General features: G+C 41.2%; 1 protein-coding gene and 3 long non-coding RNA genes across 13 annotated transcripts; 2 read left to right on the forward strand and 2 right to left on the reverse strand.

Annotated features, from left to right (window-relative positions):
• Window positions 1–933: 933 nt before the first annotated feature.
• LOC307012848 lies at window positions 934–7,801 on the forward strand. 3 transcript variants are annotated; one of them, XR_013800740.1, is made up of 5 exons: window positions 934–1,777; window positions 6,222–6,284; window positions 6,811–6,878; window positions 7,010–7,053; window positions 7,430–7,801. It is a non-coding gene; the product is annotated as an uncharacterized lncRNA (long non-coding RNA). The 3 variants fall into 3 exon arrangements; XR_013800741.1 differs by lacking the exon at window positions 7,430–7,801 and having other exon boundaries at window positions 7,010–7,252; XR_013800742.1 differs by lacking the exon at window positions 7,430–7,801 and having other exon boundaries at window positions 934–1,746; window positions 7,010–7,252.
• Window positions 7,802–11,803: 4,002 nt separating this feature from the next.
• Window positions 11,804–13,975, reverse strand: LOC307014968. The gene is made up of 2 exons (XR_013801371.1): window positions 13,462–13,975; window positions 11,804–13,284 (listed from the first exon to the last, which is right to left on the reverse strand). It is a non-coding gene; the product is annotated as an uncharacterized lncRNA (long non-coding RNA).
• A 1,986-nt stretch (window positions 13,976–15,961) lies between these two features.
• Window positions 15,962–17,560, forward strand: LOC307022128. The gene is made up of 3 exons (XR_013803310.1): window positions 15,962–16,882; window positions 16,981–17,082; window positions 17,208–17,560. It is a non-coding gene; the product is annotated as an uncharacterized lncRNA (long non-coding RNA).
• Window positions 17,561–25,899: 8,339 nt separating this feature from the next.
• LOC307017825 (uncharacterized protein) lies at window positions 25,900–37,146 on the reverse strand. 8 transcript variants are annotated; one of them, XM_079647645.1, is made up of 19 exons: window positions 35,421–37,146; window positions 33,147–33,297; window positions 32,690–32,816; window positions 32,350–32,430; window positions 31,913–32,119; window positions 31,552–31,715; window positions 31,364–31,462; window positions 30,940–31,172; window positions 30,673–30,851; window positions 30,494–30,587; window positions 29,958–30,302; window positions 29,700–29,817; window positions 29,532–29,623; window positions 29,303–29,420; window positions 28,853–28,969; window positions 28,141–28,726; window positions 27,832–27,869; window positions 27,079–27,250; window positions 25,900–26,910 (listed from the first exon to the last, which is right to left on the reverse strand). In XM_079647645.1, exons 5-13 carry the CDS (start codon window positions 31,978–31,980, stop codon window positions 29,538–29,540), a joined length of 1,386 nt encoding a protein of 461 aa, XP_079503771.1. In that variant the 5' UTR covers window positions 31,981–32,119; window positions 32,350–32,430; window positions 32,690–32,816; window positions 33,147–33,297; window positions 35,421–37,146; the 3' UTR covers window positions 25,900–26,910; window positions 27,079–27,250; window positions 27,832–27,869; window positions 28,141–28,726; window positions 28,853–28,969; window positions 29,303–29,420; window positions 29,532–29,537. The 8 variants fall into 8 exon arrangements, with proteins under 8 accessions (XP_079503771.1, XP_079503770.1, XP_079503772.1 ...); XM_079647644.1 differs by lacking the exon at window positions 35,421–37,146 and adding an exon at window positions 34,044–34,247 and having other exon boundaries at window positions 33,147–33,510; XM_079647646.1 differs by lacking the exon at window positions 35,421–37,146 and having other exon boundaries at window positions 28,141–28,293; window positions 28,539–28,726; window positions 33,147–34,247.
• Window positions 37,147–72,089: the final 34,943 nt, after the last annotated feature.

The raw sequence follows: 72,089 nt of genomic DNA on the forward strand, positions 1-72,089 counted from the left end.
ATAGAAAAAGCTACTTATATTTGTTAGCATAGCTAGCTAACCAGATGCTAATAACAACAAAGTTATTGACTGTATGATCAGTGTGACAGATGAACAGATCGCGACTGGGCTTACAACTAAAGACACAGCCACGCAAAAATTATGGCATATGTAGGGCTCCTTAATCCTTATGGGTACTGCAATTTCTGGAAGTGCCGGAGTGGCGTTCTGGTGCTCTCTCTCAGAACTGCACCCCTATCAGACGAGACGAACGAGACCTATACCACGTGATGACATGTTAGGCTCGTGATGTGTTCAAGGACCCTGACCTTGGCTAGGAAAAACAGGCACTCACTTGTTTCATTCTTTTGCGGTCTAGATTTTTCCCCAAAAAATCTTTTTTGCGTGTGTTTATAAATTACCTCGAGGGCCGTACCAAATTGTCTCGCGGGCTGTATACGGCCCGGGGGCCGGAGGTTCCCCACCCCTGCCTTAAAGGTAGGGTATGTAAGTTTGACAAACCGGCTCGAGATCGCTAGAATTTGAAAATACACAACCGGTACAAAAGTTGAAAGTAATTGCAAAATATTTAGGGATATGGACAACGTTTGACTGTTTATTATTTTAGCAAACTACATACAATAAATACATTTTTAAACACTGAGTATGTAGCCTAATGAGACATGGCTTACTCTGCAGAGGGGACTTGTGGACATTTAACTGTTATTTATCAGGAAATAGTTAGGCAAGTTTACGTGAATTTGAAAAACCATTTTGGGGTATTGTGCTACCACTTGCGCATTTATTGTATACAAATTAAAAGTTGTAAAGTTGTTAATGTCAAGGTAGTTAGGTTTGATGACTGAAATGTATGTTTAGGCTTGAGCCATCCCTTAAGCAATTTCCTTTTAGCAAACCGTTCCTAAACGGTTTCTTTTATCAACGCCCAAAAGGGAGAAATATTTTGAGGTTAATGGTAAGAGCACAATACATGAAGACGATCCCAGTTGACCACATATTCAGTTTGGCAGTTCTGTATTAAGGTCATGTTTCTCGGGTTGTAAACAAAAGCAGTTATCCAGTGCATCCAGAGGTCCCTTTAAATTACATTTATGTTTTTATCCAAAGCGACTTGCTACTTATTTGATTGCACTTATGCAAAACACGTTTGCATCAGTCTCATAAATTCTGAACAAAATGTGTGGATGTAAATAATGTAAGGGAACATACATGCACACGTCTATATGTTGTCTACCGACAAATTGACATGTCACATCACATGGAATGTAGACACAAATCGGAAGAATAATATCGCAAAAACAAAACCATAAATGGTTGACTGGATAAATACCACTATTTCTCTGCTATTAGCTTTGACTGCACACAGTCCTGTGACATGACGAGTATATTTTTGACCCTGTCTGGAAACATACCTTAAGCACGCTGTATTTCTTATTTCTAGATATATGAGTTAACCTCTTTGTCTTAAGCAAGTCAAGACCAACATTTGTTTAACTTGCACAGGTTGGACACAGGACTCCACTGGCCAGGGGGTTGCGGAAGATCCTGAGGAAGAGACAGTCACGCTGAACCTCACACCCTATGACCCATCTGAACCAGAAAACAACTGGCAGGAGGCAGGGACCACAGAGAGCCAGGTGCCAGAGACAAGCACCGTGCAGGTGGAGGTGCTGAAGACCCCCCCCCCCCGTGAAGCAGTGCACCATCATAGAGGTGGGGCAGGAGGAGCAGCCCCAGCGGGATGATGTGAGACAGGCTACCACCACAGAGGGGCCAGGTAATAAAATAGATAGATAGAATCTGAGGGATGAAACGCTCTTTAATGGTCACACATGCAGAGCACACAGCACACAGTGACATTTGTTCTCTGAGATTTGCAGCTTTTATATTTATAAAAGTCAAGAGTGTTTTCCAATATTTTCCTAAAAAATTATTGTAGGTAACTTGTTGACAAGTCAAGTCAAGTCTTCTACAATATCTCAAAACACCTAATTGCACTTCTTGCATTTTTGGGAATAATGATTGTTCCAATAGGTAAATAATAATAAAAACAATAGCTTAATCTAAATAACAATTTCACCTACAACTTCATAAATATGAAAGGAAAATGGGATACTTGGGTATGTGTATATCCTTAGGTACTCGGATATAAATAAATATTAAAAATACAGTCTTTCATTCCTGAACAGACATGTGGTTACTATATGGTTATATCTTTTTCACACAAAAATGCAAAGCAACAGCAGGCTTACTTTACATTTGATAAATCACAAAATAAAACTCCTGAAGAACCAGCACCTTACCGTGGTAGAGAGGTTTGTGTGCCCTGATGAACATGGGGGCTGTGTTGTCTGGAACCTTGTGTTCCTGGTAGGGTCTCCCATGGCAAATTGGTCTCAGGCAAGGGGCCAGACTAAGATTGGTTCACAAGACCTCATGAAAGACGACACACGAAGTGAGGATACCCGGCCCCGAGGAAGCCCGGGGTCCCCTTCTGGAGCCAGGCCCAGAAGGAGGACTCCTCGGCGAGCGTCTGGTGGCCGGGCTTGCCACGGAGCCCGGCCGGGCACAGCCCGAAAAGGCGACGTGGGCAACACCTCCGCTTCTCCGTCCCGCGGGCCCACCACCACCGGGAAACAGCGATGGGGTCGGGTGCGCTGCCAGAAGGGTGGCAGTGAAGGCAGAGGGTCTCGACGGACCAGACCCGGGCAACAGAAGCTGGCTTTGGGGACGTGGAACGTCACCTCTCTGGGGGGGAAGGAGTCGGAGCTTGTGCGGGAGGTGGAGCATTACCAGTTGGATCTGGTTGGGCTCACCTCTACGCACAGCGTCGGCTCTGGAACCTTACTTCTGGATAGGGTTTGGACTCTATTCTTCTCCGGAGTTGCTCAAGGTGTGAGGCGCCGGGCGGGTGTGGGGATACTCACAAGTCCCCGGTTGGGTGCTTCGTTGTTGGAGTCTACCCCAGTGGACGAGAGGGTTGCCTCCCTACGCCTGCGGGTTATGGGGGGGAAAACTCTGACTGTTGTGTGTGCTTATGCACCCAACAGCAGTTCAGAGTATACGGCCTTCTTGGAGACCCTGGAAAGAATCCTGTATGGGGCTCCTGAAGGGGACTCTTTAATCTTGCTGGGAGACTTCAACGCACATGTGGGCAATGATGGAGACACTTGGAGGGGAGTGATTGGGAGGAACGGCCCCCCTGATCTGAACCGGAGTGGTGGTTTGTTACTGGACTTCTGTGCTAGTCATGGATTGGCCATAACAAACACCATGTTCGAACATAAGGATGCTCATAAGTGTACGTGGTACCAGAGCACCCTAGGCAGAAGTTCCATGATCAATTTTGTTATCGTATCATCGGACCTGAGGCCGTATGTTTTGGACACTCGGGTAAAGAGAGGGGCGGAGTTGTCAACTGATCACCATCTGGTGGTGAGTTGGGTCGAGTGGCGGGGGAAGCCTCTGGATAGACCTGGTAAGCCCAAATGTGTAGTTCGGGTGAACTGGGAACGTCTGGAGGAGGCCCAAGTTCAGGAGGCCTTCAACTCACACCTCCGGCGGAGCTTTTCGGGCATTCCTGTGGAGGTTGGGGACATTGAACCAGAGTGGTCGGTGTTCAAAGCCTCTATTGCCGAAGCCGCGGCGGGGAGCTGTGGTCTCAAGGTCCTAGGTGCCTCAAGGGGCGGTAACCCTCGAACCTCCTGGTGGACACCGGTGGTCAGGGAAGCCGTCCGACTGAAGAAGGAGGCCTTCAGGGATTTGTTATCCCGGGGGACTCCCGAGGCAGTTGCAAGGTACCGACAGGCCCGAAGGGCAGCAGCCTCAGCCGTGGCCGAGGCAAAGCAGCGGGTGTGGGAGAAGTTCGGAGAAGACATGGAAAAAGACTTTCGGGCGGCACCAAAGTTGTTCTGGAAAACTGTCCGACACCTCAGGAGGGGGAAGCAGGGAACCATCCAAGCTGTGTACAGTAAGGATGGGACGTTGTTGACCTCAACTGATGGAGTGTTAGGGCGTTGGAAGGAGCACTTTGAGGAACTCCTGAACCCGACAACTCCGCCCTCTATGTTAGAGGCAGAGCTGGAGTATGACGGGGGATCGACACCAATCTCCCGGGGGGAGGTCACTGAGGTCGTCAAACAACTTCACAGTGGCAAAGCCCCGGGGGTGGATGAGATCCGCCCAGAAATGCTGAAGGCTCTGGGTGTTGAGGGACTGTCATGTTTGACACGTCTCATCAACGTTGCGTGGAAGTCGGAAACAGTACCGAAGGAGTGGCAGACCGGGGTGGTGGTTCCCCTTTTCAAAAAGGGGGATCAGAGGGTTTGTGCCAATTACAGAGGCATCACACTACTCAGCCTCCCCGGGAAAGTTTACTCTAAGGTACTCGAAAGGAGGGTCAGGCCGATTGTCGAACCTCAGATTGAGGAGGAACAATGCGGATTCCGTCCTGGTCGTGGAACGACGGATCAGCTTTTTACTCTTGCAAGGATCCTGGAGGGGGCCTGGGAGTACGCTCATCCAGTCTACATGTGTTTTGTAGACTTGGAGAAGGCGTATGACCGGGTTCCCAGGGAGTCACTGTGGGAGGTGCTGCGGGAGTATGTGGTGAGGGGGTCTCTACTCAGGGCCATCCAATCTCTGTACTCCCAAAGCGAGAGCTGTGTCCGGGTACTCGGCAGTAAGTCGGACCCATTTCAGGTGAGGGTTGGCCTCCGCCAGGGCTGCGCTTTGTCACCAATCCTGTTTGTAATATACATGGGTCGGATTTCGAGGCGTAGTCGTGGGGGAGGGGGTCTGCAGTTCGGTGGACTAAGGATTGCAACACTGCTTTTTGCAGATGATGTGGTTCTGATGGCTTCATCGGTCTGCAACCTTCAGCACTCACTGGATCGGTTCGCAACCGAGTGTGAAGCGGCTGGGATGAGGATCAGCACCTCCAAATCTGAGGCCATGGTTCTCAGCAGGAAACCGATGGACTGTCCACTCCAAGTAGGGAATGAGTCCTTACCCCAAGTGAAGGAGTTCAAGTATCTCGGGGTCTTGTTCTCGAGTGAGGGAACATTGGAGCGTGAGATGGGTCGGAGAATCGGAGCAGCGGCAGCGGTACTGCAGTCTCTTTACCGCACCGTTGTGACGAAAAGGGAGCTGAGCCAGAAGGCAAAGCTCTCTGTCTACCGGGCAATTTTCTTTCCTACCCTCACCTATGGTCATGAAGGATGGGTCATGACCGAAAGAACGAGATCGCGGGTACAAGCGGCCGAGATGGGTTTGTCTCCGCAGGGTGGCTGGTGTCACCCTTAGGGATAAGGTGAGAAGTTCGGTCATCCGGGAGGGACTCGGAGTTGAACCGCTCCTCCTTCGCGACGAAATGAGCCAGTTGAGGTGGTTCGGGCACCTAGTTAGGATGCCACCTGGGCGCCTCCCTAGGGAGGTGTTCCAGGCACGTCCAGCTGGGAAGAGACCAAGGGGTAGACCTAGGACCAGGTGGAGGGATTATATCTCTTCTCTGGCCTGGGAGCGCCTTGGAATCCCCCAGTCAGAGCTGGTTGATGTGGCCAGGGAAAAGAAAGTTTGGGGTTCTCTGCTGGAACTGCTACCTCCGCGACCCAAACACGGATAAGCGGGAGAAGATGGATGGATGGATGGACAAAATAAAACTCCTATGTGATTTGGTTTACACACAGAAAGGGTCTTACATTGTAGCATTGGGCAGTAGGTCGATTACATCAAAATGATTTGGCTCATGCCCATATATTGTACGAGAGGTTGATATCATTAATATTGTGGTCTACCTAAAGCAATCCCTGACCATAGGGGTAAACATTGAAGCAACTCATGCAACAACGTCATGCAGCATATTTAAACTTTATACTCAAGAACTGCATTTAGATACGACACTGTCCCATAATGAACATACGGGGAATAAACTTAGGTTTTTGAATCAAAGTTAAATTCATTTAACGTTACAGCACAACATGTTAATATTTATCAAACTATTCCTTTCACATAAAGTATGGAGTCAATTATATAGGCAAGACAACAAAACACCTAGACTTCATAGATCAACCTCAATTAAATCGCAATAACAAAAAAATATCTGTACCTAACACCTATTGCATCATGTGATGCTGCATTTGTGGGATGTATTTTGAAACTTGAGTTTAAGCTTAACTTGGTATACTGTATGTATATAGTAATATTTCTTCTTCAACCCACAGCTGTCAGGACAGGGTCCGTGAGGGACACAGTACTTGGTCCTAGACGCAAAAAGAAAAAGTCAGGTATATTAACAGTATTAAGTATTTTGACTGATTATGATTATAAACATTTGCATGAGTCGAATTGATTGGTATTCTAATAAATCTATCGACATGTACTTTAGCAAAGTGCATGTAAACGCAGTGATTGATGCTTCTTCAGTGAGTTAACAATGCTATATTGTGACTAATAACTATAACTGATACATTTTCCAAAAATCCAAAGGGCTTTAATTGTCTAATTAGACTAAAATACATACAGTCATAGTTGATAAGGTGGTGATGAGAATGCTAGGCAGTAAAGGTGCAGTATTTTCTTTGGTCATCTCAGGCTCAGCAGTGGTATGGCCATTCAAACAAGCATCCCATGTTAGGACTGAGAGCAGCTTGGTTCCATTTCAATGATGTATACAGTAACTTTTGACCAGTGATAACAGTGTGGTCACTTTTCATCGTGCAAGTCTGGTTGCTACTTAAGTGTTCATAGTTGTATTTATTTTATTTCTAATATGACTAATACTGTATGTGGAACCTGCTTTGATGTTCACAGATTGCTCCTACCACACTCGCCTAGAAACTTTCCCCATCAGGAGTGTAATAAAAGAAAGAATGAGAAAGGTTAGACGGGAATAAAAGTAATGCATAGGGTGTGCTTTATGATTTCCAAACTTCCAACACAAATGTTTGCTAAATAGCTAATATGCGTTTGGTCTTTCCGAAATTAGAGATTTGTTTTCTTCTATTGATAGGGAAAAGCAGAAATGTTGGTGGAGTGGGAGCCCTGTCCAGTATGGTATATATCTTCCAGTTACTTGGCTTCATGTCATCTGATGTAGTCCCATGTTGGAGAACAAACACATGATATTTAACAAATGCAAAACATCCAAATCTACCACCAGTCCTCTTATATATTTCACTGCTGTTATTCTGAAGCAGTGAAGTGTAGGAACAAATGATTGTTTAACTTCATTGTTGTTAATGTATTTGTTTTTGATTGTTTTTATTGTTTGTTAGAACATTTGTTTTCATTTCTATGTTCACTTTTTCTAAATGGTAAATGAAACATTTACTTATATAAATTGAGTTATAAGATGTTTGCTTCACACATGGTTTATGCTTTTCGGAAAGACGAAACCAGTAACTGTAACATTATTCCATTCTGTTTTCAGTGGCAAGGAGTGGGCTCATTCCTGGCAGCCGAAGAGTTCTCCGGGATAATGCATAAAAATAAAATCTGTTATTTGAACACCAGTTTTGTTTTTGCACGTTTGTTCTCTTGTTTATATGCTCCATTTGAGTAATATTTAATATGTTTCTATTAGAAATAAGATGAAAACCTCCACCAAAATGCATTTGACTTTTTAGGAAATTACAGTTGAAATACTACATGATTTCATTGTCAGTGATAGGAACACCATAACCTATTTTAAGCATATTCATGTGTGAAATCTGGTACTTTGCCATCCACTGCCTTATCTAATTTGTTTAACTTCCGAAGTATAACGCTTTGGAGGTAGGCTTGCATATAAAGCGTCTTTGGGTTTCAGAAAAGCGCTCTAAAATTAAAATGTATTATTATTATATCATTTAATTATAGGCCTAATTCAAATGATCCTGATCTGGATCACTGGTTTTGCTACTACATTTGAAAGCTTTTGGGGACAAATGCTTGAGATATTAAAATGGTAGTGATTACTTTGAATTTTCTTTTTCACTTCTTGAAAACCACAACTCGAGTATCAGGATGGTCTTTATCTGGAAAGTTATCCACATCTCATCACCACGTTGTCACGGCGACCCTTTGTCACGTCACAGATACGGTACCCGAACTCAGATCGCCACCCAAACGATACTGCCGTTGCTAAGGAGGCAAAAGTTCAAATTTGTATTTTATATTTTTTTAAACACAGGGTTTGGTTTCGGATCTCGCCCGATTGACGGATTTCTGAAAGGGAATGGAGCCTATACGGCCGTCAACGCAAGACAAGTCGAACGAGTCCACGCACACACGCCGGAAGAACTACAAATATGTCAGCTCTGTGTACTTCGTAACGATTGTTGGGCGCGTATCTAATGGGAATTGTAGTTTGTAGCACTGCTCTCATATCATTTCAATGGGTTAACTTTCTATTCTTCTGTGTTTTTGTATGTTTTGAGCTGAGGTGCCAACTCAACATACAATGTTGATGAAATGAATGAAATTTGATGATGATTCATGGTTTTTGTGTTAATGTAATAGCAGTTAAAACAGGACCGGTCAAATTTGACAGCGAACACCAAAGTAAGGGGGGGGAGCGAATACAAGAGGAGGGTTTTAATGTAACCATTGCTTATGACATTGATGATATTTTAAATCAAAAAACATATTCCCTAAAATGTGGAAGCTCTGGATGCCATACAAATGAATAGTTGATATTTTTTTAGGGCCACAACTTTGGCACCAGAGCACCTAGTGCTATCAAACGCATTTCAATGGTGAAACTATCCAAACATATTGCATAAGACAACATTTTCCACTACGATGAAAGGCGTGTAGGCCAAAAAAAACTTATTCTGGTTCTATCATGGTTAACCCCACCCATCCTCTCCACCTGCAGCTGGACAGACAGATAACCCCCCCCCCCCCCCCCCCCCCCCCCCACCTGGACAGACAGGAGCTCCTTCTCCAACAGACTGCTGCGGCTCCGCTGTCACAGGAACCGATACAGGAAAACATTCCAGCCCACTGCAATAACTCTGTACTCTGTACTGTACACAACACGTTCTCACTCCCAACCGGTCACATGTTGACGGACGGTCAACTCCTCGCAGTATCAATACTAATTCGGCTGACTTTTATATTTGATCCAATCGGTATATTGGTATATTTACACCATAACGGTGCACAGCTGATAGAAAGGGACACCTAGTGGTTAAAGCACGTTATTGAAATTTATCATTTTTATTATTAGATATTAATAGGAGACACAGACAGACAAACTAATAAGGCTTTATTTAAACATTAAATAATACTTTAGGTTAAGGTCTTATTTTGAATAAGAAAAAAGCTTTGGGGGTATACATATTAAGCCTGACAAAGTACTAATATATTGCTTTCCTGCAATGCTAACTACTGTATGTTTAAGCACTTATTTTAACTCATATTATACATATGTATTATACTCTTATAAGATGTATGTAGATAGTATAAGAAATGTGCAGAATATGACAGTTTAATGGTGGAGGTATACACACATATTGATAGATGTCTTGTAATGCACTGTTGAGGAACCTGTGACCCAAGTTGTTCATCTCCGACCTTGTCAGGTATTGAACATTCAATAAATAAAGAATACAGAATTATTAAATATAAAACACAGAATTTGTGTGATTATACTAAATGATTTACAAATAAAGATCACTGCATATTTACAACTGTTACACATGCTGATGTAACGCAAATGTTTCCAACTTGGGATCAATAAAGTATATCTTATCTTAAGATGATCGATGGCTACTGCCATATTTGCAAAATTTGCCTCTGAACCTTGACAAGTGCATGTTTCAGGCTTATCAATTTACAACAGGAGGGGTCACAGACATAAGACGAGCTGTTAAATAAAGCTCTTCTGACCTTAGCTGGCATGTGGGTATATATACCCACATGACAGCTAAGGTCAGAAGAGCTTTATTATTTATATTATATTATATATATATTATTTATATTATATAATATATATTACATATTAATGCTGCCCATTATGGGCACAAGCAATTTCCCCTATTTATTAATTATATGTTTTAAATGTGTGTGTTTCCTATCCCCTAAACCTCCAGGGATGTACACAGTTTAATACTGGCAACTTCTTATTATGGGTAATATGAAAACGTCTTTTAAAACTACAATTCCCCGCAGAGACGTGCCATAGAACATGTTGCGAAACACACGATAGTGTGTAGTTACTACACAGTTACTACATTTGTAGTTCTGGGGACGGGGTGGGGGAGGGGGTGGACCCGTTCAAATCCAGTTTTGGACAGTCTGCCGTGGTTCCATCCCATTTCAAAGTGCTGTTCGACGCTCGGCGTAACCCTCGGCGCACACTCAAACATTCAATCAGAGCTTGAGGACTATCACGGGGTTTGTCCATGGATGGGTTGTCTAGCGCCATATAGATAGAAGAGTTACGACAGTGGAAGTCCAAAAACGGTTATCGTCACGTGGTTCATGTAGACGAGGATCGTTCCCCGGAAGTTCATGGCGGGCAATGTGAATGCATTGATAACAGGAGATAGAACTACGATTTTTGGTAATTATTAGTGAATAAAGGTTTTGATTTGGATTGCGAGTCCTGGATCTTGAGTCGTGGCTGTGGTCCTGGATCATAAGTCCTGGATGGATATCCTCGTGGATTCATCTTCCTATTATACACACATGCATTTCCAAACATTTGGACTACCTATGTTGCAAATGTATTATCTTTTCAATTTACACACGGCATCTATTGCACGTATGTCCGTCCTGGGAGAGGGATCCCTCCTCTGTTGCTCTCCCTGAGGTTTCTCCCATTTTTCCCTTTAAACTGTGGGTTTTCTCTGGAAGTTTTTCCTTGTACGATGTGAGGGTCTAAGGACAGAGGGTGTCGTATTGTCATACTGATATTCTGTACAAACTGTGAAGTCCACTGAGACAAATGTAACATTTGTGATATTGGGCTATATAAATAAACATTGATTGATTGATTGATTGATTGATTTGCAATATTTACACAACAAATCGATGTGTATGTATTTACTTCAATATGTTTTAAAAAATAAAATAGAATTTGCTAATATTAAGTGATAATATTAGGATTAGTATGAACAACTAGTTTACATGTTAGGCTAACAGTGCCTTGGTTGAAGAGCCTGTTGCTGTTTATAGCTTTGAATTCTTTCAAACCAATATTATCTTCTTAAACTTGTATGGTAGTCAGGAGCATCACTTTCTAATGTTTATTGATATATTTAGAGGGAGGGGATCTAAAGGAATGCTTCAAAATTCAGATTAGATTAATTTCTACCATTTTCTTAAATTCATGGTAGTTTCAGTAATCCCATGGTAATTGAGGACACAAGTTATCGAAATGACTAATGTCATCTTTATGGCTTTCAGAAAGGACAGGAGACCGACAGGTGACTATCAAAGGACTAGCAGCAGCAGCATGATGATGATGATGTTAAATGTGTTGTTTTAGGAACATCCATTGCAAATACATGGAATTCAATAAAAATTGAATAGCATATCATGCAGTTTGTCTGTGCCTTTTCCTCCGTGTTGTCCTGGTTTGCTGTGCTGCCTCCTAGTCGCCACCATGGTTTGCTGTGCTGCCTGGGGATGCTCAAATCGCTCAGAGAAAGGAGTACGAATGTACGGCTTCCCCACTGACACAGAGCGCAGGAAAAAATGGCTGGCTCAAGTCAGCAGGAGCAATTTCACGACCAACAGCAAAACAATATGTGAGGTAATTATATACAAACACTGTATTTGCATTTTTTCACAAAACGAAAACCACACCATTGGGAAAGCTTAATGTTTTGTTTAATACAAAAAAACAGGGAAAGGCTTGAAAAACACAGAGTTGAGACTCAGGGTGCAGGGTGAGGGTCTCAATGCAGGTATTCAGGCTCCATTGAATCCCCCTCTGGTTCTTGTGCTGAAAGAGGGAGTAACAGACAGGAGAAAGGGTTATACACACCTATATAGCACACCTATTGGATGGGAAATTGACTTGGGGAGATAAGGTATGGTCTTTGTTCCCAACTGAAGTTATGGAACTTTATTATTTGTGAGTTTAACAAAGTATGACAAATGGCATCAGTAACAGATGTGATATTAATTTCTATAAAGTTGTCTCACATTCTTGGTCATATTTTATAAACAGTATGTAATGAGTATAACATGTCCAGTAAGTATAAAGTGTTTCCTAATACTGTGTATTCAACCACTATGGAATATGTATGTGGGCAGACAAAACTGAGTTGTTCTGTGTGTGAAGTAACCTCAAGTCACTCCGCAGGCACATTTTGATGCAGACCAGTTTGTCAAGACAAAAAAGGGCAAGACCAGGCTGAGAGCAGAGGCTATACCCATCTTCGTGCATCGCCCTGTGGTCAAAAAGAGAAGGGCCCCTGGACCACGATTCACCCCGGAACCTGTATCTACAAAGCCCATAGCTTATGATCACAGCTATAGTGTGAAAGGTGACACAGGTATAATAAGTATGAACTCTTAGTAAAGAAAGTAATATTTCTTATTTTTAAGTGGTATAATATTTTAAATGTTCGGAAATGTACAGTGCCATGTCTTCTACTTACATTAGTCTCAAAGATTGAGGGAAGAAGGGATGAGGAGACTGAGAGAAAGGAAAGTGAGGGTGAAGAAAGAGAGGACATGGCTAGTGAGGAGAGACAGGGAGGGTGGACACCACCCACTCGGCCAGCAGCCAGTCAGCATACAAGGGAACCAGCAGCCAGTCAGCATACGAGGGAACCAGCAGCCAGTCAGCATACAAGGGAACCAGCAGCCAGTCAGCATACGAGGGAACCAGCAGCCAGTCAGCATACAAGGGAACCAGCAGCCAGTCAGCACACGAGGGAACCAGCAGCCAGTCAGCATACGAGGGAACCAGCAGCCAGTCAGCATACAAGGGAACCAGCAGCCAGTCAGCATACGAGGGAACCAGCAGCCAGTCAAACAGATCTATTAAAAAAATTAAAGAGAAAATTAAAGAGCCAAGAAGGAATCACCAAAAATGCAAAGGCTGCACTAAGAAAAATCAGGAAGGAAAATGCAGCTCTCAAGAAAACAATGAAAATTAGGGACAACAAATATAATAAAACGTTTTCAAAAGACCAACTTAAGGCATTAGGCAGACTCACCACAAAGGGGGTGAAATGGCGCAAAGGGACAATTAAGAAGGCTTTAAAAATTTGCTTTGCGTGCGGATCAACGGGTTACAAAACTCTGCAGGAATTTCAGATTCCCCTTCCAGGAATAAGGACACTGCAAAGAAGGATGCAATGTGTTAAGTTTGAGCCTGGTGTGTAACAGCTAACATCACTGCCCCTCCACCCGTAACATCACTGCCCTTCCACCTGCCAACATCACTGCCCTCCACCTGCCAGCACCCAGCCAGAGGAGCGCAAACAACAAAAACAAACAAGGTGTCCCGTCATGTACCTGGAAGTTTGGGTTGGCAAAATGGAGTGAGAGAGGGACTTGAAAAACCTTGGTGGCTCTCTACTCATGTTGTTACAGTTGTCTTGGTTACAGTTTTTTTTGTGCTATTTCCACATCTTTAGAAAAGATGAAATAAATGAAGTGAAATCAACCTTTTCTCTGGAGAACAAACTTTGATTTCTCTGTCTTGTGAGTTTGCAGTCTTGCAGTTTTGCTCCTCCACCTGTAACATCACTGCCCCTCCACCTGCCATACAGTCGGTTACTAACAAGATTACTTATATAATACAGTGATAGAATACATGTTTAGTATGCTTACTTATATAAAACAGTAGTATTAAACTTACCTTGTGTTTTCACTCTCACTTAAGTCCCTCTCCCTTTGACATCAATCCAAAATCAGCTGAGCTGCAACATAATACAGACAGGTAATAATCAACATAATCACAAGGACACAATATGGCTCTGCTAAAAACACTCACTCTTACACGCACCAAACTTTATATTTATCTAATATTTAACTCCCCCCCCCCCCCCGCCTACAATCCCGTTTAGAAGCCCCTCTTCTCTAATTCAACAACGTCGTACGAAATGACATTAAGAGAACGGAATTTACAATTAAAAGGCTGTTCAACGTGTTTTGCTAACTTGATCTGGTATCCTAGCTTTATCTGTTATCTGTAAACGTTCCCTAAATCTACTAATTTAGGGATAATCCACTGACATCCTTTAATACACATGTTAATTTGCATCAGATGTACTGATAATATCCGCAATATAAATCTTTAAACTTCTTCTTACCTTTAAAAGTCCGTCACGAACGGTCTATTATGCTGCAACTCCACAGCTCTGCTAGCCTTGGCGCTAACTTCCGGGGAACGATTGAGAGTTTCCACGATCCGCCATTGCTGTAAAAAAGTGGTCCATTGGAGTGAACGGAGATGACGTAACACTCAGTCTATACGGCGCTGGGTTTGTCAAGCGAAGCGGAGAGAATACTTACTTCCGGGTGTAAAATTCTCTAAAGCAAATGAGCTGCTCCGACCCTCGGTCCTGACGGATTCCAACTTGTGTTTATTAATCAAACAAATAAATACACACAAGGATACTTATGTGTTGTTGAGTAAATAACAGTGTGTGGTTTAGAAAAGAATACAAAATTAGAAGGAAAAAACGATGAAACAATACAGATTTCAGTATTCTGAGCCCCTACTCTCCCCATAACTGACGGCAACAAAATTCCTACATTATTCAATTAAAATAAAGAAGTAAAAACAATAAATGTGGCTTGATATTGAGTCAGAAAAAGGTTGATAAACGCTGTGAGAATGGATCTGCGGAGAGCGTTTTGCCGCGATCCCAACGTGTCTATTACCAACGTTCAGGGAGCTCTATGCAAGTCGGTGACGGGGAGGGGCCCTGACCGTCCGTCAACATGTGACGGGTTGGGAGTGAGAACGTGTTGCTGTACAACAAATCACCTCTGGCTGGAAGAGAACTCTCTGCTCCATAGTTTCTCTCTTCACTGTACATTTGACATATTCAGTGTAATATTTAATATTCCATCTGTCACATAGTTATGTAAATATAATACCTTGCATATCTTGTTATTGCTCATTTGTAAATTCAACATGTATATTTTCTTCTTCATTTCTTGTCTTTTTATTTGTATTGTATAATGCCATGTGTTTTAATGCTGCTGCAACGCAAAGATTTCCCAAATTGGGATCAATAAAGTTCTATCTTATCTTAAACCAACAACCAGTGTTCCGGATGAGGATCATCTCTTTACTAAAATATTCAATATCTAACCCATATTGCTACTTCTAAATGAATTTATTTCCAAACGCATTATAATGCAGTGTGATGTAAACCAGAGGTTCTCAATTGTTTTTCAGCCAAGGACCCCTTACAAGATAGAGAATACACCAAGGACCCCCTCATTCTGATTCGTGATTTTGGGCTATATAAATAAAAATTGACTTGACTTGACATGTATGTTCCTTGGAATAATCTGACGTAGCCTATTTTTTAAACTTCTATAGTCTTAGTTATGTGAAAGAACAACACAAGAGCAATGTATTATAAATATATTAGATATGTATTAAAAATATTTGCACCATCTCAACACAGAATACCCATAAAACAATCAATCAATTAGTTGCAAGTAACACTGTACCTAAACAAAATATCAAAGGGAAATCAAGAGAAAAGTGATAATTTGAAGTGCATTTCAGAACACACACACACACACACACACACACACACACACACACACACACACACACACACACACACACACACACACACACACACACACACACACACACACACACACACACACACACACACACACACACACACACACACACACACACACACACACACACACACACACACACACACAGGGGCGGAGCTTCCTACAGGCAATATAGGCGGTTGCCTAGAGCGCCACCCAGAGGGGGGCGCCAAAAATTGCAACAAAAAAAAAGGTTTTGGCGCCCCCCCTCTATATCTGCAACCATTATTCTTACATAAAAAAAAAAATTCTAACATAAGGGAAAATGAGCCAAAAATCTAAAACGGTCGGTCGGTCTAAGAGCCTCGGCTTTAGGTGTTCACAGTCAGAACATGCTAGAGCGCTGTGCATTGATGGGTATCGGTCAAGTGTTTATAAAATTGAGCGTTGAGGAAAGAAAGACTAATGTTAGAGAACTATGAAGAGGCAAAAGCCATCTGGGGCGCAGTATAAAAACAGAAGAAAAGAAGAAGAAGAGAAACGTGCCAAGGTGAAAGGTATGCAATTTTGATTGTATTGTCAACATTAGCGAATGGATCATGTAATCTTGCTAGTTAGCCAAGCCAACGTTAGCTAGCCAGCGTTTGTTATTGCCATTCAGTCGAAACTGTCATAAGGCTATTTTCTTTGTGTCATGAAATAGAAATATTAGTAATAATAACAATGTTAGTTTTGGTGTAGCGAGCTAGCCAGTGTGGTGGAATGTTAGTTAGTTGGTAACGTTAGCTAACGTTAAGTTTACCTCAGAAAGCACATTGACTATCCGAGTCAAACATTTGCCAAATTCAACCCTGTCATAATGTGCGCTAACGTTAGCTAACTAGCTCAGTGGTTCTCAACTCCAGTCCTGTTGAATGTTTTCGTTCCAACCCAGAACTAACACACCTGATTCAACTGTTCTAATAAGATAGGCACAGCTCTTGATTAGTTTAATCAGACCTGTCAGGCTGTCCTAATGCTTAATAACTAAATAATAGCTACATTTAACAAATGGAAATTATTCAATGTTGATAATACACATTTTGTTATATCATTTTAGATTCACTTTTAAAATATCTGGGACCATCTGCTGCATCAGTTGACAAGGAACCGCCATGCACCTCAGCTGTGCCGGCTTCCTCAGGTGAGTGCAATGTGTCAATAGATGTTCCTGATGATAAATAATTGAATGTGAAATCCAGTCAATATATTTGCTCTTGTGTGTTCTTTCTATATTTATAGAACTAGAACCACATGAAGGAACGTCAGAACAGCAAGCTGCTCATCCTGATGAGATGACCACTGATTCCACCCTGCCACTGACCACTGTGTCTGTTTGTTCTGGTGAGTACAATATGTCAATAGATGTTCCTGATGTGATGATAAATAATTGAATGTAAAAATGACTGTCGTGCCATTTCTAATCCAGCCAATATATTTGCTCTTGTGTGTTCTCTATATATGTATAGGCCCAGAACCACTGCAAGGAACGTCAGAACAGCCTGCTGCATCTCATCCTGATTGCACCACAGATTCCACCCATACACTCTTCTCAGGTGTGTGCCTGATGAATGTAAAGATGTTTAGCTATAAACCTAATTGTCCTCATGCTTTCAAATAATTGCTTTCTGTTTTTATTTACATTTTACACACTGTCCCAACCTTTTTGGAATTGGGGTTGTGTGTGTGTGTGTGTGTGTGTGTGTGTGTGTGTGTGTGTGTGTGTGTGTGTGTGTGTGTGTGTGTGTGTGTGTGTGTGTGTGTGTGTGTGTGTGTGTGAAGATATTGTGAATATGAGGTGAGAAAATGTGCTTCACATGCCCTCCAGATGCAGCAAAGACAGACGATCCACTACCAACCGATCCTGCTGACTGCCCTTCACATCTCACAGACACAATGAGGACAGAGTTTGTTCGGAGAGGACCATATCAGATAACACCTGATTTCATTTTCCCAAGGAGAGATGATGGGAGAAGTTGCCACCACCAGTACTTCAGCAGGACCTTAGTAAATGGAGAAAGGATCAAAAGAAGTTGGGTGACATATTCAAAAAAGAAGAACAGTCTTTTTTGTTTTTGTTGTCAACTTTTATCTCCAAAACAAATTCATTTAACAAATGCAGGACTGTCGGATTGGAAAAATGCAAGTGCTGCTTTGACCAGCCATGAAAATAGTCCGGAACACCTGAACAATTTGGCGTCATGGAAAGAATTGGCAGTTCGATTAAAACAAGGTACAACAATAGACAAACAAGAGCAGGCCATCCTTGAGGCAGAGAAGAGTCGGTGGAGAGCAGTGCTGACACGACTGGTTGCTATTGTACAGTCTCTGGCAGGGCGAAATATGGCATTGAGAGGAAAGACAGAAATACTCCACTCTCCTTCAAATGGAAACTTTTTGAAAGAGGTTGAGCTTTTGGCGCAGTTTGACCCAGTGATGAAAGACCACATCCACAAGATTAAAAGTCAAACATCCCACCACAGCTACTTGGGCAAAACCATTCAGAATGAGTTGATTGAATGCATCAGTGGAAAGATTCTATCAACAATAGTGCAAGAAATAAAGAAATGCAAGTACTTTTCCCTCATTTTAGATTGCACCCCGGATGTTAGCCACACTGAACAGCTGTCAGTAGTCATCAGAATTGTGACACTGGAAGAAGACCCCCAGATTAAAGAGCACTTCATGGGATTCCTAGTAGCAGAGGAGTCCACTGGTGAAAGTTTGTCCGCCCTGATTTTGAAGAGGCTGGAGGAGTTGCAGATTGCCTTTGATGACTGCAGAGGACAGTCATATGACAACGGCGCAAATATGAGAGGGAAGAACAAGGGAGTACAGGCCAGGCTACTGCAGTTGAACCCAAGAGCTTTGTTTGTGCCTTGTGGGGCACATACACTCAATTTGGTCATTGCTGATGCTGCCAAAAGCTCCAAAGATGCCATATCATTTTTTGGCATTGTGCAGAAGCTATACTGCCTGTTTTCTGCCTCTACACAGAGATGGGCCATCCTCAAGAAACACGTCAACCTTTCACTCAAAATGTGGTCAGAAACCAGATGGGAGAGCAGAGTGAAAGCTGTGGAGCCTCTGCGATATGAAGCCGCAGCTGTGAGAGAGGCACTGCTTGAGGTGAGAAACCAGGCCAAAGACCCAATCATCAGGATTGAAGCCCAGTCTCTGGCAGAAGAAGTGGGGTCATTCCGCTTTTCACTGTGCACAGTGGTCTGGTATGACATGTTAAGTCAAATTCAGCAGGTGAGCAAAGTCCTGCAGTCCCAAACAATGCAAGTGGATGTAGCAGTAAGTCTACTGAAAAAGACTGAAAAAGCTCTCAAATCCTACAGAGCCACAGGCTTTGTGGCTGCACAAACATCAGCCAAGGACATGTGTGAAGACATGAATGTGGATGCAGTCCTTGTGCAAAAGCGGCTGAAGTCAACAAAGAGGCACTTCTCATATGAGTCTCCTGATGAGCCATTGAGGAATGCCTTGCAAAATCTGGAGGTAACGTTCTTTAACGTGGTGGTAGATGCTGCAGTGTCAGCACAAAAGGAGAGGTTTACCACTCTTGAACATGTGCAAGACAAGTTTGGCATTCTGTACAACTTCCCAGACCTGCCACACCAAGAGCTGATGAAGCAAGCAGAGGCACTTGCACACACCTTAAGCCATGGAGGGCAATCTGATTTGGATGGGAAGGAGCTGGCTCAGGAGTTGGAAAATGTACCTGACTTGCCATCAAAGAGCATGACAACTCTTGAGTTGTTGAAATTCATACACACAAAGCAGCTCACCGAAATATATCCCAACTTGTGTATTGCTCTGCGGATCAGTGCAACGCTACCAGTAACAGTAGCTTCAGCCGAGAGGAGTTTTTCCAAATTAAAACTCTTGAAAACATACCTGAGGTCCACCATGGCTCAAGAACGCCTCAGTGGTCTGGCTGTAATCAGTATTAACCATGAGGTTGGTGGTCAGATTTCATATGATGATGTGATTGATGACTTTGCAGCGAGGAAGGCCAGAAGGATTGCACTGTAAATGGAAACCAGTAGGAGCTAATATGTAGGCCAACCTTGTGTGATGATAGGGAGTGGAATGTAAATAGTTCTTGAGACAAAGTGAATTTGTAATTTTTATGTATTTGTTTGTTTATTTAGCATATTATATTTTGATTATTTGACATGTGTAACATATTTTACAATACATCATTTTCTTTTAAAGCAAATGTGCACGTTATTTTATTGTTTGTTATTGTTATTATTATTATTGTTTGTTAGCTAAGTTGTTTGTTTTAATTCTTTAGTGTGCACTTTACATTTCTTCTTAATTTTCTTTGAAAGCAAATTTGCACATTCTTTTATTGTTTGTTATTGATATTATTATTGTTTGTTAGCTAAGTTGTTTATTTGTTTTAATTCTTTAGTGTGCACTTTACATTTATTCTTAGCTCTTGTTCTTGCTTGTAATAAATAAAGCTGCAGTACTTTACTGTATAACTGTTAAGATGTTTTGATATTTTTTTTGGGGGGGCGCAGTGGTGAAGCTCGCCTAGGGCACCAAATGTGCTAGGTCCGCCCCTGCACACACACACGCACCTGTTAGAGAAAGTGGGGGTTGGAGGGTTCAAGTCTCAAATGTGCAATGGGTAAGCTCCTCCCTGGAATACATTATACTCTACACTTAACGTACAGTATACTCACAATACTATCAGACAAAATGAGCAACACAAGTGAAGAGAGGACAGCCCTGGGCTATATGAATATGATGAAGATACCTTGAAGTAAACGATGAAGATGAAGATTCTGATTACACTCTAAAAAATGCTGGGTTATTTCTATAAACACATTGCTGGGTTGATTTGGCTGGGTCATAATTATGGGTTATTTGGGTACTGTAAACACACTGGTGGGTTGTTCATGCTGGGTCAAAGGGGTTATTAGGGCTTCAATTGCAGTTGAACACCTGCCTGGGTTATTTTTAACCCAGAGGTTGCTTTATTCATTTTCCCACTTCTGAATCATTCTGGAACCATCTTTTTGTCATTTCTCACATCAAAACAAACTGAAAAAACTGATTATGACCCCTTGTAGATGTTACATGTTTTAATCTAGCCTTTTTTAATAGATTTGAATGTGTTATTGCATCCTTCTTATCTTTTTTAATTAATCTTAACATATATTGTCACTGTTTAAAATTAGCTCATTTAATTCATTTAAAAGTAGCCTAATTAGAAAAAAATATGTACAATTGAATTACCACATATACCAGGGGTCACCAACCTTTTTTAGGATGAGGGCTACTTTCAAAAAATAAAGCAAGTCGGTGGCTACTTTTACTCCTCTTTTTTTTGTTTTTTGCAGTGTATATATTTTATTTGTATATATGATATGCTTACCTTTAACCTTTGTGTGCTGTTTGGGTTTGTGGGACCCGTTTTCAGTTTTTACTAAAAGAAAATGTATGCAATTTAATAATTTTAACCTGCTTTATTTGGGGGTGGACCTCACATCCTCCAGGGGGGATCTCACATCTTCTAAAATATATATTTTTTAATGTTGAAGTGAAATGCACCAATCTGCTGCACTTTGAGTACAAAATGAATTTATGGATACAGCTCTCAACTCTCATACTAAAGGGAGCTGTATACTTTTCAATACTCCAATCATCTTTATTATCACAACCAATAACAAATCATTTAAACTGGTTTATTCTTATCTTATGTTACCTAATTAGCATTCTTTCTTTTTATTTATGCATATTTTACTAATCACTTCCCTTTTAAACTGTTTTTTGTACTGTCCTATAGTACACACTGGAATGACTTCTTACTTTATCTATATTAAATAGATAAAAGTGTGCTCTCCCTAGCTCTCTCTCTCTCTCTCTCTCTCTCGCTCGCTCACAGAGGCTGTGTGCTCCTCCTTGGCGATGACGGGTTGCGTTAAAAAATAATAATAAACATATTTCTAAAGTGGGAGGACACAAACGGGATTTCGAAAAGTGCGGGGGACATGTCCCCCCTGTCCCCAGTGGAGATTACGCCATGCCTGTGTGTGCGTCAAGTGGAATAAATATATATGCAAGTTACAACACACACAGAGTAAAACTCTGCTCCTCATGTGTTGTATAGGCTGGCATGATAGGCTGTTCAATGGGGCTGATGTGTTGTGTAGATTCTGCCAGAAGGAAAATCAGAAGGGGAGGTGCCACATTGCTTTTCTTCCCGACTGCAACGCTGGTCCCGCAAATCAAGCAAAACGTGATTGGTCGATATTCATTGTGGGGGTGGGGGAGGAGGGGTGTTAGATAGATATAGAGTTGTAGTAAGTAGATAGAGTTCGCTATGATTTAGGTTTCGTTTATGCATAGAGTAGATTATTTTAATTACATTTCCTTTTTTGTTTTGGATTTGCTTGGCGAGCTATTTTTAGAACATGCCCGGCGGGCGACTCACGTTGCCCCTGCGGGCGACTGAGTGCCCGCGGGCACCGTGTTGGCTACCCCTGATATATACTGTCCTGTCTGCGCATGTGCATACACAAGCAGCCCGCCACTTTTCCCTCCATTTTCCGTTCGGAATCTGAAGGACCGGACTCAGCTGCCTGCTTAGCTCCGCTGTCGTGAGGTGAACGTTCTCCACGGCTCTCCGTTTTAAGTAAGTAGCTCATTTATAGCCTTGGGTGTATTATATTATACTTAAACAGGTAGCTGTATAGCTAACATTAACGCTATCGACTGTGTGTTTTGATAGATTAACATTAGCAACCGTTAACATAGGCCTACAGCAGCTAGCTAACTGTTAGCCTACTGTTAACCTAGCTTAGTTGTGTAGTACTGTTTAAGTAACCTAATTGAAGTGTAACATGCAACATTAACATTATAAGATAACTTGATACTGCTTTCAAATTAAATACGTGATACATTCAATCTTTGTCTTGTTAGACTTTCTTATTAGTCATGACCGAAAGAACGAGATTGCGGGTACAAGCGGCCGAGATGGGTTTTCTCCGCAGGGTGGCTGGTGTCTCCCTTAGGGATAAGGTGAGAAGTTCGGTCATCCGGGAGGGACTCGGAGTTGAACCGCTCCTCCTTCGCGTCGAAAGGAGCCAGTTGAGGTAGTTCGGGCACCTAGCTAGGATGCCACCTGGGCGCCTCCCTAGGGAGGTGTTCCAGGCACGTCCAGCTGGGAAGAGACCAAGGGGTAGACCTAGGACCAGATGGAGGGATTATATCTCTTCGCTGGCCTGGGAGCGCCTTGGGATCCCCCAGTCAGAGCTAGTTGATGTGGCCAGGGAAAAGAAAGTTTGGGGTTCTCTGCTGGAACTGTTACCTCCGCGACCCGACCACGGATAAGCGGGAGAAGATGGATGGATGGATGGATGGACTTTCTTATTAGTTTGTGGCTAATACAAGTTGAATGTTAACTGCCTGTTTCTATGCTTTTTTTTGTAGCTTCACCTTCCCCGCTGCCCTGGCTTATATACTGGCCATTCTTACTGTGTTCCTGACCGGTGTCGGTACACGATGTGTACGGGCTACATGATGTTTTCGGGGTCCGTCTCTTACCAATGACGTCATGCATTGTACACATTGTGATTGGCTGTAATGTAATTTACCCAGGGGTGCTCGGGGGCAAATCACATCTACAGATCATGACGAACCGAATTTAAGTATTCCTATACTCCTAGCATGTGAAAATGTTTGTGAAAAACATGTTAAAAAAACATGAAAACGGAGCAATGGCTGTACGCCATTGGCTGTACGGCAACTCAAGAGGAGCATCATACACGGTCAAATTCCGAACATTTAAACATAGCCTACACTTCATTCCTTACTTTGTCCGTTATTATATGTAGAAGATACTACCTCTCTGAAAGGTCTCAATGTGTTCATTTTGATGGGCTGTCTTCTGAGTGGTTAAACATCACTAATGATTTTCTGACTTCTGACTGCTTTGGATATATGATTACACCACAATAAGGTTTTACTATCACAGTGCACTGAGATTTGTGACAAACTGTAAAGCACTTACGCATCACTGTACACTGTAAACCAAGGCGGTTTTGCCATCACTTACTGTACGGAGGCTCAGTCACTGGTACATTTTCATTTCAACCCGGTATCACGGCAAGACGTGAACATGTGACGATTTACCATGCTGGGAGACGTGAATATGTCACGGTTTTGTCCCTTCAAAATGTGACAGTTACACGGTATTGTTAACCCATGTTAACCAGTGGAGAAATACCCGGAAGTGCCAAGCAAAGGCTCTACCGCGCCTATTGGTCGGTTTTTATTGTCAAAATTAGATGTTTTTAATTTATTCTTTAATCCTCACACTCGATTTCGCTGATGTTCTTGTGGCCCTAGCTGGTTGACACCTCTTTCAGCAGAAACAAAGGCTACATTCATGTATTACATCGATGTTAATCCCCTTTTTAAGATTACACATCAAGTGTTTCACTCTTAGTTAAAATTAAATGATTTATAAAAGTCTAATAACAAAATAAATGCAGGCTATAAACAATTGAATACATGCCTGCATTGCAACATATATCAAGTAAATTGCAAAACAACTGCAACTGCATTGTTACAATCCCAAACCACGATTTGTAATGGCAGCCAGCTCTGGACACCATTGGAGTGATGCAAGGCAGTCCATGAAGCTGATTGCTTCTCTCTGCAAGTGAAGACACACATATCAAACTAATTCAATAAATGCAACATACAGTATCTGACATTTCTGTTGCTCACACACATAACCGCACACACACACACACACACACACACACACACACACACACACACACACACACACACACACACACACACACACACACACACACACACACACACACACACACACACACACACACACACACACACACACACACACACACACACACACACACACACACACACACACACACACACACACACACACACACACACACACACACACACACACACACACACACACACGTTAAAGTGGGCGGGAATGATCCAGAACAGCGTTCAAGTAAATAAATCTAATTGGCAGTTTCATACATAATAATGTCAAGCGAGTTCACAGGGCTGCCAAGTCTCACACAATTGACATTGTTCACACGCTCTGAGCCACAAGTCCATTTTCTCAAGCAGTGAAAAACAAATTCATAACTGATAATGTCATGGTGCGAAAAGAGGACACTACTGCACATTGCGCAACAGCAGCACCAGGCAGCAGACCATCTGAATAGCGAGAAATATACACAAATGTATTATATTGTAACTTATTCCCATGCATGTTGCTCAAAGTAATCTCAGTCAGTCTCACTTCTGCGGCTCTCCCTCTCCTCTCGCGCCAGTGTGATGAGCCGCGCAGAGCCGGACACATCAGTGGACTCATCCAATTGAACCGCAAATTTAGACCCTCTCAGTCTTTCCAGCAGTTGTGATTTGATATCAGCAGACATGTCCTAAATTCGTCGTCTGCTCTTTAGCAGAAACAGACGTAACATTAACCATCCGTTGTGGTTGCTGGCTGTAGTCCTCGCCCTTCCTCTCAAAAAAAGCCCGGTCTTTTTTTACATAATCTGGATGCTTGGTCTCGAGGTGCCTCTTCAATTTGGCAGGCTTCATCGCCTCATTGGCAAGACACCGCAGGCATATCAGACATTTCGGTTTCCCTTCCACTTCAATAAATCCATATTGGAGATACTCCTCATCGTAATTCCTTACTTTTGTTTTTTGTTTTTCATTTACTTCATTTGTAGCCGTAACCGGTCGTTTTAAAAATCGGTCCATCTTCGTAGTATGCTAGCCGTGTTATATCACTATGATGCTAGCAGTGGCGCTCTCTGACTGACGTACCAGTTATTGTTGTTTCCATGGTAACGAGTGACGCGCTTGATTTTTAAATGTATAGATTTTTCCAGATTAGAACGTAATCTATGAACTATTTTAGATTAAAAAAATAAAATATTATTTGTTGAACTATGAAGCCTTTTGTAAAAAAAAAAAATGATATCATGATAATTTAAATGAATGAATCTGAAAACTTTTCACGGACCCCCTGGCAGAGTGCCACGAACCCCCGGGGGGTCGCGGACCCCACTTTGAGAACCACTGATGTAAACAACAAAAAGTACCACAGACGTATGCTTAATTTATATTTATTCATCAACCAACCACATCAATAACATTGTTTTTAAAACAATAAAATGGTCCTCTCTGGCAATGGTTTACTTATGTGTTTGACCACAATACAAGTAAAAGGCCACCATAAGGGTGTATGTCTTGACTCTAGAGCGTTGGGGTTAGTCTAACATGAAAAGCATGGACAACAGAACATAAAATCAAGTTATGCAAACGGTTATAACATACAGTATTAAGAAATCATACAACACAACCATTTTTTTATGATTTAACTATGTATATTAAACATGTACATTCTATGTGTAAATCAAATTTAACAATTTATAACAATGTATTATTTGGTTTTGAGAACAACAATGAGGTGATTCACCAAATAAACTATTTGTTGTTTATCTCAATGTCCCTAATTATACATTCTAAAAGACAGTCCATTGTACATGTTGATTGAAGTACTTCAATCAATCAGGTTAATAGCTGGAGACCAAAAAGGACATATAACTGACAAAGCAATTAAAGCAAGTAACGCAAAAGAAACAAAAATGAACAATTAGAGGAAAGCTGTTATTGGCCTGCGGTGTAACAGGTGCAGTCATATAAAGTTAATGACAGGTAAATCCTATAAGAGATTGAAAATAATAATGCATAGGCATCCCGTTCTGGGAAAAAAGGAAAAGACCTCCTGCTCTTGGACAATGATGTGCTGACCAAGTTCTATGGTAACCAGCAAGATATACTTGGAGATTTAGGAATTTACATTCTAGTGTTTCAAAAAGGATCAAAAGTGAATGATTCATTGCTCAGGATGCATTCCAGGGACGCTGAGCATTTTCTTCAATACAATTTAAGTTGTGTACAAGTGAAATGTTTGGCCTGATGCTGCGGCATAGGGAAAAGTCATATGGTCAACATATTCAAGGGTGATCTTCCATTGAGGAGTATGAATACAATCTCTAAATATGAAGTCAGTAAAGTATTTACATTTCTGATACCATCAAGTCTTGGCGGATATTCGTGCTTGAGAGCGGCAGCAATCTGGGGAAATACAGAGAAACAAAAAAGAGGGGCAGATCAGAAACCAAATTTGAGGTTTTTGAATACACAATGTATGTTTAGCATTAATGAATACAAAATTAACAGCAACATGTCTAGGTTGAGGCTAAATCAACAAAGATACTGTACATTAATTCATAAGTAAATTACCTAAATTGTGTTTCTTTCTTCATCTTCACTGGTGTCTGGACTGCTTAGGCCACTTTGACTTTCCTATTCATGTTGAATGAAACAAGCATCAGGACCTAAAGCAGTCTTGGACTGCTGCAGTACCACCTGCAACCTCTCCAACGCCTCAGCATGCTTCCTTCTTACGGCCCGTCTACACTACAGGCATGAAAAAATCTTGAAGCTGGGCGTGTCTGAAGCTTGGCGATTTTTTGCGAGCAACCAATCACATGAATCTCCCACCCCCGACATACAAAGCAATAGCAATGTTAAAACGAAGTAAACTGGATATAAACTCTCCAAACAGGCGAAAAAACTACCAGTTTCACCCACTGTCTCTGCCACCTCCCTCCATGCCTGGTTCCTCCGGTTTGTATCCCGGTAAATAGTTCCGGTCGTAAAGAACCGGGTGATTTGCTACCGTAATATCTCGTTTGGAATATGAGGAAATGAACTGCGGTCTGGCTCTCCCAGCTTGCACGCGGTTTGATTGGCTGAGCTTGCACTGGCGGGATTTGCATAAACGGAATTTGATTGGCTGATGCCAAGCATCGCGCCTCAAAAGTTGAACATTGTTCAACTTTTGATGCCGATAGATGCTCGTGATGCTTGCAAAGCCATGCCATGCTCCCCACAATGCAGTTCGGCGAAGATTCAAAATCTTCTACGTCACCCCATTCAAGTGAATGGGCGAAGCGTTGAAAGCATTTTTTGATGCCTGTAGTGTAGACGTACCGTTAGGGTGCACCCAAGACCATTCCCCTTGTCTACATCTGAAAATACACAAAATATTGTTATATGGACATACTATAAAGTAAGATTGCTTCACGAGGCCCAGAGCACTTCAATGGAGTATATTCTCTCCCATGTACATATAAAGATGATTGTCACTGTCAAGGGACTTCATTATGTAAAATGGCCAGGTCGAATAAGCAAAGGCCATTATACTCCATCCAATTTCTGTGACCAAGAATGATTTGGGCTGACTTTTTTTCCTTTAAAACTCATACTTTACAAGGTAGGTTAAGTTTGCTTTCAACTTACCTTCCTCAGCCACCTTATTTTTTAGAGCAACTGCCATGTTCTGCAACCATGTGCAATGCTGCGCCATCTCCCACAATAGGATGCCTTTCTCCTCTTGCAGTCTCCGTGTAAGCATGACTTGATCAAGTATATTTTTCTTGGCTGTAAAGTTAGCTAAAATCCAATCACAGTTATGTATATACATGAATCACATTTTCATTATAGCATAACAATATGTTTAAAACTCCAAACATGTACTTTCAAAATAATCAAATGTATACACAATAAGAAAACTTAAGATATACCCTTAAACTAAATGAACGTTCTAACAGTCTACATGATATGTGCATAACTCAGCAAGGTATACCTTCATATAACAGAACTTCAAATTAATTATTATGAAATATCTGAAAACTGACCCATGCCATGAACTTCCCACGGCCACAGCGCGGACATGATGCTCCCTCCAGAGAGGGAATGCTCCACCGCAGCAACATCTATGCCTCTGGCAGAGTCGTGTACCAGCTGGTTGTACTTCAGTACCTCCTGATTAAGGCGCTTTTTGTCGTCTGTAAGCTTCCTTCAAAGTTGATGGCGGAGCTTGCTGCTGTGTGAAAAAGACATGAAGTAGTGGGATAAGGATATGTGACAAACTATATTTGCAAGTGCAAAAAATATATATAATTCAGTAGGTTGAATCTGCAACCTACAGTAAAACATTATATTGTTATACCATTCTGTCGGTAAAGGGATTGCTTCCGCTGCCTCACACTTAGGTAAAGCCCCTCTATGCTTTGCTGCAGTGCAGTTTGAAGGATGTCTTCAGAAGTACCCGATGTTTCTGATGTTCCTGTAGAAATAATATTGATAGTCAAATGTACTGTTACACAACACGTAACGGTTTTGAGAAACAAAGTTGTGCAACATATTTAACACCTTTTAACACAAATTGATGGTACAACTATGGAAACTGGAACATAACAGAGATAAACATGGACACATAGTTGGCTTGCTATTGCTTGAAGATGATGTCCCTGTCTACTGAAATCCAGTGAGGGTCCCATTACGTGGCATGAAAAATCAGCCTTATTGCCTTAAAATTGGCTGCTCTTTAGGATCAAATCTGTAAATTCAAACAGTCATGGACAATGATATGTAGCTGGTGTTATCTCGTCGTGCTTACCAGATGCCCATTCCTTCACGTCGGAAATCCACGTCGACACCATGTCATCTGAGACACAATGTAGCTCCGTCTTGAGTTCCTCAAGACTTGCAGTCTCTTCCAGGAGCCTCTTACTAGTCTGATAAACAGTAGACGATGGACATTTATCAAGATTAAAACTTGCTATGATTAACAACAAGCAATGTGCAAATGACAAAGGACACAACAACACCTTTAATAGGAGGCTCACCTTCACCTATCTTGTGGAAAGTGCCTGATGAAGGGAGTCACCTTTTTTCCTGTTCCATCCCATTGCATGCACTGTGAGCATGTCCAGTCGTGCTTTTGAAAGCAATAATGAGGTTATGATGTGTCATCTAAAAAAGTATGCAATAATAGGGCAAAACCTTCCACTCACCTGCTTTGGACATGTATTTTGTTGTCAGGGCACAACGGGACAGGCAGCTGTTGACCTGCTCCACCTCTTCCCCAGCGGTCATCCCTGCTCCCTCCTGGTTCTTCCCACTCCATATAATCTGATGGTAAAAGGTTGCTGGAATTGTTGTGCAAAGAGGCTACATACTACTATACCTACAGTATAGCTTAGATATTTACTACTTCAGTATTATAAATATAAAAAATATAAATGTACGTGATACAAAAATATTTCACATACCTCGTATTTGCTAGCATGGGCTCGAGCATGCATTACACTGAGGAATGGCTTCGTGGTGGTCAGCTCCTGGAGAGCAGGAAGGACACTTGCAGCGTTCTCTATGTACGGCCAGTACTTGCAAGCCACATCCATGGCGAAGAACTTGGCTTTGGCTGGCATGAGTTCCTTTTGAAGATACAGGGGGTAGGCGAATATCTCCCCCCTGTACATATTTAAGGCCTTCAAAAGAAACCCATGGCGACATACAGCCACCTCCATCCCTTCTTCATCCAGCTTCGAAGCCCTCCTTGACCTCTCCCTCGCTGCTGTCCACTGGGAGTCCCCACATGTGCCCCTTCCCTGGGTCTAAGACACACATTACATCATGACAAATCAGTTAAAAGCAATGGAATCACGATCTACACCATTTGTTCTAATTATCTGATTTTGGAGTAGATGGTAAGGAGAAGTAGCTGAATTTGAAGAAAGTCAGGGTCGGATATACATGGCTATTTTTGTGATATACCTATAAGGTAAAATGACGAATAAAAACTTGCATTTTTCAGTGATCTCTGTATTTTGTCGACAAATGCAGCCACCGCGCTGTCTTCTGCTACAAAGAGCCCATTAAAAAAGGCGCTGCCATCAGAACTGAGGAAAAAAAGATGAGCAAATATATCCATGAAATATAAACAGTAATCAAAAAAGTTAAATAACAACATTGTAAAAACAGCACCTTCCACTTCGCCGAAAGCGATAAAGCTTCCTGTTTCCATCGGCAGAAACAGCCAACATCCCCGGCGTGCAGGCAGGGCAGATGAAAGGAGCACCACAGCAGAGCTGGTCTTCCTCATACGAGGCATAGGAGAACTCCAGAAAGCTGCGCTGCAGTGCATCTCCGTTGACAGGTCCAGACTGGAAGATAATTACATATATTGCTGTGATTTTGTCTATTTACGGAAATGTTATAATGTATAATATGGTAAAGAATATTTACACTTACTCTTCCTCCACACTTTGTGCGATGCTCCATCAGCTTTGCAAAGGCCTGTCTGGAGAATCCCGGAGAGATGACCTTGAGTTCTTCAAAGGAGCTCAGGAGGTCCAAGGTGTAAAGTTTGGAAATACTGACCGAAGCTGGCCAGTATCCACTCCTAAGGAGGACTTTCAAGTCAGGGGTCCACTGCTGCTGGCAAGTTTGACAGACATATAGTGGCAGATGCAAGTCATAACGCCCTTGGAACAAGTAAATAAACATAATTAAGACACATTTTACAACAGTTCCATCTCCAAATAGTCAAAGATGAACAGATATTACATGAAGGTTTTACTCCAAGTGGAAGCACAATGCCTCGGCCCACAACAGTAAACATAACAACAATTCAATAGAAATCCAAATATATATATATATATATATATTTGTTTACCATTGATGGTAATTAAAATCACTGGTTTGCCTGGTACCACAGTGAAGTTTGTGCCTTTACAGGAGCAGTTGGGTGCCTTCACAGTTGGCAATATGCAAGCTGTCAAAAAAAAAAAAAAGCACTAATTACCATTATATGCTGGCCGAAGAGACATGTGAACATCAAAATGCAAGTTTGAGAGAGCATACCTTGGTCATGGGTGTCATATCCACCTTCCACTCTAACAACACACGTTGTTGGACTAATTGGTTTTAAAAAACCATTCATTAAACTGTCCCTGTTGTGGAGTGGCTGGTTCTTGTGATGAAGTACATCACAGTCTCCACAGAACCACTCCTCGGGGAGACACTCTCTAGACATTGAGAGGAAATACAAATTATTCTAATATCCTAGAATTACTTTCATTTTAATGCTGGTTTTCTCTAGGTATCCAGTTTTCTAACATCCCAAAAGTCATGCATGTTAGCTGAAATAGCAGGGCACTGAGCATTAATACTGAAAAATTACAATTAGGTCAAGTAATTTAAATAAAGGTAAATGTTATCTCACCTAATAACAGCCGGCTCGTGGCAGAGGTCACACAGGGGATGACCAACAGCCTCTTTTCTAGAAGGCATTGCAGGTGGTGTGGTCTCGCTTCTTTCCAGCGCTCTGAGGCTTTCTGCTGCCGAAAAGACCAGGATGAGGCAGAGCTTTTTTGAGGCTCAGGAGGAGGACATGAGGAAAGAATGTCAGAGAGTCTCTCCATATTCTTTTCTGTGAACAGAATGGGAAACTTTAACTGTAAATGACTATATTTAAGATGAACACTAAAAATCAAAGATCATTTCTTTGCTCAGTATGGAACTGGCCAATATCTTTACTGAATTACATTCCTCGTTCGAGTCCTGAACTGTCAGTTGTGTATAAGGTTATTTTCTCTCACTAACAGAATTTATTTAAAAATGTATTTTAGTTTTAAACTTAAAGCCATTTTTGTGATTTACCAAATTCGTGTTGTGCTGAAGGTTCAGTACGCAGAACCTCCACACTGGAAGACTGGAAGCCCTCAGTCGGGGGGGATGTGACTCTAAAACATCACACAGAGGGTTAACAACAGATAACTGATGATTTGTATTATCTACCTATTGTTTAAAAGCTTGTGAAATTAAATAAAGCATAGTTCTTATGACACCTCAGTGGGAATGTCTCCGACTGTAGTGTCACTATGCGTTTATATATTGGAATTATTGTAGACCCTCAACAAGCAATTACTGTGTTTTAATTCGATTTTCCAACCATTTACTTAGTAAATTCATAAATATGTAAAATAATTGGGATTTCAACCTGTAGCTGAGCCTTGGCGTCGCCCTCCACGCCTCTCTCTCGGCTTGCCACGTCCTACACAGCCCCTTTTAGGGGACTGTAAAGTGTCTCCTACAGAGCGTGCCCGTTTCCTCTCCTCAGCTGCTTTCTGTGACCAAGTAACAACTCATGTAAGGTTGATGTTGCTGATAAACTGATACCATATGACAGTGGACAAATAAAAGTAAATTCATTCACTTGAAGAACATTTTTGCTTCAAGTTTTTCCTACCATATACAACTAATGAAGTAAAACAAGTTGAACAAGCTTTATTTAGTAAGCCTCTGCCCCCCATGTTGTAATGATGAACCGTTTTGCAAAGGCCCTATACATTGATCCAAAATCCAGTTACTCTTGGCCTGTTCAGCATTTTTTGGATAACAGATAGTGCCAAATTCAAGTGGGAAATGAATGAGGTCATATGGGTTAAAACACCAACCTTAGCTTCAGCTAGCATGTGTTCATGCTTCAGCTCAAGAGCCATGCGTTTCCCTTCTTTGGATGTGGGATTATTGGGGTCTGGGTTGTGTTTTGTTGCCATTGCCAGACAGACAGACTGACAGACAGACACAACAGATATGCAACAGCTGCTGTATGAGACAAACAGAGATAGAGAGACAGATATTAAGATTGAGATGGATAGATGAAGAAATAGATAATGAATGATAGAAAAAGATAGAGACAATAACTATAAGAAAGGTAGGTAGATAGACAGAGAGATAGGTTGAGTTTGGCTCTTAAAAGTGCCGTTGGTTTTATGATGGTATAAATCAGTGTATGGGTTTGTTGTGTGGGTACGGGAGCTGCAGGAGAGAACAGAAAAAGTGAATTATGTAGTGAAACTAGCTTTTTTAAATGCACATTGTGACGGTTTAACTACTTTAGACAGACTGAGTTCATTTACGTGTTTCCTGTTTCATACGCGTAACAAGCACATGGACGTGGACTATGCCCCTCCCCTCCAAACATATATTAAAATGTCGGCCAGCGTTAGTACTGTCATGTGTAAAACAAAAGCGATTAAGATAACGTATAACTCACACTTTAACACCGGCGTATGTAGCCGTAATTAAGACAAATATTTTTCACACACCACTTATGAGCTGATATAAATGTAGCTAAACTAGTTTAAGCTTATGTTGAACGTGAGCTAGCTAGCTAGCCGCCCGCAAGAATAATTTCCCATTAATGTTGCTTTGCTGATTATGGCGAAAGCATTTCTCAGACTTAGAACAGTTCAGTATGTATGATGAACCATGCGAGTAAAGGCTTAAAAAAAAGCCCCAATTATTAAATCTAAGCAAAACATGTATCAGACTTTAGTGACCCAACTTACTTTGTCAGAGGATGGATCGCAATGCCGGTGGCAGCGACTTTGGCCAATAGGTGGTGCTCTGAATTATGTAATTTCCTGTACCGATTATACAATAAAATATTTATACATTTCCTATATTTTGACACGATAACTCTTTAATAACCTAAGTAGCCTACGGACAAAAACAAAAAAGTATATATTGCCTTATAAAATGCAGAAAAGTTCAAACATCTAACATGATAATAATAAATAAAAAATAATGATATTTTAAACCAAAATAAATAAAATGGAGAATTAACCGACAACAACAATTTAACATAAATAAAACAAGGATTAAAACAAGGATAAGTTTGACTCAATGTTGTGTAAAGTACCCGTTATGCTTAAAAATATATTTTTTTATTTTTTGAAAATAATACAGCTTCCCGAGACACGAAGAGGAAACACGAACAATTCTTCCACTTGAAATGCATTTAAACTGTGTCAGAGAGATGTTTAATCGGTTCATTTTAATTGGTTAATAATTGGTGTTTAATATTGGCAACTTCTAATTGTTGGGGGGGGGGGGGGGGCGGCGTTCGATCCAGTTTCGATTCCGTAACCTTGGCGCACTGCCACTCCAACATCCAATCCCGACTTGAAGTTTAATCACGGGTACTGTAGTCCTAAACGATAGCCGGGGATTATGGGTAGTGTAGTGTCTTCGGCCATCCTAAACTCGATGATGCTCGAAATGTCCCTTATAGGCCTACGTCTGTTTCCGGTTATTTTTATTTTGAAATTCAGTTCCTGAAGGACGGCAAAAAAGCCAGAGATTATAGAATTAAACAAATAAATAAAAACAAGGATAATTGTGTGTTATTGTTGACTAAATAACAGTGTGTTATTTTGAAAAGAATAACAAATTAGAAGGAAAAATTAGCCCCATTTATTTTCCTCACAGACAGCAACAAAAGTCCGAAATGATACGATTTTAAATAAAAGCAATAATCGTGGCTTGATATTGAGTAAGAACATGTTTTTATGAACCACACAGCTTCCGGTCTTCCTATAACACGTAATGCCGTGAGACTACCAACAGAAATATATTGCTTTTAAAATCGTGCTGTGCAACACGAAAAAAAAAAAGGGAAAGACTACCAATAGAAATACATTGCTTTTAAAATCGTAGTGTGCAACACGAAAAAAAGGGGAAAATCGTGTTGGTGAACACGAATCAATAGATTAAAAATCGTGTTGGTGAACACGAAATGCCGTGAGACTGGGTTGGATATTAAATGCCAATCTGCGCTGTAACTATTGTATTTTACAATAAACCTTTGAATCTTACATTTGTACAAGCTCAAGAGAGTTTAGCTTCTATATGACAAAATTAATGTACTGCATTTTTCACTTAACAGGTCAATCATTCCCAGGCTTTGAACAGCAAACCAACATCTCCATGGATTGTAGTGCAGGATGACGGGACAGTGGTGATGGCGCATTGTACATGCATGGCAGGGTTAGGAGAGGTTTGTTCCCACGCAGCAGCACTTATGTTTACAGTTTTGGCTGCTGTTGAGAAGAGAGAAAACCAGACATGCACGGAGAAGCCATGCACATGGACACAGCCTAGCACTAAAATGGTGAAGTACGATGAGGTGTCTAACATCTTCGCCATTAAAGAACAAGTTCAAACCGAAGACCTGTTTCAGCACATGAGACCATCTGCTGATGATTTCAAGTTATTCTGTGAACAACTCCACCAAAGTGAAGAACAAGAGACAAAGCCCAAGAAAAGTGCTATCCTGTCGGTCATTGAAGGCCATTCCCACAGATACACGCCAAAGACTGTACAACTGGATCTGCCAACACCCCTTACCAGTCTGTATCAAAGCAGTAGACTTGTACTGGATTTGCCTGCACTGCTAGAGGAGGTTGCCAAAGTCTTTGAGGAGCTGAATCTCACACCAGAGCAGGTAAGAAATAGAAATGGCTTACGGTAAAATAAAAGCGTGTCACAATGCTAAATCCTGAACATCACTAAATGTATTAAGAATAACTTCACTGCTTTCTGATAATTACAGCTCTTTTGATAGTTCAATTCTTTTTGAGTGTTTGTTAGTTGAGGAGAAGACCAGGAATATATACATTTATGCAGCAAGACTAAATCATACATTCTTTCCACTACTTCATCATGAATGAATACAATAATTGAGTAACTAGATATTATGAGGGTAAAACAAGATATTAACATTCTAATAACAGTATTTTAGGGACTTTTTAAAGTGATGTGTTTTTTTCTCCAAAATAACATGTTCTTTTCCTCAGAGGGGGTTTACAAAACGAGGACACTGCCAAAAAGTCTTACCTGGTGGCTATGCAAGATCACCATGAAGACATCAATGTTGCAGCATCAGGGCTCATCCTCAACCCAGAGCTGCCATGGATTGGTGTATCCCCAGATGGTCTCGTGACCTGTGCTTGCCATGAGCCTGGCGTTTTAGAAATTAAGTGTCCTTTCAGCGCTAAAGACCGCAGTCTACTTGAATGCACCAAAGACTTGCGGTTCTGCCTGACCGTCCCTGAGGGAGGTGTGATGAGCCTAAAGCTGAATCACAGCTGTACCTCTGCGACACGCACAAATGCGTGTCGCAGAGGTAATGTTCTGTGATTTTGTTGTGTGGACACCTCAATAACTTTTTAAACAGCGCATCATGTTTGATGGTGCATTTTTTGATGTTGCACATTCAAAGGTGGTAAACTTCATTAGAACGGGGATACTACCAGAGTTGTTGTGTAAATGGTTTACTGTGCCACGCTTCTCCTCCACTGCAACCTCTGACAAAACATCTGAGGGACATTAAGAAGCTGACAATAAATAAGCTGGTCTTTTTCTTTTGTCTTCATGGTCAGGTTTTTGTTTACCGATTAAGCTTACATATCATACACTAGGGCTTCACGGTTTTGAAAAAAACTGACATTGCGGTTTTTTTCCCCCTGCGGTATATATTGCGATTTTTTGTGACCAACTTTTTATTGTTGTTTATTTTTTTGCCCTCACAAAAGGGATTTATACAGATACAAATGATATACACAATACAAAAAGAAAAAGAAAAGACAAAGAAAAAAATATAGGGAATCCCTTTCCCATGCCACCCCGTCCCTCCCTCTTCCCACCCATCTTGCCATTTCACAGAAAATCCTACCTGATGTTTTTTAGCAATCGTCTGAGTTCATCTATATATTATTTATATTATAGCATAACAATGTATAGCATAACAATTTATCCACATAAGATACGTGTGTGTGTGTGTGTGTGTGTGTGTGTGTGTGTGTGTGTGTGTGTGTGTGTGTGTGTGTGTGTGTGTGTGTGTGTGTGTGTGTGCAGTTTGAAATTAGCTGCCTTCAACAATGAATTGCTTATAAAACGTAACATTTATGAAACTGATTAAAATTAAGAAAACTGTTGCATTTCAGGACAGGATGTTAAGCACTCCTGAAAAAGATAGCATTACTCTGTTACACTTCCCTGAATAAAGGTTATTTAAAAAAAAAAAAAAAATCGATACAGACACAGCTTAGTAAATAAAGCGTGGGCGGGGGTAGCTTACCAACTGCAAGATGAAGTCTGTGGCCAAAGCACTGCAGCCTGGTCCACTCGTTCAGGGAGGCAGCCTTCACCATATTTGCAGCATTGTCTGTTGTTATACAGACTTGACGTGTCTCATCCAGGCCCCAAGCAGCCACCGCTTCTTTCAGCCCCGCTGCGATGTTCTCACTTGTGTGATTTTCTGGGAAAAATGCCGTTTGCAAACAGCGACTTTTCAGTTCGTAGTCCTCATCAATAAAGTGCACCGTCAGGCTTATGTACGGCTCCGTTGTCCGGCTGGACCACAAGTCCGTTTTAACAGCATAGTATTCCACTTTTGACAGCTCTGTTTCAACTTTTGCCCTGCATTTCTCGTACAGGTCGGGAATGGCGACTTGAGAAAAATAGGTGCGTGACGGTATAACGTACCGCTTATCAAGTGAGCGGATCATTTTCTTAAAACCCTCTTTGGTAACGGTGTAAATTGGTACCATGTCTTTTGCCAGGTGAAATGTTATTGCATCTGTGATGTCTTTTTGCCGTTTTGAATCTCTCTCGTATGGTGTAACATGTAAACTGTGTTCGTTATTCTCCCGTCCAGGAGAGAAGCTTTAAAAGGAGACTAAATGGAGTCTCTGTGAAAGTTCAATTGGGTACTTTAATTAAAAAAGGCGCGGGTTGGTCACAAGCATGATATTGTTCAGTCAGACAAACAGCTATGATCCGCTCCTCGATAGGGAAGAGAAGAGCCTGAGCTCTCCTCCGGTGCTTTTATATATCCTCTGCTGGCTCCTCCCCGCCAGCCGGCTCGCCTCGTCTCCAATGTCCGTTATTGCATTTAAACAGAGGATAGGTTCTTTTCACATTAAATATATGCTTAACACGCCTTTTCTCCTCATATTCTCTTTCATCACTTTTCATTTAACACATTCTAAACGCTGTAATCAATACTCTAAAAAATACTTCTCGGCTCGTTTGGTTTCCGGTCATTCCGGATGTTGTCACATGCTACTCTCGTCTGTAAACAATAATGTATTCAAATAAACTGTACCTTCATTTAATATTCAGCATGGTAGTATCTCGACATCTGTAGTTGTAGTGTTAATCAGTAGGCTTCGGTTTGCACCACTCCATATCATTTCGCTACTAAATTCACCTATTCAGGAAATCGTATATTAGCCACATGCTAAATGCTAACCGTAGATGAAGGATTTTCAGAATAAAAGCTTAACTGCTTGGGCACAAGAATTTCTGTTTTTTCAGTATAAAAGAGCATTAAAACTGACGGCATGTTTAAACTACATTTCCCCATTAAAACATTGATTTTAATTTCTAACAAACACCGGCAAAGGCATCTGAAATAGTTTTTTGCTTTCGCTGTGGGAGGCATTCAGATCTGACTCTGCACTCGTCATATAGAGATTTGTGGTGTCTATTCAAATGGGCAAGTAAATTCGACGTGTTGCCTCGGGCTGCCGAAACAACTGCATGGCACTGTCTACAAAGTACCTTTGTTTGGTCAACATCAAGCTTTTTGTAACCAAAATAATCCCAGATGGCAGATGTTGCTTTTCTTTTTCGAATTAAATCTTCATTCTCGTCCCCCTGTGCCGCGATCATTTTTTACCGTGTTTTCGATCGTCTGCAAACTAGCAGGGCGGGGCCTGCTGTGATGCAGAGCCTGCATGTCACTCACTCATGGACCCCTGACATGAGAGCCGCGCAAGTTTTCCTTTTCTAGCAAGCAGCAAAAATAATTGTAACATGACGTGTTTGAGTAAATGTACCTACTTAATATCGCAGTTCCAAATTTTTATTTTTAATTTTTTTAATATATTTTTTTACATTATAAAAAATTAATAAAACCGCACGTCCCTGCGGTGTGAAAACCGCGCATGGGCATACCGCGGTTATCGCCATGACACGGTATATCGTTCAGCCCTATCATACACTGTAGATTGTGCAATACATAACTGTGTTTAATACTTGCAGATGCATTGTAGTATAATAGGAGTATTTAAAAAACCTCAAGGAACAAATACTTGGAAAAAGTGATGTTTATTAGTTAAAAACTGGACATTTGAATGTATTAATTGTAAAGATAATAGAGGGAAGATCCAACATACATAGAGAAGGGAATACACAATAAGCATTTTTCTATTACCTATTTTTCTATTACCTATTTCTAATCTTCCGTTCCTCTCAAAAATTCTTGAGAAAGCAGTCGCAAAACAGCTGTGTGATTACTTAAAAAACTATGATTTATTTGAAGATTTTCATTCTGGCTTTAGAACACATCATAGCACAGAGACAGCTCTGGTTAAAGTCACAAATGACATTCTAATAGCCTCAGACAAGGGACTTGTCTCTATTCTTGTCTTGCTCGATCTTAGTGCTGCATTTGATACTATCGACCATGATATCCTATTGCAAAGACTAGAGAACTTAGTTGGCATACAGGGAACTGCTTTAGGCTGGTTTAGGTCCTATCTATCTGAACGCTCTCAGTTTGTACGTGTCAACGATGAATCTTCCATGCAAACCAAAGTTAGCCATGGAGTGCCACAGGGCTCAGTGCTTGGACCTATTTTGTTCACATTATATATGCTTCCGTTGGGCAATATTATAAGGAATCATTCTGTAAACTTTCATTGTTATGCGGATGATACTCAACTAAATTTATCAATCAAGCCTGATGAAATTAATCATCTAAATAAAATTCAAGACTGCCTCAAGGACTTAAAAACGTGGATGACCTTACATTTTTTGATGTTAAACACGACCAAAACTGAAGTTATTGTACTTGGCCCGAAGAATCTACGAAACAAATTATCTAAAGATATACTAACTATGGATGGCATTAATTTGGCCTCCAGTGAGACTGTAAGGAATCTTGGTGTTATATTTGATCAGGATTGATCCTTTAACACCCACATAAAATCAATTTCAAGGACCGCCTACTTCCATCTACGTAACATTGCAAAAATCAGGCATATCTTGCCTCAAAACGATGCAGAGAAACTAGTCCATGCATTTGTTACTTCAAGGCTGGACTATTGTAACTCCTTATTATCAGGGTGTACCAAGAAGTCAGTCAAGTCGCTTCAGCTGATTCAAAATGCTGCAGCCCGTGTACTAACCAGAGTTAGGAAAAGGGACCACATTATTCCTGTTCTGGCTGCCTTACACTGGCTCCCTATAGAACACAGGATAGAATTTAAAATTCTTCTTCTCGCCTACAAAGCCCTTAATGGGCAGGCGCCATCTTACCTTAAAGAACTCATTATACCCTACTGTCCTACTAGGGCATTGCGTTCCAAGAATGCAGGGTTGTTGGTTGTTCCTAGAGTCTCTAAAAGTACAATGGGAGCCAGAGCCTTTTCTTATCAAGCTCCACTTTTGTGGAATCAGCTTCCAGTTTGTGTTCGGGCGGCAGACACCCTATCCGTTTTTAAGAGTGCGCTTAAGAACTTCCTTTTTGATAAAGCTTATAGTTAGGGCTGATTAGATTCAGCCCCTAGTTTTGCTGATATAGGCTTAGTTTGTTGGGGGACATCTTCCTTCTTCCTTCTCTCTGTCTATACCTGTGTACTCTCATGTTCCGATTAACCCAGCTTCCCCAAATGTCTTTCTTTTTGGTGTCTATATACGCCGGGATCCGGAGTCATGAATGATCCTGCGGTCCTGTTTCATGGATCGCGAGTCCTGGATCTTGAGTCATGGCTGTGGTCCTGGATCATAAGTCCTGGATGGATATCCTCGTGGATTCATCTTCCTATTATACACACATGCATTTCCAAACATTTGGACTACCTATGTTGCAAATGTATTACCTTTTCAATTTACACACGGCATCTATTGCACGTCTGTCCGTCCTGGGAGAGGGATCCCTCTTCTGTTGCTCTGCCCGAGGTTTCTCCCATTTTCCCCTTTAAACTGTGGGTTTTGTCTGGAAGTTTTTCCTTGTACGATGTGAGGGTCTAAGGACAGAGGGTGTCGTATTGTCATACTGATATTCTGTACAAACTGCGAAGTCCACTGAGACAAATGTAACATTTGAGATATTGGGCTATATAAATAAAAATGGATTGATTGATTGATTTTGTTTCATTTAGCTGACGCTTTTATCAAAAGCGACTTACAAATAGTATCTATCTATTCTGTGGGTACCACAGATGGGCAGACATAACAAAGAGCACAGCAAACTGTTACCATCTTGTCAAGGGAAGTAGGTTGTCCTTGAGTGGCTGCTTGGCAAAGAGACAGCGGGATGGTGCTCTGAAGGATGGTGTATTTGTTCCTGACCAGGCCAATGACTCTTTCCACATGGATCCTGACGGCAGCGAGTCCCCTTGTAGATTCAAGTTCCAGTGGATGCAGTTGCTGCTTGCCTTTGGTGAATGCTGGTATTTTCAACTGTGCATTATACAGTCCCACAGTGTCTTTCACATTGAAGCCTCTATCAGCAAGAACAACATCTCCTGGTCATAATTTCTCAAGATATGAGCAGTTTTCTGTAATGTACTTGTCGCTTGTGCGCCCCCCCTAGCCCTTTGACACAAAGGATGTAACACCCTGTGGTGTTATATAAATTAGATATTTGACAGTGTTGTGGTGCTTGTAATAGGAATATGTTTGTGCAGATGCCTCTAAATTCTATGGCTTCTCTACAAACATTTCAAAACAGTCAATGATGGAAGTGCAGTTGCTAAAATTATCCCTGAAACACTTGGGCAGACTAACCTGAATTTGATCTTTTGAGGGCCAAAATACAAGTGATGACAGTCTGACATACATGAAATCTAAAGTATTGTTGAACATTCTGACAACACTGCTCTTAGACATATGAAAAAGATAAACAAAAAAATATAAAGGTAAGTTAAGCCTCATTCTTATCAGTGTTAATAAAAAGCTATGAAAGGGAGTCAGTCTTGGACAGACTTTCACAAACCCAGACAGGAAGCCAAAAACAACCATCATTTTAGCATAGCTTGGTAGGCCTGTTAGTTCCTGTACCATCTCATAATTTCCTTTGAAGGCTTCTTCATTGAAAGAAAGCACATTAAATTTGTCCTTTAGACAATTAACCTCAGCTCTTAATCGTGCACACTCGTTTGTCAATGCCTTGACTGTAGCTTGGCAGGCTTCATTTGAGCATGGTTCCACAATACCTGAGCTAAGAATGGCTTGAGAGTAACTGTGGTCATCTTTCACACATTCTACCTATTCAACTAAGGTGATGTCAAGCCCAGTGGCATCACTGGAACTGGAAGGTGCCACAGTCTCATGGTCACTATCAGGAACCTCAGTCTCAGTCCGTTTCCTTTTCACCTGCTGAGTATGCTCAAATCTGCTGGTGGCATATATGCTTCTCTGCCGCTGTCCAGCTGAAGTGTGCGCAAACAGGCTGGGGATGTAGTCAGGACTCATGGGGTTGTCATATTTTCTTCCTAAGCAGACAGAGGCAAACATGGTAGAATATTAATGTGTGTATAAGGCCTCCTAATAAGATAATGACAAGTATTACGATCCAACTTAGGTAAAAGTAGCAATAATACATATAATATAAATACACAAGTAATGTAAGGCATGCATTCAATAATATTGAGAACGGCAATTTCTTTCTCAGTTTTCTGCCAGAAATGTGTCTTTTATTCAAATGCAGTCGGTTTCAAGCGTAAAGGAACACAGAGCAAAACTAATGCAGTCCTTTCAAAACTGGGAATATTGAGTGCTATGTTACCATTACACTGCTAACGGTAATTATTATTCGGCAACTGAATTATCTATGTTGAAGTATTTAGAAAACGTATTTCTGACAAAAGAAGCTAAAAGATAACAATAAGTGAAGAGCTTACCGGAAACGAAGTGTTGACTACACAATCTGGAGTTAGATGTCGGCTGCCAGTGATCCCTTCTGATGGCAGCCAGCCATTTATTATGACGGTCTAAGTCTTTGGGGATCGATACAAACTGTAGTCCGGGGTTCCTCTGGCGACCATTGTCACAGCCCACAGCACAACAAATCCCAGGCATATCCACAAACTTTATTATTCACGATGTGTCTTTCTCTGTTGCTTCCTCCGTGTTCTCTGTTGTTGTAATGACTTGCTGTGACCGGACACCAAAATGGCGGCGCTAGAATACAGTGACGTCACGTGGTACCCATGAATATATACAATTTAAAAATGAGCCTCTGTCGTTTCAATCCGTTTCTAGATTTTAACATCCACTTTCCTCTATCGGGGTTTTGGATTATGACGCGCCTCTCTTTGCTTCCAAACAAACTTTGCGGAGATCGTTGTATCATAAGATGTATCCATTGATCCAGGCGGCATACAAACATAAAGGCAAACATCCTTGTTTCAAAGTAACTCCGTATAAAAATATATCAAAAAGAACACGGTGACAAGACTATACCAATTCTCGTCTAATAAATAATAGTTTAATAAATGTAAAATAGTTGCCGGTGTTATCAGTGTGTATTTGTTGTAATAATGACGAAAACATAATTGGCAGATTTCACAGTAATTATAATAAAGACGTAGTGAGGGAGGCAGAAAGTTCAATAAGGTGTAATTCTGGTATATTCATTTTAATGTCACCTCATATATTCGTGTGTGTTAAATTTGAAGGGACAAAGTACATTTTTCCTATTTTAAATATAGCGCAATAGTCTTTTCTTCCACTTTTATGTGTAATAAAAAGTTGTTTTTTTTGGCCATTTGTGAGGAGGTATAATACAAATGACCTTTGACATCTTCTTTGCAGTTCCCAGAATATCAGGAGAGTGTTAGGGTCTCTCTGTTAATCATCCATGGTTTTTGCAATTAACAGGGGAAGCCAAAGGGGGTTTTCCTCAAAGATAATACAGTTAAATTCTTTCTTGTAGTTAATGATGCACATCCTGCAGGCCTTGAGACTTGGGTCACCCAGCAGTAAACGAGATAAAGGTCCTTTTGAGCTTATCAATAAAATGTATTCATTCCTAGTAAGTTGACTTCAAGGTGAAAGGAAGTTCACAGAAGCCATTAAGCGACGAGAACAATTAACTTCTGTTAAAGATAAGATGTGTTTTGAAGATGTTTAGGGAGAATGTGTGTGCGTTCTGTTAAAGAGTTACATGACTCCAAAGCATGACAAGGGGGACAGAAACACACACACGCGCACAAAAGAAACAGATGGAATCAACAACTGCTGACCCACTACCTGGGGTCCCGCCCAGAAGTGAAACCGACCAATGGAACACTGCCAACTCACTGGCTAGCTCGCTCAGAAGTGAACCCGCCAATAAACAAATAGCTAGGGAAGAGCAAGCGATACAACTCCTCCCCACCTGTGTATAAATGTTGTGATGATTTTGAGGATCGGCGCTCTTGTTTTTGACTGGCCGTTCCTGAGACGTGTCTCACACGGTGGTAGAACCTGAGCCCGGAGTACTCTGCAGAGTGCTTCGTGATTAGGTGAAAGTTTGATGTATTGTATGTTTTACCATTAAAGCAGATTATTGTTTAACCCTTATCCTGGTGCTTTGACTTTTCCTTCTTTTAAAACAAACTCATAGAGGAACGCGCGGAGCAGAGGTTCTGCTCCAACAATTTGGTGACCCCGACGTGATGACGTCATGAGCAGGGGCGGATCTAGACAAATATTCATGGGGTGGCAAGAGGGTGGCAGGAGAATTTCAGGGGTGGCATCCCCTGGCAGAAGTATATGCTGATTTAATCGTAGTCATATCAATCAATGTTAACTTGGAAAGCCACAATATTGATATTTTAACTCAATAACATTAGGTGACATTATTGTGGCACATCAGTAAAGCCTTAAATATAAATATATAAGGTGGCACACGTAATTTAATGAATTTTAAATGAATGAGTTGGTTTCACTCTTAGACCAGCAGGGGTACCAAATATGCAGACTGCTGCAATAAGTACATTAATTAACTGTCTCATCGATGTGTGTCGGTATGAATATATTAATATTAACAATCATATTATTCCTATCAGCTGTCAATCACTGTTATGATTCACATATTCAGTGTTATTATTAAATAAACTATATTTTTTTGGAGGAGTTAATGATGAACGTTCCTCAAGATGCTTGCTCAACCTCCCTCAAATTTGAAAGACCAGTAATTACTATCATAATTCAAAAGAATCAAAGGAACAGTTCAGCGCCCCACAACTTCATTGCAAACAGTTACAACCTTGACTTTACATCAGAAAGAACAAACATTAAAGAAGTGACTAACTGCATCAGTTAGGGTTAAGAAAACGTGTATTCAGCTAAAGCATATACATCGCTGAAGTTATTATCCAGTGGAAAGCCCTTACCTACTGGCCTAGTTAAATCAAAGTAGTTACTTTTTTTTGGCTGGGCAGTGTAGTTTTATACACCGTCTTATTTGACTTTCTCAGGACTTGAAACTGTTTTTTGGGGGCAGACCCCCACAAAGAAGAAACATGTATTTACACATGTAAGGTTATCTTCTTAAACAGTTTATTATTCTCATCGACTCATCTGTGAGCAGAGCATCAAGTTGGCATGCCTATAACAGCTGAATGTGGCGATTACCATCTTGATCAGCAAAACGCCTCACAAACTTATTAAGGTTTAAAGCTATGGTGCGTTTTGATTCAATGCTTAGTACAGCCAAACTTGACAGGCTCTTCTCTGTCATAGTAGACCGCAAACAGTGGCGGCTCCAGAGTATTTGTTTTGGGTAATCTATGGTAGGGCTAACTCATACAGTGGTGGGGCTCAAGTCAGTATTTGCAATGTAATTACATACACGCTCCCCTTGACAGTGAAACGCCACGCGTGAGGTTTAGATTATTTCCCTGTCTCAATCCCAATTGAACTGTATGAAATAAAAAGGCACATTTGTCTTGTAGTAAATAAAAAGGGTGACCTGGAGCCAATCCTGCAATTTCCCCACAGGTGAAAGAGTTGAAAACCCAACCCCTGCAGGGGGGTCTGGGGGGATTCTCCCCCAAGAGATTTTTTGAAATACTAACATCAAATACACATTCTGGTACTCTCTTGAGAAGAAAAATAAATAAATATATATTACTACACGACATATTTAAAAAAAATGAATGCCATTTTAGTTTTTTGTTACTTTTTTCTGAAAGCTGAACCTGCTGCTCCTCACAGAGAGGAGAGGGAAGAGACTGTGTGAATTACTTTACATTGTGGATAAGGGTTGATAGCCCCCATTGTTCTGTGTGTCAAAATGAAAGACAGCCCACACACCTATCAATCATCAAACCGTGGGGTCTTATAGTTGTACCGATGTATATAGAGATGTACTACAGCAAAAGTATTCTCCGTCGGGACTTCCTGCAACAACACCCAGCCGTTATCTTGATTCTGATTGGCCAGAAGACATTATCAAAGATGTTCTATTGAGAAGACGATCACTACGTGACAAAAGTTTTCAAAACCGTTTCTAGTCTTCGGTATTTCCAGACAAGTGGCTACTGAAATCAATCTTACTATGCTGTCTGTGCAATTTACTCCGCGCGAGTTGGCAGACTTTGTTTTGCTTACTTTAACATCATTTTTCATGGTGGGGATAAGCCATTTATTGGTATGGCTTTAGCCTACCCCAGTCAAAAACCACCTGTATGTAAATTGTAAAAAAACAATCTGTATGTCAGATATGTCTTATATGTCTTAAATGATATGATGAATTGGAAATGGGGGACCCTGATGTAAACAAGACGAAAGTCTTTCTCTGGTCTGCATCCCCTTAACAATTGTATGTTTTTGAGCTGTACTGTACTGTACCCAATATACAAGCTGTTAATAAACTTTTCAATCAATCAATCAAAGTCATACCCTGACCGCAAATACCTCATTCCTTCTGTCCAGTGGTGTAGTGGTGTCGCCTGTCAGCGCAACTTACATGATGCTGTCAGCGAACCGATCCGGCCTTTCTGCGCGATCTCAAATGCGGGACATAGTCTCAATGTGTGGGACGCGGGACAAATAATAAAAATGCTGTGTGTTTAGTCCCGCACAGTGCGGGACGCCTGGTCACCCTACACACACGGTTCTGCCCCTCACACACACACGCTTCAAATCAAGTTGCATAAATGCTTGAGCTACGTTTTTAATATAATTACTGTGAAATCTGCCTATTATGTTTTCGTCATTAATACAACAAACACACACTTGCAACTGATAACACTGGCAATGATTTTAGATGTATAAGACTATTAAAAAAAGAGATCATGCTCCAAATAAGTGGGGGTACGGCGTACGCCCACTACACCACTGCTTCTGTCTACTTGTATCCGAAATGCTTCTCGTTTTGCGCTGTCCTCCCGTTCAAATGAAATCGCCGCCAATCATATTTCCAAGCTCGCGCCAGGGGGGGGGAGGGGTTACAAGGCTCGCGTCTTGTGCTGCATTCACTTGCACTCGGACATTAGAGATTTTCTCTCATACATTTCCGATGAGCCACAACTTTTCTTTCAAAACAAAGCTGCCAAATGGGGTGGCAGCTGGGGTGGCAAGGCATTTTTCTGAGGTGGCAGCTGCCACCCCGTGCCACCCCGTAGAACCGCCACTGGTCATGAGGTGGCGACGTGCCGACGTGGTGACGTCATGAGTAGGGTTTTTTAGAGGAAAATCAGCAGCCAGCGGACGAATGGTCCGGAGAAGAGGCCTTGAATAATCTCTGACAACTAAAACGAGGATCCTACAATTGAAAGGTGAGCAGACGAGCCTGTTTTTATCGAAGGTCTATAATTGGCTAAACTAAATTTTAGAGTTGTCAGAGACATATTCCGGTGTCATAGTTGTTGCGGTGGAATATACAATACATATTTTAGATAGGTAGGAAAGTTATATAAAATAAAAGTGAATCAACGAGGTGTGGTGTGTAAGAAGATGGTGAAAGGCCCCGTACTTTTTTCAAAAGTAGACGGCTAAGACTCGTTGTGGAATGTTCAGTGGCTGTTTTCAGACGCCATCCGGAACAAATCAGAATAACAATTCTTAGGTTCATAGGAATCAAAGTTGAGTTATATGTAAAAATCCAAGAGGAGAAAACGCAAACTTTGAAAAGCCATTTGAAACTAACGGATTTCGCTATCTCTTGTTCTGTTGGGTTTTAACTCCCATTCTGTTGAAAGAAATATCGCATCTTAAAAGCTGGACAGACAGTGAGGAGGATATATTTTTGTACCAGGTGAATAAATAGAATATATTATTGAACATGAAACAGCCTTAGTCAGATAAATAGATACGAAGTTATAATAGAGGGAGAATTTGAACGAGAGGAGCGTGAGTTAAGAGCTTACGAGAACCGTGGGTTCAAGCAGAAAAATTGAATAAAAGGATAGCAGAAGTGTTAATTGTTGAAAGAAGCCCCCCTTCTCCTAAAAAGGCTGAGAGCTGCAGCGGGGGAGAGAGGGGGGTTGTCAGTATTTGTCTTTGAGAGTTCCCCCCCCTTTTTTCCTCTCGAGAGCAGCAGCGTGTCTGTGTGCCCTTTTTCTCTAGTGATCTGAAGTTGGAGTGAAATACATTGAAAATTAACAGATCAATGTGTGATTTGATGTAGTAGATATATTGAAATAGATAAGATACAATGATTTGCTGCTATTTAAACATAGTCTTTGAGAACTGATTGATACCGTTGCATTGTGAATTTCATGGTATTTGTCATTAACTAAGGATTGTACTTAATTATACTTCAAGGAAAATTATATTACATACAGTAACCTTAGGGGAAAGTAACGAGAGATTTACTGAGTATATGAAGTACATTAAGGGTAAGTTTTTATTCAAATTAAATATAATAGGTGGATTTTTCCACCTAGAATAATACATAGAAAGAGGAGAATTTGTTAGACATGAAATAACGAACTCACTGGAAGAAATATATATTGTAAGGTTATTTAGGAGTTGTTATCATATACAGTTACTCTCAGTTGATGGTTGTTTAAAGTAGATAGGAAACTGAAAACGTAAACGATCCACCAGAATTGTGTTTTTAAGTTTATGAAGAAAGAGTAGAAAGTAAAAAGAAGGTTTTTGTAAGTTTGTCAGAGGGAATCTGTTAATGTTTAAGCATGACAGAGATCCTGCACGAGGTTTTGCTCCAGCCATCTCACACAGTTACACAAAGGGGTGATTTGTGAGGGGCTGGAGCGGAGGCAGCTGCAGGGCGCAGTGAGACAGAAAGATAGGAGAAATTAGACGTTTTGGAAAGTAGAGAGAGACAGGAGAAAAGTCAGATGGTTTGAAAGAGTAGAGAGAGAATAAATGTTAAATAAAGTTAAACAATATTCTGGAAAAGGTCATATTGTTTTGTGAGTAACATAAAATAAGAATATATTTACTAGATATAAGAACAACAGGCTTATCTAGGTTAACAGAACATTGCTATTAACCAGTTTCAGCTGTAACTATCCTGTCTTTGTTCTAAAGAGAACATAAGTTGCATTTACAATTAATATTAAGAAAGTTCACAATTGATACCATTAAAGACCGTTTGGGATTAATAGGACGAGTTTGTCATAAACATTCGTGCTTAGATGGAATAAAAGTGTTGAGATGTTCTCAAAAATGGGAGTTTTCACAATGCTTTTTAGTTTTTATTAAAACAATTAAGTAATAAGGACAGAAAAATGTTCCGTGATGATTTATTTAGGTTTTAGCATTAGTAATAATGAAGATTACATTTTGTAATAATTACTTTAAGTGTTCCAAAAATATATTCATTAACTGTAATCAGATTACTTGTTTTAAATATATAGCGCTAGATACAGTTAGTTTTGTATTCTGTTACAAATCTAACCATGCTTGTAACACACAACTTAGATAAACAATTTGAAAAAGAATAGAATAAGCAAGTAGATAAAAGATGAATCTACAGTGGTTAAGAAAGGTGTCTTTGTTTTGCCTATTAACTTAGAACTCAAGTAATGAAGAATAGGAAGACTGTTACCATTAATGGGTTTAACATTCACATGTTTCAGCATTCCTGACCATATAGACACTCAGCTGTTTTATTTTGTCACCCTCTGGGGGAGAGATTTACATTGAGTTTTTCTCAGTAGCTGATTTGCTGTGATTACAGCAGCATTGGATAGTTGTGCGCCACCTTTGGGTTGTTCTCTGAATCAGTGTGTTGGTGAAATGTTGCTCATTGCAAACAGAAGAACTGTGCAAAGAACGCATCTCTGAGGAGGTATGGACAGTTTGCTTGTGCCTCGTTGTCAAGGCAACAGTGGTGTGAAGAAGTACTGCAGTTTTTGGGGATTTCTGCTGTACAGAGGACAACGTGTGTCTGCTGATTGTATCACATTGATCCAGAGGTCCCTTCCCCCTCAGGACATCCCAATGCCGGAGAGAGTTTCCTTGGAGCCCACTGACCAGGGCCGGTTCTAGCTTTTTGGGGGCCCTGCCACTGACTACAGCTGAAGAGGACAATGAATCATTGACTGTTCTCAATATGACAAGATTTTGAGACAGGCTGGTCTCAGTCTGTTCAGACTCTGAAGAAATCATGCAATGATTTTACAGCATAACTGTGCAAGAGTTTACCAGAAGGTGGTGTAGAACGATATGCTTAGTGTTTAGGAAGGGAGGCTGATTGTTTAATGATGGTCTGGAATACTGAAAAGATTAAAGTTTAATATCCTTGTTTGGCAAACAAGACATCTGATTATTATGTCACACATGATAATCTTGACATAGTGACTAGCTATGGGAAAACGTGTGGACGTTATACCATTATTATCATGAACTAAAAATAAATAGGGAAATAGTATCTGGTTAAAGATGAATGGATTTTATATCCTAGAGAGGATTAGTTATATTGTGAATACTTCACAAGGTATTTACTATTGTATTTTGAAGAACACATAACAAGAACACAAGTCCAGTTTTGTTTTGTTTCTAGATTAAATTGTCCATTACCAAAACTGTTCAGCTTAGGTCTAGCTTTAAACTTTGATAGTAAAAGAGTATTTAGGCTTATTTTTGTATATCTGACATTTCTTAAATATGTTGGCTATTCACTAGATGGAGAGATGGCATTACTCTCCATTTGTTAAGAACATTTCTGAAGATTAAATATTTGTTTCATTTCTAATATTCCTATTTAAGACGTAATTTTAGAGTAACAAGGCTGATGCTGAAATTGGAAAAATATGTTAGTGGTTTGCATGATGTAAACAAAAAAAGGTTTTGTTTGTTCAACCTCCAGTTAGATCTGAAACAGTAATAATGATTGATTTAGCTAAAGCTTAGTTTAACATCCTGATGTAACATTATGAGGTATGTTCACTTCTAAGGGTAAACAAATTGATAAAATGGATTATTGTTATTGTTATTGATACATTTGGAATATTAATTCAAAAGGCCCTTTTCTGCAGGTTCACTTAAGAATGCCTTGCATGAACATTTGTCAGGTATTGTGTTTCCTAGGGGCGGTATATTAATAAAGTCTATTGATAATTTGTTTGTTAAACATCTGAAGAAAATGGTGCTGCGAACATGAGAAAAACTTTGTTGCATTGGTTGACATCAACACAATGATGTCACTAGTACAACTCCAGCTAGTAGAATATTAAAGTCTCTGCAGAGCACGACATGGCCAAAAAGACTGAGACCAAATGACCTTTGACCCTGACCGACAGTGTGAGTGTGAATGTATGTCTGCATGTGATCAGTGCAACTGCATGATTCTAAAACAATGACTAACCAAGCATGTTTTTAGACTGACACATTATTCTGGAGCTCCAAGGGAAACAAGAGGTTTCCTAAAAAATGTTGACATGTTTCTAATATTGATTGAGTAATAACAGGTGGTGATGTTATAATGAAACAATTTTGTAATATTTCAACAGGTATTAAAGTAACTGAGGTTTGAAATGTAGAAAGAACATATTACAGTTAAGTTAAAACATATTAATGTAATGAAATAGAATTTAATTTAGACAACATCTTGTAACTAGCCTGGTAAAGAAGTAAAAGCCATGGACTGTTCAGATCATTATGGGGATGTACATTTAATTTAAATTCATAAAAGAAAGACATTTGATGACAGTATGTTGGATTTCTGTATTCATTTTTCAGCTTGATAATATCTAAGCACTGACAAGTAGAAGCAGTATCACCAGGAAATTATTCACTTTGTCAGTATCATGATTTTAGTTGTTTTTTAATCCATAACATTAGTGTGTTCCATTACCAGAGACATTAGCAGTTCATATTATATTTAGATTTTAAATAGGATCTCAAGGATTTCATTTATAATAACACAGATGCTTGTCAGAAATTCAGAGCTATTGAAATATGTTACTTAGTTCACCTAAAGATGTTGGGGTTTATTTTGTTGACACAGGCCAAGTGTTAGGATTCTGAAGCGGCACTGGCAGATAGGAGGTCTGCAACTAATTTAGAAAACCTGTTCACAAACAGCTGTTGTTTTAAGACACCCCACCAACAGGCTCCAAGCAGCCTACCAGTGGTGGGTCAAACACCTGAGGGCCAAGGAGCCCTGAGCGTAGACTGGAGGGGTGGGTATCAGATTTCTCCACACAGGTTCCTGACGACAAAAGGGGGACCCGAGGAGCAGGAGGCTGACACAGCGGAGTTCGTCTGGCTGAAGGTGGCTCAACCCCAGGTTCTCTGGCCCCCACTGATGACCCAGAGGACTACTCATGCCGTCCGCCGAGGAGCAAAGGGGGACGTCTGGTACTACTGGAGACAGTGTGCGGCGAGGAAATCACCTGGAAGGACCCAGACACATCAGGACGGACCTGACTATCGTCAACGAGGACATCCCTACAGCAGACGACTCGGAAGCTGTCATCAGCGGACTGGAGGAGAAGGATCTCGCGGACATCCCTACAGCAGACGACTCGGAAGCGGCTGTCAGCAGGCTGGGGGACTTCTCGAGGCAGCAGAGGAGTCTACTTCTCTCTGATCAGATTCATCAGTTCCACCTTTGAAGGAAAGGCCGCATCTCCCCCTCCCTATCAGCTACCCTTGTTGGCGTATTCCTTTGAGGGGGAGGGGGGCCCTGATGATTCAACAACACACAAGAATGCTGCTTTCTGGCACTCAGGCTCTCACTCTAATAGTTCCTTCACTGACACGAAAAGTTGTGTTCTGTTCCCAAAGGTTTAATGAAGGGGGACAGACACAGTAGCAAAAAAAGACAGTAGTTGTGTTTCAAATGTCTTATGTGAGTTGGTCTCGTGGGGCGAGACCAAAAGGGGGGAATTGAAGTATTATTTGAATTATTTGAAGGATTAAAGTAACGTGTTATGGCAGGAAAGTTCAATCTGGTATATTCATTTTAATGTCACCTTATATAGAATGTGTGTTAAACTTGTGATTTCTGCATTGAGTGACTTCTGCCTAGCAGTGGAGCTTGATAAGAAAAGGCTCTGGCTCCCATTGTACTTTTAGAGACTCTAGGAACAACCAACAACCCTGCATTCTTGGAACGCAATGCCCTAGTAGGACAGTAGGCTATAATGAGTTCTTTAAGGTAAAATGGCGCCTGCCCATTAAGGGCTTTGTAGGCGAGAAGAAGAATTTTAAATTCTATCCTGTGTTCTATAGGGAGCCAGTGTAAGGCAGCCAGAACAGATCAGATTCAGCTCTCCTGATTGGCCATAGAGAGCACCGATCAAACTATTTAGTGAATATCGGCCGATAATGACTCCCCCCCGTTGACAGTTCACTGTCTAGTACTGGCTTCGTAGTGCACTGATCGATTAGGCTAAGCTAACCTGTAGCTGCTCCCTCCACACTCACAACAACTTCATACAGACATAAATAAAGCACCTGTATTCACCATACAGGAAACACACATTTAAAACGGTTTTGCCTGCTGTTTTTGTGTACACACATATATTATATTTATATTCATCAATGGTTTGGAAAGTGACGCTGTACCTTAATAATATAAAGGCTTGTATTTGCGTGCATTTCCTGTTCGGAAAGTGGCAATGTCCTGAGAGTGGAGGTGTCTCAAGATTAGCGTCTGCAGGCAGGCTCCATGGACCTGTCAGCTCCGGACTGCGCAAAATGCGTACATGAAGCGCTACGTCATGAACGCAAGAAATACCCCGTGGGGGCGCGCTCATGCGATTGGCTTATAATTGAGGAGACATCTGATTGGCTATAGATAGGAAAAATTACAAGTACGAATCGGGTGAGCGTCAGGGGAGTCTCAAAAAACAGGGGAGTCTCAAAAAACCAAAGAATATAAATATAATATATGTGTGTACACAAAAACGGCAGGCAAAACCGTTTTAAATGTGTGTTTCCTGTATGGTGAATACAGGTGCTTTATTTATGTCTGTATGAAGTTGTTGTGAGTGTGGAGGGAGCAGCTACAGGTTAGCTTAGCCTAATCGATCAGTGCACTACGAAGCCAGTACTAGACAGTGAACTGTCAACGGGGGGGAGCCATTATCGGCCGATATTCACTAAATAGTTTGATCGGTGCTCTCTATGGCCGATCAGGAGAGCTGAATCTGATCTGTTCTGGCTGCCTTACACTGGCTCCCTATAGAACACAGGATAGAATTTAAAATTCTTCTTCTCGCCTACAAAGCCCTTAATGGGCAGGCGCCATTTTACCTTAAAGAACTCATTATAGCCTACTGTCCTACTAGGGCATTGCGTTCCAAGAATGCAGGGTTGTTGGTTGTTCCTAGAGTCTCTAAAAGTACAATGGGAGCCAGAGCCTTTTCTTATCAAGCTCCACTGCTAGGCAGAAGTCACTCAATGCAGAAATCACAAGTTTAACACACATTCTATATAAGGTGACATTAAAATGAATATACCAGATTGAACTTTCCTGCCATAACACGTTACTTTAATCCTTCAAATAATTCAAATAATACTTAAATTCCCCCCTTTTGGTCTCGCCCCACGAGACCAACTCACATAAGAAGAGGCCCCTGGGGTCTCTCTGTTAATTATCAATAGTCCTTGCAAATTAACAGGGGAATTCCCGGATACATTTTCAGATATAAGGCAGTTAAAGTCTTGTAGAATTAATTATTTATCTCCTACAGACCCCAAAAGAGGCCTTGAGAATTTAGTCAAACAGTTACCGAGGCCATAGTCCTTTGTTCTCATTTTTAAATGTATTCATTCCAGAGAGCTGACTTTGGGGTGAAGGGAAGTTCAGGGAAGCCATTAAGCCACAAGAACAATTAACTTATGTTGGTTGACTGATTCGGTGACTGTCATGGGACGATGGCGTTTGGATATTTACAAATATGGCTTTCATAGAGAAAAACAGGTGACTGTTGTGTGATAAGATACATGATAGGATGTTTGTGTGTGTTGAAGATGTTTAGGGGGAATGAATATGTGTCCTGTCAAAGAGTCCTCTGTCATGACTCCAAATCATTGATTGGGGAATCTGCCTGAGGGCAGAGGGACAGAAACACACACACACACACACACACACACACACACACACACACACACACACACACACACACACACACACACACACACACACACACACACACACACACACACACACACACACACACACACACACACACACACACACACACACACACACACACACACACACACACACACACACACACACACACACACACACACACACACACACACACACACACACACAGAAGAAACAGATGGAATCAACAACTGCAGACTTACTACCTGGGGGTCCCGCCCAGAAGTGAAACCGACCAATGGAACACTACCAACTCACTGGCTAGCTCGCTCAGAAGTGAACTCGCCAATAACAAATAGCTAGGGAAGAGCAAGCAATAAAACTCTTCCCCACCTGTGTATAAATGTTGTGATCATTTTGAAGATCGGCGCTCTTGTTTTTGACTGGCCGTTCCTGAGACGTGTCTCACACGGTGGTAGAACCTGATCCCGGAGTACTCTGCAGAGTGCTTCGTGATTAGGTGATTAGGTGATTGGGTGATGTATTGTATGTTTTTGCCATTAAAGCAGATTATTGTTTAACCCTTATCCTGGTGCTTTGACTTTTCCTTCTTTTAAAACAAACTCATAGAGGAACGCGCGAAGCAGAAATTCTGCCTCAACACTGCTACACAAAACGCTTTTATTTTGAAGTAATGTACTGTCTCTGGTGCCTCCTGTAACAGGAGATAATTTGAGGCAGTGCAGTGGACAAAGACATAAGGAAAGTCATATACTTCTTACTGTGTTTGTTAGAGATGTCATTTTGTCTTCAAATTTTACGTGCGTCTTTCAAGTCTGTCATTAGTGTTACTCATTGCATAGCCCTCGGGTTGAACATTTGAATGGGAAAATGTATTGTATTGAAGAGTTAAGCGATTTTGATATTGACTGAAGCCACATTTGGTCTGACACATAGCAGCAATTTTGTTAAAATGGTAGTGTTTTCTCCAAATTGTCACTGGTTTTACCGTCACTGGTGTTACTTTTCTTCCTGGTAACACGTAACACCAGTGACGTTCCTATGTAAATAAGCTTTGTATAATGTATAAAAATAATAAAAATAATAAAAATACTTTAAGATCTACTTGTTGTGGATTCATCAAGTTAAGAGTTAGTTATTGCTATTTAACAAGTTTTAGATGTGTTTAGAAGGAATATATTTCAGCAGATTTTTATCACCCAGATTCCACCTTTTCTGTAGAATGACTTATTTATTCATATATATTTTACCCATTTGTTTTGCTTTGTGAAGCATAGATTTAGTTTGCTCTGATTTCCTTCCTCAAGCTTACGTTCCTGTCTTGACATATTTTCCTAAAATACCAGTGAATAGCATTCATGATTCAACTGGACAATAACAGTATCAAGTAATTGTGGATCATTATAATTCCCTCCCACAAGTCCTTGAATAGCATCACCATTTAAACATCAGTCTGTGTGTAAGCTGATGTTTTCTGACATAGCATACTGTAAGGCCACTCATCCTCAATCACAACTCTGCCAGGAAGCTCTTCGCTTTGTTGGAAGTTTAATACCAATCCAGTTGTAATCTGCAGCCGACGAATACATGTAAACAGATTTCTAAAGGCGTTCTTTCTCTACAGTTGCTTAGCTACTCCCACGGACCGCAGGCTGAGATTTTCATGCTCTTTTGTATTGTGTGAATGGCCAGTAGCTTTCAGTCCACATCTCATTTAGGTTGTTTAGTCTGCAGTCATGTAATTATGTCTGATCAATCCATAGCTTTTACTTCTGTGATTGTTTAATAATGACTTTTCAAAAATGGTCCTCATGCTATAATATGGAAGCTCTGGTGCAGGAAGCTGTATATACAGAATATCTGTATATATCCCTGCAGTTATTCCTTCATTGGATTCTCTGATAACTTCAAACCAAAGACCAGAGCATAATTAAATCACTAACCTGGTGTTTAATGTAAAATATTGCAGCATGACAGCACCAACATGAGATTGCTGCTGCTATGCTTAGTTTACGTAAACCAGTGAACTTAGAAACCCTTTGCTGCTCGGGTCCTCACTAACACTAAGAAAGTGGATCACATCACTCCTGTTCTGAAGTCTTTACACTGGCTTCCTGTCCGTCAAAGAATAGATTTCAAAATACTACTGCTGGTTTATAAAGCACTGAATGGTTTAGGCCCAAAATACATTTCTGATCTACTGCTACATTTTGAACCATCCAGATCTCTCAGGTCTTCAGGGACTGGTCAGCTTTCTGTCCCCAGAGTTAGAACTAAACATGGTAAAGCAGCGTTCTATGGGCTCAGAACAGTCTCATAATACACACATGCACACAGAAGGATTCACACTTGTATTTCATGATCCGCAAAAGGATTCACACCTGTATTTCCGGATCCACACTTGTGTGTTTCAATGCACACACAAATGTGTTCCGTTTCATGTACATGTAAATAAAATCCAAATACTGAAAAAGGTTTTATGTATTTTTGATCCACACATATTTTTTTTCCGTTTAAATCCCCTGAACCTGCAAACACAAACCGCTTTCTGTGCACGGATCGCTGTGCATTCGTGTGTGGGTTTTTTGAGACTCCCCTGACGCTCACCCGATTCGTACTTGTAATTTTTCCTATCTTTAGCCAATCAGATGTCTCCTCAATTATAAGCCAATCGCATGAGCGCGCCCCCACGGGGTATTTCTTGCGTTCATGACGTAGCGCTTCATGTACGCATTTTGCGCAGTCCGGAGCTGACAGGTCCATGGAGCCTGCCTGCAGACGCTAATCTTGAGACACCTCCACTCTCAGGACATTGCCACTTTCCGAACAGGAAATGCACGCAAATACAAGCCTTTATATTATTAAGGTACAGCGTCACTTTCCAAACTATTGATGAATATAAATATAATATATGTGTGTACACAAAAACGGCAGGCAAAACCGTTTTAAATGTGTGTTTCCTGTATGGTGAATACAGGTGCTTTATTTATGTCTGTATGAAGTTGTTGTGAGTGTGGAGGGAGCAGCTACAGGTTAGCTTAGCCTAATCGATCAGTGCACTACGAAGCCAGTACTAGACAGTGAACTGTCAACGGAGGGGAGCCATTATCGGCCGATATTCACTAAATAGTTTGATCGGTGCTCTCTATGGCCGATCAGGAGAGCTGAATCTGATCTGTTCTGGCTGCCTTACACTGGCTCCCTATAGAACACAGGATAGAATTTAAAATTCTTCTTCTCGCCTACAAAGCCCTTAATGGGCAGGCGCCATTTTACCTTAAAGAACTCATTATAGCCTACTGTCCTACTAGGGCATTGCGTTCCAAGAATGCAGGGTTGTTGGTTGTTCCTAGAGTCTCTAAAAGTACAATGGGAGCCAGAGCCTTTTCTTATCAAGCTCCACTTTTGTGGAATCAACTTCCAGTTTATGTTCGGACGGCAGACACCCTATCCGTTTTTAAGAGTGCACTTAAGACCTTCCTTTTTGATAAAGCTTATAGTTAGGGCTGATTAGATTCAGCCCCTAGTTTTGCTGATATAGACTTAGTTTGTCGGGGGACATCTTACTTCTTCCTTCTCTCTGTCTATACCTGTGTACTCTCATGTTCCGATTAACCCAGCTTCCCCAAATTTCTTTCTCTTTGGTGTCTATATACGCCGGGATCCGGAGTCATGGATGATCCTGCGGTCCTGTGTCATGGATCGCGAGTCCTGGATCTTGAGTCGTGGCTGTGGTCCTGGATCACAAGTCCTGGATGGATATCCTCGTGGATTCATCTTCCTATTATACACACATGCATTTCCAAACATTTGTACTACCTATGTTACAAATGTATTATCTTTTCAATTTACACACGGCATCTATTGCACGTCTGTCCGTCCTGGGAGAGGGATCCCTCCTCTGTTGCTCTCCCTGAGGTTTCTCCCATTTTTCCCTTTAAACTGTGGGGTTTTCTCCGGAAGTTTTTCCTTGTACGATGTGAGGGTCTAAGGACAGAGGGTGTCGTATTGTCATACTGATATTCTGTACAAACTGGGAAGTCCACTGAGACAAATGTAACATTTGTGATATTGGGCTATATAAATAAACATTGATTGATTGATTGATTGATTGATTGATTGATTGATTGATTGATTGATTGACATACACGCATGAAGTGCGTTGACATTGACATACACGAATGAAGTATAACCGGACGCACGAGCGAGATCAGATCAGCTGCTGAGTCTGACGGAGACAAGCAGCTCCGCATTATCACCTGAAGCTCCGCCCTCTGTTTAGCGAGCTGACCGGACTGCGCTAAATGCGTATATGAAGCGATACGTCATGAACGCAATAAATCCTACTGTTACCTTTTTACTAGCGGTATCTCGGCACCGAAACCGTAGTTTCGAATACACACCGGTGATTTCTGACTTGGCTCGTTGTCAGCCGGTAACCAGCTGCCCAGACATTTCGAGGGGAAAAAGGATGGAAACGAGGCGTTCGGGTGCCGTGGGAAGAACCTCCATTTATTCACGTTCTTCAGCTATATTGACACTGTATTGCATACATACAGACTAGATACTATTCCTTTTCTGACCACTTTCTCTATACTTTCATCTCTCTCTCTATAACTCCGCACTTCGCCTTGGCCATCACATTTTACACACACAGAGACTCCAAAACCCACAACCCCTTGCGGCTGCTACTCTTAAAAGTGACAGGCCAAGCCTGTAACACTACCCTCGTGGGGGCGCGCTCATTTGATTGGCTTAGACTGGAGGAGACATCTGATTGGCTATAGATGAGAGAAATTACAAGTACGAATCGGGTGAGCGTCAGGGGAGTCTCAAAAAACCCATACACGAATGCACAGAGATCCATGCACAGAAAGCGGTTTGTGTTTGCAGGTTCAGAGGATTTAAACGGAAAACAAATATGTGTGGATCAAAAATACATATGTAAAACTTTTTTCTGTGTTTGGATTTTATTTACATGTATATGAAACGGAACACATTTGTGTGTGCATTGAAAAACACAAGTGTGGATCCGGAAATACAAGTGTGAATCCTTTTGCGGATCATGAAATACAAGTTTGAATCCTTCTGTGTGCATGTGTGTATTATGAGACTGTTCTGAGCCCATAGCGTTCAGTTATTATGCTCCAAATATCTGGAACAAACTCCCAGAAACCTGCAGGTCCGCTGCAACTCTCACTACTTTTAAATCCAGGCTAAAGACTTTTATTTTTGCCGCTGCTTTTAATTGAACTATTCACATCTTAAACTGCACTGTAGCTTTTATCCATGTATTTTTTCTTTTAATGTTTATTTCATTATCTTTTCTTTTTAATGACTAATTTTAAATGCCATTTTCTTAATGTCTTTCATTTTTTGTAAAGCAATTTGAATTGCCTTGTGTTGAAAGGCGCTATATGAATAAACTTGCCTTTCCTTGCCTTTGCCCTGTGATGTGTCACATCATTCGGAGAAGCGCGGAAAAGAAAAATCCCTATTGTTGTATCTAGGCCAAGTAAATCAACACTGCATAACTGGGAATGTTCACTGTTGCTAAGCCGTAAGCGGTAAGCTGGTATCTCCTTTGGTTTATGCTTCAGTCTCTCCATGCAGTTTTTTGGTGCTCTCCAAAGACATATATGTTTATCACCGATGGAATATAACATTAATTAATGATGGGTTAAATAATACATAGTCGTATTTCCAGTGGATGTTTTAGATGAAACAGCGCTGCATGTAGTCCATTATGCTGCTTGGTGAGCATGTGTTTTCCTTTGTAGCTAAGTGCAGTTAATGTTACCTAGTAACTTAACTAGCCTTCATAGTTTGTGTATCTTAGATTGTTGTGAATTGTGGTAGTACGTGAACAATGTTACTATGATACTGTATGTATGCACTGTGTATACTACACACATATATAATGTATGACTTCATCAAAAATCATTAGAAAATACAATAGAATGACAATCAACTATAGTTTAAAACAGTTATAATAAATATTTGTATAATTAAAATAAATAGACTAACTGAATAAATAATGAAATGTAATTCTTATACATCCCACAAAATCAATGGTATAATAATAATAATAATTCATTTATTTTATATAGGCGCCTTTCAAGGCTCTCAAGGTCGCCGTACAAACACATAAAAAACAAGATACACAGTAGATAACACCAGCATAAGACACATAAACAAGACAATGACAATGCAGTATATAAATCAATCAAATAACCAAATAAAAACAGAGGATGTGTGATGGATAATGATCAGGGTGGATATGCGAGTGTGAAGATATATGTTTTGAGGCGTGATTTGAAAATGGGGAGAGAGTCAGTGTTGTGGATGTCAGGTGGGAGGGAGTTCCAGAGGCGAGGTGCAGATATGTATGTCTTATTGTAATTGTGAATCAGGAAGTACAGCGCTGGATAGGATGGAGAAACATGGACTTTTACTCATAGAGTGGTGCAGGCAAGGGTGTAACTTTGGTTTGAGAAGTGGGGGGGACACAAAACAGGGGGTCCTCCGCAATGAAACATTGTTCTCGGTTTAATTCCATTTCCTGCCTTTCTACAAATATATATTAGGGACTATGGTGTTAACTAATCCAAGAAAAATGTGTAGTGCAGGCCTTTTCAACTGGCGGCCCGCGGGCCAGATGCGGCCCGGAACCAACTCCCGAGTGGCCCAGCCTCCCGTAGCCAAATTCCTACACTAGTACAGACCATGAACGCAACACTCCGCGTTGCATAGAAACCACCAAACCACAACAGCACGTTTTTTGAAAGTGCATCTAGTGGTGCTAGTAACGGTGGTCCTATGATAGCAACTCTAAAACATGTCTCTCTCAACTCTGAAGCGTAAACAGAGACAAAACGGTCATTGATCTTGTGGAGCAGATCCAAGTCAAGCTGGACCTTTTCGCGACCGACTTGAGCACGGGTCGGATGCTGCATTTTCCGACGCTCCCTAAACACATCACATCTCCGGCACAAATCACGGATGTGATGACAGATTTCATTGCGAGGTTGAAAGAGAACTTTGCCGGTCGATTGGATGGACTTGCTCTGCCCACAGAGGTGATGGGCTTTGCCAGAGACCCCTTCACTGTTGCAATAGAGGGGGACGTATCAACCAGAGCAAAGGAAGTGGTCCCCTGTATCGACAAGGGGAAATATACACTGGAACTTATTGACATGCAGCGCACTAACGGACCAGCGAAGTTTTGGAGTGATGTCAAAAAACAGCAGTTCCCTAACGTTCAGAAAGTAGCGATCTGTGTGCTCAGTATGTTTGGATCAACATGATACACTTGTGAATCAAGCTTTTCACACATGAACTCAATCAAAAGTAGCACTCACTGCTCCCTGACTGACAGCACTCTTCCTCAATGTCTTAGGATTGCATTGACATCCTATGAGCCACAAATCACTGCTCTTGTTCAAAACAAAAAATGTCCCTTCTCCCATTGAGAAAGTCAGCGATGACAAATCACAAATGAGTTGATAGTAAGCACCTAGTTTACTATAGTAGAAGTGTAGTGTAGTATTCATTCATATAGTTACCCGTATCCCTTGTTATGGGTTTGTGCACTGAAGGTTTGACAGTTCTTTCTGTATTCATTTAAATGCACTTTGTAATGTGTCTGGGTCAAATGTGACCAAAACGTATGATTTTTTTGTTATTACTTGAAAAGTGAAAAAATAGTATTGCTACAGTGCTACCTCTTTGTGTTGCATTGGAGCTGTTTAGCTGTTTTCTTTGTATGTGAGGACATTTATTAAGACTGCTATTATTTTTATTCAGTAAATGCACTTTGTGATGTGCCTGGTTCAAAAAAAATAACCTGAATATTTGACTTCGAAAGCAAACAAATGTAATGCTAAAACTGTGCACTTTTTTTTCAGATTCTGTTAAATTAATGTTAATTTGTTGTTTTTTATGCACTTTTTGACGTACCTTTTATTAGATGAACAATGAATAAAAATTGCATGTTTTTCATCGCAGTAATATTTGTTGGTTTAAAATGTGTCACTACCGGCTTTTTACAGGCCGCTGAATGTCTGGCCCAGCTGAATTTTGTAGTTATAAAATCTGGCCCAACTGAATGTGTAGTTGAATAGCCCTGGTGTAGTGTATATAATGAGTGTGCAAACTTATCTATCCATGAACCTGTTTTATTTGTGATGATGACATCACATCCTATAGGGGGGTCCGGGGGCATTCAACCCCGGTAAGATTTTCTTCTTTAAATTGAAGGGAGGCTGTGGCTCAGTGGAGTGTGCTGGACCTCGAATCAGGGGATAGCAAGTTTGAGTCCCACTGCAATCAGCATGTCGTTGTGTCCCTGGGCAAGACGCTTCATCCCAAATTGCTCCTGTGGGGATTGTCCACAGTACTGAATGTATGTAAGTCGCTTTGGATAAAAGCATCTAACAAATGACATGTAATGTAATGAAGTTAAAGAGCGACTTGCAGGGGGGGGGGGGGGGGGGGGGTTTCTACATTTATGCTTTAACTTGCTTGAAAATTACAATTAAAAAAGTGAATGCAGGATTTGATATGTTTTACGAGACATAAGGGCAGGAATTCAGAGGGAAAGGAGCAATTTTGAGCTCTGCTCTTAAAAACCGTTTTTTTTTTCTAGTTCATACGTCAAACGCGTCATATTACATCAAAAATCGGACACATCTCAGCTCTCTGACTACGGGAATAGTTAGTAGTTGCGTTGAGCGGTTGTGTTTTAGTGAGCCGGTATTTTTCGGTAGTTTTACATTGTATTTCACCATTTGTAATCATGGTGCAGTATTGTGTTTGTGCAGGTTGCACAAATACCAGCCTGTCAGGACAAACGTTTATCAGGAAACCGTATTACATCTCTCTCCCCCTCCCCCCCTCCCTGCTCTCTCTCTCCCCTCCGGTACAGACGTATGTATTTGCATTAGGTAACGCGAGATACGGCTGATACTTGCGCATTAGTTTCTGTTATGGATCAGTATCAACGGTCCTGCCAGTAACATTATCAATGCTACTTTAGTTATAGCCTGATATATGATGGCTAACTTTACAATGTTGTGATGTGACGTTAGCTAACATTCTGTAGCTAACGCCGATCACTCACCAAGATAGCTGCCCAGTTCTCCACTGGTTCTCCTCACACCACAGCTCAATTTCTCTCCGATGGCCGTTATTTCTTCTAATCCTTGGCTGCTCCTGGTCTCTTGGACGCCTAGCAGGCTCATAATTATAAGGTTGTGGTCCGTCATATGCATTCGAATATACATGTTCAACTTCTTCTGTGTCTTCTGTTTCTAAACTAGCGTTGGGATCCATGTTTATTAATACGTTAAACCGGCCGCTCTCCCCCTTGTTTCCCCTTTGTTACGTCACACGCGGGAGGTCACGTGGTGAAGGATTATTTGAATTATTTGAAGGATTAAAGTAACGTGTTATGGCAGGAAAGTTCAATCTGGTATATTCATTTTAATGTCACCTTATATAGAATGTGTGTTAAACTTGTGATTTCTGCATTGAGTGACTTCTGCCTAGCAGATACCAAGAAGAGGCCCCTAGGGTCTCTCTGTTAATTATCAATAGTCCTTGCAATTAACAGGGGAATTCCCGGATACATTTTCAGATATAAGGCAGTTAAAATCTTGTAGAATTAATGTTTATCTCCTACACATCCTGCAGGCCTTGAGACTTGGGTCACCCAGCAGTAAACAAGATAAACGTCCTTTTGAGCTTATCAATAAAATGTATTCATTCCTAGTAAGCTGACTTTGGGGTGAAGGGAAGTTCAGGGAAGCCATTAAGCCACAAGAACAATTAAACTTCTGTTAATCAACCAAAACTCATGACTTTCAGGGGACAGGACATTCGGACCTATAACAAGGGTCACTTCATAGAGAATATGTGTGTGTATTCCTTACTGTGATCATATGTCCTGTATAATCATTTATCAACTATTCCTGTATTGGTGTTTTATTTGATTCCTCTGTTTTTATTCTTTCATATGTGGGTACTGGAGGGCTACAAACATTGTGGAGAAATTAACTTAAACATGTTTTATTACTCTATATGAAATGGAAGCAGCTTTTATGACAGGGACGAGAGAGCTGGGGGAGGGGACATTCTTCTTGAGATTTTCAGCATGTCAATGATCAGGGAAATCTACTTGTTTGAAATAGATGTGTGTGGTTGATTACTTTGTATTAATAATAACAGTATGTGTAAAGGAAGCTGGAAATATGCAATGTGAAACCTTTTATTTGAAATAAAGATTCTGCAGGGAATATTCTTAAAGAACAATAGCTCAAGTGTCTGGAAGAGCTGCAGGCTAAATGAGTGTGCGGTACTTTTTAACTGCTTGAGATCAGAGCTGATGTTTTCCTCTTGTTATTATTGTTTGAGGTTAAGGTAACTCACATGTGTTATTTGTATAATCCAACTATAAAAAAAAACTATATCTTAAACCTATCTTTATAAAATGCCAAAAGTATGTGAAACTTGCAAGGAGGGGTTTGTTATCTTGAATGTAAGGGTCGCCTCTGGCTCGCGCTGATTGGCTGTCTTTTCTAAGTGGAGGACCCCTCGGGGGGGGGGGGCAGCCGCATAGCTCCTCCTGGGGTTTTTGGATATAAGCCTATGTTTTCTTTAGACCAGTCTCTTCTTTTCTTCAAACTGACCAGATCCGTAGGATTGGAGGAAGAGCAGGAAGTACTTCCTTTGTATTTGTATTGTTACTTTTTATCATTAAAACAAGATTATTGTTTAACTTGCATTCTGGTGTTTCTTAATCCCTTCCTTTTTACGAATTTACCCAGCTTACCAAACGACACGCGGAGACGAGGTTGGTTTTAAACATCCTCCTAATCTCCAACAGTGGGGAGGCTTTTTTGATACGGAAGTAAAAATGTCTTACAAAAACGGCGCCAGATGTCACTGTAGTGTATATTTCTGTATATCTTTTTGAAAATCTAGTGTATACATCATTTTCCTACACATTTATTCACAGGTGTCTTTAACCTGGAAGTTGCTCTTTAAAGGCATCAATCTGGTGCACAAATTAAGAGATTTTATGGACACAGCTCTCAACACTCATATGAAACGGAATTGTATTTCAATACTCCAAAAACCATTAGGATATTCTCACAACCAATAACGCATCATTGATATACTCCTCTCTACTATCTTTATCTTACCTAGCCTGCATTCTTTCTTTTTATTTATGCATATTTTACTAATCACTCCTCTTTCAAACTGTGTTTTTAATTTTGTACTGACAATGGAATTATTTTTTAACTTATTTTGAACAACTAAATTAAATAGATTGAAATATTTGTTTAGACCAAACCGTATGAGACCCACTGAGATAACTTAGACTAAAGTTTACAATATAATCACTCAGCGAGTCCTTTACCTCCCTGAGCTGATGTTATCTCAGCCTCTCAGTCCGACAGGAGAGGACTCTCCCTCTCCTTATTGTTGAAAAAGCTTCTAATCTCCGTTAGCTCCGAGGTAGCACCAGATGCTAACAACACGCTCCTCCATGACGATGATCACTTGCGTAAAAAAAAGAAGAAGAAAAAAACACATTTGAAAAATGGGGTGGGCACAAACGGGATTTTGAAAAGTGGGGGGGACATGTCCACGAAATCACGCCCATGGGTGCAGGGATGACGTATTTACCCGGAAGTAAGCTGCATGGGTTCCCTCGACAAAAAAGCAATGGGATTTCTCCATAGGATTTTGGAAAATAGCTTGAAATAAGGTCTGTCGAAAACTAACCTGTTTGACAAATGCACGTTTTGTTCAGCCGGATAATATCCACATGTCTACCCTACTTTTATAATTTTCGAATCATAAATCTAATCGCCAGAAGCAAAATGCTAATGTTATGCTATAAACGAACTACAGCCGAGTACTGCAGGGTCGCTGACTTCAACGTCATGCCAACTTAAGATCGATATTCAAAAATACAGATAAAAAATTGTACAAGTTGAAGCGTTTGTTTTAACAGTTTGCAAGAGCGCAGGTACTTGCTTTCAAGCAGAACAGCGGCAAACAAACTTAGCCGGAGTGTTTACGTGTTTGGCGTAATGACGTACAACGTCCTCGACAACTTCTGTAGTCCGATTAAACCACTTGTTAACAACCATCGTTTATCAGACATGTAAACTCTTCAAAAATCACCAGTGGGGTCACTGCTGATGTATTTAATGTCGTAGAACAAACCGTGATCCGTCTCTTAAATTTGTGTCAACCACAGACCATATTTCCAGCTATTCTCCAAAATCCTATGGAGAAATCCCATTGGCTCTGAGACGAATGAACCGGTAGTGGTAAAATGCTAACTCACTTCCGGATTTTAGGACTCGTCACGGGACCACCAGGGTTCATGTCCTGTGTTAAGTCAAGGTTTATTTATTAGTAAGAGCCACTTCCAGTGGCGTTTTTTTATGTACAAAAGTGGTGGGGCACAAAAAACTTAGATGTCTATATAAGCTTCTGCAGTGAGGTTCATGGCTGGTGAGGCACTGGCACTGACTCTTCAGGTTTACAAATATTATATTTTGACCTAAATCAAAATATAATATTATTTTCAAAAGCTTTTTTTGTCTAATGCTTCGATTAATTTTAAACAGACAGTTCAACAAAAGGATACCCAAAAAAATGTAATTTTATCATTTAAATATTGAATTGTTCTCTAGAGATCCCATTTTCAATACAATTGTGGTCTTACCTTGACTTGAAGATAAAGTCCATTTGCCTATCCTTCTGGACAAATTTCTCTATTACTTGTTTGTAAAAGTCCTCCTTATCTTCTTATAGTTTCAAAAGTCGAATAATAAATCTAATCGATAGATTTATGATTCGAAAATGATAAAAGTAGGGTAAACATGTGGATATTATCCAGCTGAACAAAACGTGCATTTATCCAACAGGTACATTTCCCACAGATCTTATTTTGAGCTATTTTCTAAAATCCTATGGAGAAATTGTCATGTCTCGCAAATTATGTTAGTTAGTTTTTGTCTGGGTCTAGTGATTTTCCCCTTTATTTTTGAATAGTAACCTTCCCTCTCGTTTCAGATACTCTGACCTCCCTTCCTTGTGTGTCTCCCACTCCTGTGATTGTCGACCCCGCCCCTGATTGTTTCCACCTGTTCTCCATTACCTGGTGTATTTATTGTCCTCGTCTCCCTTTGTCCTGTGCCAGTTCGTTTCGTTCCTTGTGACTACCACCAGCATTAGCAATCCAGGATTAACCCCAAGCAGAGCTTTGAGCCACGTCTTGTTTAAGTATTTTTGTTGTTCATGCTCCTAGTGTTTTTCCTCTTTAAGAGTGATTTTGTTTTTGTACCACTATCGTTGAGCTTTGGTTTGAATAAAACCTTTTTTTTGTTAAATTCTGTGAGTTGTGCATTTGAGTTCATACCCATTTAATCAGTCGTAACAGTACGAACTGGCCTAAACATGAACCCAGCCGACTCTGAACAGCTGAGAGCAGCGCTTCGCTCTCAGGGAGGCCGCCTCGCTCAACAGGAGGATCAGTTAACGGCCATCCAGCAGGGAGTATCACACGTCACAGACAGCCAGAGGGAGTTCGAGTCATCTGTTACAAACCAGATTAACCACCTGGCGGGGCAGATCCACCACCTGCTCGCTCACCTCAAGACTGAGCCCTCACACCCACCTCCGGCCGGACCCGAAGCGAATGCGGACCCGGCGCCCGCTTCCCACACCGTGTCAATCCGCCTGGCTCCGCCTGAGAAGTTTTCCGGGGAATCCCATGACTGCCGTCCATTCCTGGTGAATTGCAGCTTACATTATAGCCAACTACCGACAGCCTTTCCCACGGAGAGATCCAAGGTGGCTTTTATGATTTCCCATCTCACCGGACGAGCGGCGGCGTGGGCTACGGCTGAATGGTCACGTGACTCGCCGATATGCGAGTCTTTGGGACAGTTTACGGACTCCCTGACGAACATTTTTGACCACACGTCCCCAGGCAGGGAAGCAGCTCGGGCTCTTTACAAGTTAAGTCAAGGAAGACGCAGTGTGTCAGACTACGCAGTGGAATTTCGCACCATTGCGGCCGATAGTGGCTGGAATTCTTCTGCTTTGTTCGATGCCTTTATTAATGGGCTTTCTGACCCTATTAAGGATCAGCTGGCACCCTTGGATCTGCCAGTGGAACTAGACTCTGTCATTGCCATGTCCATAAGGATTGATAACAGACTTGCTGAGAGGAAACGGGAGAAGGACAAGGCTGCACTACCCTATTTCCACCCTAGAGGGCACTCCTACTCTTCTCACTCTCAGGAGACTGCCATGCCACGTTCCTCTTTCCTTCCATCCCAGAGATCAGCGTCCCCCAACAAGGCCGAGGAGCCAATGCAGCTGGGACGTGCCAAGCTGTCCACGGAGGAGCGGCGGCGCCGCCTGCTGGAGGGAAGATGTTTTTACTGCGGTCAACAAGGTCATCTTCTCTCTGGATGCCCGGTAAAAGACGGGGCTCACCAGTGAAAGGGAGGGCACTGGTGAGCCGTCTTTCCACGGCAGACTCTCCTCCCCGCAAGTTGACCAACATAAAGGTAATCTGCCATGAAAGAAGTAACTCTCAAAAAGTGTTAATTGACTCTGGGGCTGACGAAAGCCTGATGGATTGGGGATTAGCTCATGAACTGAGACTTAATACTGAACTTTTGTCGTCCCCTTTGAAAGCCAGTGCTCTGGATGGCAAACTTCTATTTCATGTCACACACAAGATCAAACCCGTCACTATCATGATTGATGATCATTGTGAACTCATGTCGTTTCACCTGTTTAATTCTGCTCAACATCCTCTCATCCTAGGTTTTCCCTGGCTAACCAAGCATAACCCCTATGTTGATTGGCGGTCAGGTAAAATTAAGGGGTGGGGGCAGGAGTGTTCACAGGATTGTTTTAAGTGTGTGGGAAACATGGCAGTAGGAGGGGTTTCTGGGGAATGTAGTACCGATCGGGTTACTAATACTCAACATAGCCTGGACCGCAAGAATCAAACCCCAGATTTAACTTCTGTTCCCCCCTGTTACGATGACCTGGCCAAGGTATTTTGTAAAGTAGGCGCCACCTCCCTTCCTCCTCATAGGCCGTATGATTGTGCCATCAATCTGTTACCTGAGGCTCCAATTCCGAAGGGTAGGTTATACTCCATCTCGGGTCCGGAGAAGGAGGCTATGAAGGAGTACATTGACACCTCTCTTCGTGCAGGTCTGATCCGCCCGTCTTCCTCCCCGGCTGGGGCGGGTTTTTTCTTTGTGGGAAAAAAGGACGGGTCCCTTAGGCCATGCATTGATTATTCTCCTTTAAATGACATTACGGTAAAGACCAGGTATCCTCTCCCCCTCATGGCTACTGCTTTTGAACAACTTCAAGACTCTAACATTTTTACCAAGTTAGACTTGCATAATGCCTACCATCTGGTGAGAATTCGTGAGGGGGATGAGTGGAAGACTGGTTTTAACACACCCACAGGGCACTATGAGTATCTCGTCATGCCATTTGGTCTCACCAATGCTCCAGGAGTTTTTCGGGCACTCATTAACGATGTTTTAAGGGAGTTTTTAAACCGTTTTGTGTTTGTATATCTTGACGATATTTTAATATACTCACCTGACAAAGACTCTCATGTTCACCATGTACGTCAGGTCCTCCAAAAACTCCTGGAGAACAAACTGTATGTGAAGGCAGAGAAATGTGAGTTTCATGCTAAGACTGTATCCTTCCTAGGCTTTATCATAGCTCCTGGTCTGATCCAGATGGACCCGGCCAAAATCAGTGCGGTGGCTAAGTGGCCTACGCCAGACAACCGCAAGGGGGTGCAACGTTTTCTAGGCTTTGCTAACTTTTACAGGCGCTTCATCAGAAGTTTCAGCGCCATTGCTTCTCCCCTTCATGTTCTCACGTCCCCTCAGGTGCCTTTTGTATGGTCTCCTCAGGCCGAGGAGGCTTTCCGCGGTCTCAAGGAGAGGTTCACCTCAGCCCCCATCCTCATCATCCC

The sequence above is a fragment of the Notothenia rossii genome (assembly GCF_949606895.1).
Source record: "Notothenia rossii genome assembly, chromosome: 1".
Taxonomy (NCBI): Eukaryota; Metazoa; Chordata; class Actinopteri; order Perciformes; family Nototheniidae; genus Notothenia; species Notothenia rossii.

Excerpts from the sequence above, each read along its gene's own strand:
- LOC307017825 (XM_079647645.1), bottom strand. The coding sequence starts at position 31,980 with ATGCCTTCTAGAAAAGAGGCTGTTGGTCATCCCCTGTGTGACCTCTGC. Across the intron at positions 31,716-31,912 it reads CACGAGCCGGCTGTTATTAG|AGAGTGTCTCCCCGAGGAGT; the intron begins GTGAGATAACAT and ends CTCAATGTCTAG. Across the intron at positions 30,303-30,493 it reads TACAGAGATCACTGAAAAAT|ACCCAGGGAAGGGGCACATG; the intron begins GCAAGTTTTTAT and ends TGTGTGTCTTAG.